This window comes from Muscardinus avellanarius, assembly GCF_963383645.1.
Source record: "Muscardinus avellanarius genome assembly, chromosome: 10".
Lineage (NCBI taxonomy): Eukaryota > Metazoa > Chordata > Mammalia > Rodentia > Gliridae > Muscardinus > Muscardinus avellanarius.
Genome location: NC_137796.1, coordinates 93,632,481 through 93,704,569, shown reverse-complemented (window position 1 = coordinate 93,704,569; position 72,089 = coordinate 93,632,481). Strand labels below are relative to the sequence as shown.

The following is a 72,089-nucleotide window of genomic DNA, read 5'->3' as shown; positions in this document are numbered from 1 at the left end:
ACATCCCTGGGCTGAATCCCCAGTATCACACACACAATTAAAAGGTATTTCCCAACAAAAAAATCCTGATGAAAAGTTGAGACTTTGTGAGTGAAGAAGACAACCTACAAGCCAGGTATGGTGGTTACACAGTTGTAATCTCAATATTTGGGAAGCTGAGACTGGAGGATCACAGGTTCAAGTACAGCCTTAGCAAGTAATGAGAGACTCTCACTGACCTAGTGAGACCCTATTTCAAAATAAAAATTAAAAATAGGGCTGGAGTGTACCTTAGAGGTAGAATTCCTTTGGGTTCAATCCCCAGTACCAAAAAAAAAAAAAAAAAGTTAAACTACAACCTCACCCTCCTTATTTATTTTTTTAATGTGATACTGGGGATTGAACCCAGAGACATCTACCTCTGAACTGCTCCCCCAGCCCCAATTTATATTTTTTTGAAGATTTAAAGAAGTTTATTAGAAAGATAGAAATACAGAAAACAGAAATACAACCCCATGCCAAAATGGCATGAGGGGGTGACTCGAAATGAATACACCAAAGGGATTACACGTGGACCGGACTTTTTATACCCATGACCTCCACCTTGTTTATGTAATTCTGACATAGTGAACGTCCCTGTAAGGTACCTCCCCTTAACCCTGAAAGGTACCTCCCCCAGCAAGGTGTAGCAACCCAATTTATATTTTATTTTGAAATAGGTCCCACTAGGTAGCTGAAGCTTATCTTAAACCTGCAATCCTCCTGTCTCAGCTTCCCGAGTACTGGGATTACAGGAATGTGCCATCACATCCAGTCTAACCCTCTTTTTTCACAATTCTTTTATTTATTTTTTTGGTACTGAGGATGGTACAGGAGCATTGTGCCTCCAATATACACCCCTGTCCTATTTTTTAGTCCTTTTTATTTTTGAAACAAGGTCTCACTGAGTTGCAAAGGCCTTGCTAAGTAGCTGAGGCTGACTGCGAACCGTGATCTCAGCCTCTCAAATGCTGGGATTATAAGCGTGTGTGCCACCACACCCAGCTTTTTTTTTTTTTTTTTCAGTAGTGGAGATGGAATCCAGAGACAGTCTACCTATACCCCCAGCCCTATATTTTATTATTTATTTTGAAACAGGGTCTCACTAAGTTGCAAAGAGCCTCACTAAGCAGCTGAGGCTGTCCAAGAACTCCAATCCTCCTGTCTCAGCCTCCCAAATGCTGGGATTACAAGCATGAGTCACCATGCCCAGTTTTTTATTTTCTTTTTTAATAAATTCTTTTTAAAGAAATGTAAATATTGTAAAATATTTATTTTTTATGTTTTATTTTATTTTATCTCCACATTTATATTTTATATTTTATTTTTTTAATTTTTTATTGGCGCATTATATTCATACATCATATTGGGGTAAAAAACTTGTGTGTACAGACATGTACACATCACTAATTTAACCCCTACCCAGATCCCACCCCATTCCCTCCCCGTCCGTCCTTCCCTTGCTTGGCTTAGTGGTTGACTTCGATATGTTTAAGTACATTGTGTGTTTTAGAGATTTTCCTCTTCCCCCCTCCTTTCTCCTCCTTTAGGTTGTCTTGTGTGCTCCTCTATAGGATTTCCTTTTTCATCTAGACTTCCTCCTATGACCCATTTCTCCCTAACTCTCACATATTAGGGGAAGCATCTGATTTCTTATTTTTTGTGACTGACTAATCTCACTTAGCATAATGTCCTCCAGTTTCATCCATTTCCCTGAAAATGATGTAATTGAGGTTTTTTTTAATGGCTGAGTAAAATTCCATTGTGTACATATCCCACAGTTTTGTAATCCATTCATCTGTTGATGGACATCTCGGCTGGTTCCATAGTTTGGCTATGGTGAACTGTGCAGCTCTGAACATAGACACACATGCATTAGCTTGATAGTTTGGTTTCCTATCTTTTGGGTAGATACCCAGAAGTGGTATTGCTGGATCAAATGGTAGATTTGTTCCCATTCTTCTGAGGATTCTCCATACTGTTTTCCAAAGTGGTTGCACTAATTTGCAATCCCACCAACAATGTCTTAGAGTTCCCACTTCTCCACATCCTCGCCAGTATCTGTTGTATATTTTAAAATATTTATTTTTATTTTTATTTTTGTGATCCTGGGAATTGAACCCAGGAGCATTCTCTATCTGAGCTATACCCCCAGCCCTATTTTATTCTTCATTTTGAAGCAATGTCTCACAAAGTTGTGACGGGCCTTAGTAAGTAGCTGAGGCTGGCCATGAATCTGCGCTCCTCCTGTCTCAGCCTCCCAAGTACTGGGATTACAAGCATGTGCCACCACGCCTGGCTAAAAAATATTTATTTTATAAAAATAAAATAAAATGTCCCTGGGATCAATCCCAGTACTGTCAAAAGAAATGGGCATAGTACTTGAGTCGGCATTTTGCCAAAGAATACATACAATAAGAATTCAGCCAATAAGTATTTGAAAAAGATCCTTGACACTGTTATCATTAAGGAACTGTAAATCATAACTACTCTGCAATACTACTTCATAGCACTCTCCATATTGTAGGATGGCTATAATAAAATGAACAGAAGAGAAAATAAGTGCTGGCAAGGGTGTGGAGAAATTGGAATGCTCCTAAATTGATAATGAGAATATAAAACAGTACAGCCACCATAGAAAATAGCCTGGCCACTTCTCAAAGAGTTGTAAAAGCCAGGCGAGAGTGTTTGGCATGGCTCAGCTTTCTTGTCTCCCAAAGCTGTTCCAGGTGAAGAGGATGGACCTCGGTTTGAGAGTGATATCTCTTCCCTCCAAACACCGTGTTGATGATCCTTTATGCCGTCCCATATGGTAGACACCAAACACATAGGCTATTTAGATGAAAGTTAATTAAAATTAAATAAGATTTAAAATTTCATACCTCACCCACACTATCTACATTTTTGGGAGGGAGTATACTGAGGATTGAACCCAGGGACATTCTGCCTCTAAGCTATACCCCCTCCCGGCCCTTTTTATTTTGAAATAGTATCTCATAAAGTTGTGAGAGCCTCACTTAATTTTTGAGGCTGGCCTTGAACCTGCAGTCCTACCATCTCAGCCTCCCAGGTACTGGGATTACAAGTGTGCACCACCATGACCAGCTCACACTAGCCACGTTTAAATTACTCAACAGCCATATGCAGCCGGTGGCTACTGTATTGAAGAGTACAAATATGAAATATGTCCATAATTATAGAAAGTTCTGTTGGATAATCTTGTTCTAACCTCAAATATGGGCAAGGAAGAGTTCCTGGGACAGAATACAAACAGAATCTTCTATGAGGATGTCTTCCTTTGGGTACATTGTCAATGGATAGTAGGTAGGGGTGTGTGTGTGTGTGTGTGTGTGTGTGTGTGTGTGTGTGTGTACTGAGGATTGGATCCAGGAATATTCTACCTCTGAGCTACACCCCCAGCCCTATTGTATTTTTTATTTTGAAACAGGCTCTCACTAAGTTGCCAAGGGCATCACTAATTGGCTGAGGCTGGCCCTGAACCTGCAATCCTCCTATCTCAGCCTCTCAAGTCCTGGGAATAGAGGTGTGTGCCGTCACGCTCAGCAATAGTACTCCTAACCTGAGCTCACCCCAGGGTCCTCCTAGTCCTCCTAGGAACCTATATTTCCCCACCTGCAGTGAATGGATGCTGCTGGCAGTTTGGAACTGTGTAATAATTAAAACAGAGATTAATTACGTTTTTTTCCATATGCTATCTATCCCCATTAGAACAATGCCTAGTGCCTAATATACCCTCAATAATCATGTGCTGAATGAATGGTTAATAGTAATGGGTAACATTTCTCAAGTGCCTAGTGTGTGCACCAGGCTGTATTTGTTTGTTTTCTGCTGCTATAACAAAACTCCAAGTAGAAACCGGGCGTGGTGGCACACACTTGTAATCCCAGTACTTGGGAGGCTGAGACAGGAGGATCATGCAGGTTCAAAGCCAGCCTTAGCTACTTAGTGAGGCTCTCAGCACTTTAGTGAGAAACTGTTTCCAAATAAAAAATATAAAATAGGTCTGGGAGTGTAGTCTGGAGGTAGGAGATCCCTGGGTTCCATCCCCAAGACCACACACACACACACACACACACACACACACACACACACACACACAAAAAAAAAAAAAAACCCTCCAAGTAGCCAGGTGTGTTGGTGCACAATTGTAATCCCAGTACTTGAGAGGCTGAGACAGGAGGATCATGCATGTTCAAAGTCAGCCTCAGCTATTCAGTGAGGCTCTCATAAACTTAATGAGATCCTGTTTCCAAATAAAATATAAAATAGATCTGGGGATGTAACCTGGAGGTAGAAGTCCTCTAGGTTCCATTCTCAGTACCACATACACACACACACACACACACACACACACACACACACACACGACTGTCAGCAAAACTCTGAAGGCTGGATAATGTATAACAAAAAGAGGTTTAGTTAGCTCACAGTTTTAGAGATTTGAGAGTATGGTACAGGTATCTGGTTGGCTCTGGTGAGAACGTCACAGCAGACGGCATTACAGGGATGGGGGTCCATGCAGAAGAGTTCACAGGGCAAGACAGAAAGCCAGGGGCCAGGGTGGGGCCAAACTCCATCTCTTATAATAGCCCTCCCAAGAGAATAATGAGGGTCCCACAAGAACTTCATTAACCCTCCCAAGGACATTTACCCATTTAAAGTTGCCACCATAGCCGGGCATGGTGGCGCACGCTTGTAATCCCAGCATTCAGGAGGCTGAGACAGGAGGATCGCGGTTTGTGGACAGCCTCAGCTACTTAGTGAGGCCCTCTGCAACTCAGTGAGACCCGGTTTCAAAATAAAGAATAAAAAATAGGGCAGGGGGTGTAGCTCGGAGGTAGAAGTCCCCTGGGTTCCATCCCCAGACCCGCAAAATAAATAAGTTAATAAGTAAATAAATAAAGTTGCCACCGCATCCCAACATTCTTCCCACCACTTCTTCCACTAAGGACCAAGCTTCCAACTCCACGCAGCAACATTCATAGGCTAGAATCACCCCTCTTCTTCAGATAAAGATGCCAAGACCTACAGAGGTTAAGAAACGCCCTAGTTACTAAGTAGAGGAGATGGAATTCAGAGTCAGGAGTCCTACTCCAGAGGCAGAGCCCTTAACTAGGGCAGTATGCAAGACGTAAGGAGGAATATTTTAAGTGGAGGAGCAAAGAGTGAGCCACCGCAAGCTCCTCCCAGAAGTCTAGTTTTTCTTGTTTTTGTTTTGTTTCATTTTTTGTTTTTGCTTTGGTACTGGGGATTGAACCCAGGGATATTTTACCTCCGAGCTACATCCCAGCCCTATTTTATTTTTATTTTTATTTTTAAACAGGGTCTCACTAAGTTGATGAGAGTCTCACTATTTGCTGAGGCTGCCCTCAAACCTGCGATCCTCCTGTCTCAGCCTTCCTAGTACTGGCATATACAGCCATGCACCACTGTCTAGTTTTTTAATGGTCCCATTGGATTAATTGGGATGTAAGCATCCAGGGAGCAGAAAGCAGGCTTGGAAGGTGGCTGCTTTGAAGCTATGAGGGTCCCGGCAGACACAGAGGCCCATAATATTCTCATTTGCAGGGGGTACATCTCCGCAGGGAGGGGAGCACTGGTGAGTCAGCCCTAAGTGCTTGGTGAGCGTTTTGTGGCAGTGTAAGGAAAGGGTTGGTTAATGTCAGGACTGGGTGTTGCATACCCATCTTGGAATGGTCTCCAGTGCATGAGTTCTGACGGTGCATCCCTTAATATGAAGAGTCGGGACACATGTGGAATGCTGTGACGGTGTCTTCTGCTACGTGGGAATGCGCCTACTGGAAGTTCTGAGTCTGCATGCAAGTCTTGAGTCATATGACATAAGCGACTGGTGGCAAATCAAGGTTGAGTCTTCTCTGCACCATAGAGACCGATGCTCACCTTGGCTTTTGTTGGGTACATGTGGATGAAGGAACCAGAGAAGGTGTCTAATCATTAGCAGTCAGGGAAATGCAAATCATGTCGACCCTGAGAGTGAGTCCGTCGAACTCCAATTAGAACTCAGTCATCCAGAATACAAACCATAGATGGGCATGATGGCATATGCTTGTAAACTCAGGACTTGGGAGGCTGAGATAGTAGGATCTCAGATTTACAACCAGCCTCAGCAAATTATCAAGGCTCTTGGCAACTTAAGGAGACCTTGTTTCAAAATAAAAAATAATGCCGGGCGTGTTGGCGCACGCTTGTAATCCCCACGCTTGGGAGGCGGAGACAGAAGGATCATGCAGGTTCAAAGCCAGCCACGTGTGCTGGCTTAGGAGACCCTGTTTCCAAAAAAATAAAATAGGTCTGGGAGTGTAGCCCGAAGGTAGAAGGGCTTCCAGGAACCCCAGTACCACCAAAAAAATAAATAAATAAAAAATAAGCCAGGCATGGTGGTGGACGATTGTAATCCTCGCACTTGTGAGGCAGAGACAGGAGGGTCGTGCTGGTTCGAAGCCAGCCTCACTTGCTTAAGAGACCCTGTTTCCAAATAAAAATATAAAATAGGTTTGGGAAGGTAGCCCGGAGAAGGGTTCCATGCCCAGTACCACCAAAACAACAATAATAATAATAATAATAATAATAATAATAATAATAAATAATAAATAAAATAGAACTGGAGTTGTGGCTCAGAGTAGGAATCCCTGGATTCAATTCCCAGTACCAGACACACACAAACAACAATAAATGCTGATGAGGATGTGGGGAAACAGAAACTCTCACACACTGTTGGTGGGATTGTAAATCAACCACTATGCGGATTAGTATGGAGCTTCCTCAAAAGACTAGGAACAGGACCACCACGCGATCCAGCTATACCACTCCTGGGTATCTTTCCAAACGAATTAAAGCTAGAAGATTGTGTGGATACATGCAGACCCATGTTTATAGCAACACAATTCACAATAGCCAAACTATTGAATCAACCTAGGTATCTGTCAACAGAAGAATGATAAAGAAAATATGGTGTATATACACCCAATGGAATTTCACTCAGCCATAAAGAACAAGGTTATGTCATTTGCAGGAAGATGGATAGAACTGGAGAACGCTATACTAAGTGTGATCAGCCAGTCTCAGAAAGTCAAAGGTCATGTGTTTTCTCTCATACATGGAAGCTAGAGAGAAAGTAGAAAATAAAAAGGACTTCAGTCAAATGAGGAGAGAGACCAGGAAAATGGTAGAAAGGGATTGGGAGGGGGAGATTGGAAGGGGAAAGCGAGGCTTGAGGAAGGGGACAGCTCAAATAATGTCATGTGTACCCACAGGTATCACTGCCAACTCACTAACAGGTATGAGGAGGAGAGCGGGTTGGATCCAGAGAGAAACACCCCAAGTGCTGTAAGCATGTATTAACGTATCACTTTGAATCTTACTTCGATGCATAATTACAATGCACCAATAAAAGTATAAAAAGGAGGTGTCTACCTGGGTACTGATGACCCTCCTAATGAAATAAAGGAGCTGTGGACACTAGATTCCTGCTTTCTATCCCTCTACCACATCACTGCTGGACTGGGGACTATGTTGCTAACTCCCCCCACACTCACAGGGCTGAAGGGGCAGCTCAGAAGGAGAGTACTCGCCAGGCGTGGTGGCGCACGCTTGTAATCCCCAGCATCCGGGAGGCTGAGACAGGAGGATCGCAGTTCGCAGCCAGCCTCAGCTACTTAGTGAGGCCCTCTGCAACTCAGTGGGACCCTGTTTCAAAATAAAGAATAAAATATAGGGCTGGGGGTGTAGCTCGGGGATAGAATGCCCCAGGTTCCATCCCCAGTACCAGAAGAAGACGAAGAAGAAGACGGAGGAGGAGGAGGAGGAGGAGAAGGAGGAGGAGGAGGAGGAGGAGGAGGAGGAGGAGGAGGAGGAGGAGGAGGAGGAGGAGAAGGAAAAGGAAAGTACTCGCCGGGCAGGCATGAGGCCCCGTGTTCAATCCCTAGCACCAAAAAAATAAAAAAGTATTTTGCCTCCCCAAGACCACTAGGCAATGTCTAGAGTCATTTTTGGTTGTCATAACCAGGAGAAGGGATCCTAACTGGCATTTAGTGGGCAGAGTGCGGATGTGATAGATTCCCCCAACAAAAGGTGATCCAGCCCAAAATATCAATAGTGTGAGACGGAGAAGCTGGATGAGATTTAAACCCATTGAGCTCCTTTGAGTTTGGTAGCCAACCCAGACTCCTAAGCAAGGCCAGCACGCTGAAGGTGAACCTTGACCTCGCACCCCACAGGTGTACTTCATGAGTGCACGCCCAGGAGGGCTGCAGGGCTGTGAATGTCCCTTCTGCACCCTCGCCACGCTGGGAACTGTCCATTTCTTTACTCTCTGCTGGAGAGACAATGCTAACAGAGTTCCTCAGTAATCACAAGGGTTTGGCTCCAGGACCCCCAGTTCCTGATACAAAGTGGCATAGTGTTTACACATACCTACACACATTCTCACAGACGCTTTTCAAAGGGTGAGGTTCTGGGGATTGAATCCAGGGGCAATCTACCTCCAAGCTACACCCCCGGCCCTACCTATTATTTTTTTTTTAATGTTGTGGAGCTGGGGATTGAACCCACAGGCATTCTACCTTCAAGATACACTTCCAGTGCTTTTTTTTCTTTTTCTTTTTTTTTTTTTAATTTGGAAACAGGGTCTTGCTAAATTGTTAAGAGCCTCGCTAAGCCAGGCATGGTGGTGCACGCTTGTAATCCCAGCGCTTGGGAGGCTGAGACAGGAAGATCGCGCAGGTTCAAAACCAGCCTCGGCTGGTTTAAGAGACCCAGTTTCCAAATAAATTATAAAATAGGTCTGGGAGTGTAGCCCAGAGGTAGAAGGCCCCTGGGTTCCATTCCCTGTGCCACCAAAAATAAAAAATAAAAAAAAGAGCCTCGCTAAGTTGTTGAGGCTGGCTTCAAACCTGTGATCCTCCTGTGTCAGCCTCCCAGGTACTGGGATTATAAGCATGTGCCACCACGCCCGGCTCTCACTTGTACTTCAAATCATCTTTAGATTATTTGGAGTACCTAGCACAATGTAAATCCTATGTAAATAGTTGCTGTATGCCATATTATTTAGGAAATAATTACAAGGGGTAAAAGTTCTTACATATTCAATACTGGTGTATTTTGTGGGGGATAGGTACTGGAGATTGTACCCAGGGAAGTCCTACCTCTAAGCTACACCCTCAGTCCTATTTTATTTTTTATTTACTTTTTTGTGTGGTACTTGAGGTGGAAACCAGGGGCTTTTCTACCTCTGGGCTATACTCTCAAACCTATTTTTTACTTTATTTGGAAACAGGGTCTCAGTAAGTTGCTGAAAGCCTCACTAAGTAGCTGAGGCTGGCTTTGAATCTGTGCGATCCTCCTGTCTCAGCCTCCCAAGCACTGGGATTATAAGCGTGCGCCACCACGCCTGGCTGTTTTTGTTTTTGTTTTTTGTTTTTTTTTAATTTTAAAAGAGGGTCTCACTAAATTGACAAGGGCCTTGCTAAATTGCTGAGGCTGGCCATGAACCTGCGATCCTCCTGTCTCTGCCTCTCAATTATTAGGATTAGAGGTGTGTGATGCCATGCCCAACATAAAGATATTTTCGATCCATGGTTGGTTGACTGTGGAACGGGAGGTTTGGAAGGACAGTTTCTACTGAGAGAAGAATTGCGCTCCAGCAGAAAAGAGCAGAGGAACCAGAGGGAAGTTCCTAAAATCTAGTAGGAGCAGCCTCACCAGGGTCCACTAGGGGGCACCCATCAGCGGCATCCACTTGCAAAGGTTGTTTAAAATCAAATCAAATCATACAAGAGATCTATTGCCTGTCACATACTTTCCTAAAGGCAAGTAGAAAGAGTCTGAAATAAGAGCAATACAGGGGTTAACATGCCAGATTTTCCATTTAGCCATATTTTCCCGAAAGATAAATAAATAATAATAAGATATGCCCCCATCACATTCTATTTTTACAAGAAAAATACTCCAGAAAAACGTAAGCACTTTCAACATATTTGTATGATAGGTTATTTCAAGTGGTTTTATAGAGATAATTTTTAAAACACACAAAGTGTGATTTTTATAACATAATATGCACATAGAATAAAATTTGAAATATACAAAAGACTATACCACAGAAAGGAGGTCTCTAACATGCATCCAACAAAATTGGCAAAAATAGAAAAACACAATATTGCAATTCTATGTGCTGGCAAGAATATAAAAACAGAGGAGCTCAGCTATTGCTGACAGGAATGTCGATGGTTAGGACCACTTTGTAAAACAGTGTAGCATCATTACACATCTCTAGCTACATCTGTGCACCAGGAGATACATTTAAGAATATTCAAGGTGGCCATGGAGGTGCATACCTGTAATCTCAGTACTTGAGAGGCTGAGACACGAGGATCGCAGTTTCAAAACCAATCTCAGCAATTTAGCAAGGCCCTCAGCAACTTAGCAAGACTCTGCTTCTAAATAAAAAATAAAACCAGTCTGGGGTGTGGTTCAGAGGTAGAATGCCCCTCGGTTTGATCTCCAACACCACAAAATTTAAATAAATAAATAAATAAATAAATAAATAAATAAAGGGCTAGGATCATAGCTCAACTGTAGAATGACCAGTGTTTGATCCCCAGTACCATATAAAAAAGAAAAAAAAAATCCATGCGTGGTGGTGCACGCCTGTAATTCCAGTACTTGGGAGGCTGAGACAGGAGGAATGCAGGTTCAAGGACAGCCTCAGCAACTTAGTGAGGCTCTCACCAACTTAATGAAAACTTGTTTCCAAATAAAAACTAAATCAGGACTGAGGAGTATAGCTTGGAGGCAAAATGCCCCTGGCTTCAATCTCCAGCATCAGGGGGGGGGGGGGAGAATGAGCTGCTGATGCTAAAACCTGGACAAATTTTGAATGCAGTGTAAGTGAAACAAGCCAGATTCAAAGGCAACACCACGCATGAGTCCATTAATACACTATGCTGGAAAAGGCACGATTGTAGGACAGGAAAGATGGCAACGGTTGTCCGGAGAGGAAGAGATTGCCACTAGAGTGGCACACAGGAATCTTGCTCAGAGGCTGCTGGAACCCGTCTGCATCTCACCTGTGACGGTGGTTACATGATTGTATGCGTTTCCCACAGCTCAGAAAACTGCATGCTAAAGAGGAAGAATGATCATTACATGTCCAATGAATCTGACTTTTTTTTTTTTTTTTGGTGGTACTGGGGGTGGAACCCAGGGGGGGCTTTTCTACCTCCAGGCTACACTCTCAACCTATTTTATACTTTATTTGGAAACAGGGTCTCACTAAGTTGCCGAGAGCCTCACTCAGTAGCTGAGGCTGGCTTCGAACCTGTGCAATTCTCCTGTCTCTGCCTCCCAAGCACTGGGATCACAAGAGGGCGCCACCACGCCCGGCCTGAATATCACTTTTTTAAAAAGGGGAGCCGGGTGTGGTGGCGCACGCTTGTGATCCCCGCGCTTGGGAGGCAGAGACAGGAGGATCCCGCTGGTTCGGACCCAGCCTTGCTGGCTTAAGAGACCCTGTTTCCACATTAAAAGGCAAAAAAATAGGTCTGGGAGCGTAGCCCATGGGAGTGTATCCCGGAGGTAGAAGGGCTTCCAGGAACCCCAGTACCATTAAAAATAAATAAATAAATAAAAAATAAAAAATAAAAATAAAAAAGGGAAACATGTAGTTCTCCCTCTCCATGCATTCAACTGATCACCCATTTTCATTTCCCTTCCCAGAAAGCAACAACTGCTATTATCTATATTTTTCCTGATTCCTTTGAGGCTTTCAGAAATGTTCTAAATATTCACAAGTACATATGCATATATGCATGTTGGTACAGATGTATATAATTTTTTTGTGGGTCTGAGGATGGAACTGAGGGACATCCTACCCTCGTGCTACACCCCCAGCCCTATTTTTTATTCTTTATTTTAAATCAGGGTCTCACTGAGTTGCAAAGGCAACACTAAGTAGCTGAGGCTCGAACTACGATCCTCCTGTCTCAGCCTCCCAAATGCTGGGATTACAAGTGTGTGCCACCACAACTGACTGTGTATAATTTTTATATCAATTTTCATAAGCATATAAATAATTTTGGTTTTTTTTTTCTTTTTGCTGGGGACTGAACCCAAGGCCAAGCTACACCCCCAGCCCTATTGTATTTTTTATTTGGAAACAGGATCTCACTAAGTTGTGGAGGACCTCACTAAGTATCCTCCTACCTCGGCCTCCCAAGCACTGGAATTACAAGCGTGTGCTACCAAGGCCTATCTCCTTGCTCTTTTTAGCTGCCTTGTTTCACCTTCAAGACGACCCTAACACATAGGGATCAGTATGTCCTCCTGTTTCAGAGCAAGAGGAAACATGGGATCCCTGGACAGCAGATCATTTGAACATTTTGGGGTGAGATGTGATGTCTGATCATCTGATGTGTATTGCCAAATGAAATACTCTGGGTGTAAACCAAGCATGGTGGTGCATGCTTGTAATCCCAATACTTGGGAGGCTGAGACAGGAAGATTGAAGGTTCGCGGCCAGCCTCAGCAACTTAGTGAGACCCTTAACGACTTAGCGAGAACCTGTTTTGAAATAAAAAAAATTAAAAGGGCTGGGCGTGTAGCTCAGAGGTCGAACGCCCCTGGGTTTCAGTCACCCCCTCCCCCCCAGAGACCGATCACTTTTCATCAGTTCTTATTTGTGAACCTGAAAAACAACAGTCCTTCCCCTGCAGAAGTCCCCTGGAGTATGGTGGTGCAGGGATGGCTGGCGTGTGTGTGGTACCACCCTGTGCAGGTGCTGCGGCTGCCCAGGGGCTTCCTGCCTTGTGCGACCTCCCAGCCAGGTTCCGTCATCACCAGCTCCATTTGACAGCGAGGACCGTGGGGCCACAGTGAGTTTCCTTGACTTGCTTGGTAACCTTCGTGGATATGTGGAGAATCTGGGGTTGGGACCGTACCTGCCTGGGCGCATGACGCTTAGTACAACCCGGTGGTTAGGTGGTTTGTTGTGTTGGGTTTTGTTATTTTTTTTGGTTTGTTTTGGTTTGAGGGTTTTTTGTGTTTGGTTGGTTGGGTTGTTTTCTGGTTTTTGTGGTACTGGGGATTAAACCCAGGGGCGTTCTACCTCCAAGCTACACCCAAGCCAGATTTTTCATTCTTTATTTTGAAACAGGGTCTCACTAAGTTGCAGAGGGCCTCACTAAGCAGCTGAGGCTGCAGACCTGCAATCCTCCTGTCTTAGCCTCCCAAGTACTGGGATTACAAGTGTGCACCACCACACTGGGCTTGTTTTGTCTTGTTTTGTTTTTTGGTAGTGGTGTTAGGGATTGAGCCCAGGGCCATTCTACCTCCAAGCTCCACCCCCAGCTCTTTTTATTTTGAAACAGGGTCTTGCTAAATTGCTGAGGGTCTTGTTAAGTTGCTGAGGCTGGCCTCAAACCTGCAAGCCTCCTGTCTCAGCCTCCCAACGGCTGATATTACAGGCATGCGCCACCATGCCCGGCGAAGTGGTTTTTCATCCTGACTGTGCATCACCATCCTGTGTCACTCCCCCAGGACCTGCTGCGTTGGAATCTCCAGCTTCTGTATTGGGAAAACGCTGCACACCTTGGCCCACAGTCAGTACTGAAACATGCACCTTCCCTTCCCCTCCCAGGCTCTTTAACCTGACTCCCTGGGCCAAGCCGGGGTTATTAGGGCTACCTCTGACCCATTCCTGACAGAGCTAGGTCACCAGCCAGTACAACAGGTGGAACAGGCTTCGGGAGCTACAGGACGCAGCAGCTGTCCTTTGACTCATCCGTCCCCAGCGAACCAAAGGCAGAACCCTGGTCCCGTGACTGCTTGCAACGATGCTGGGAGCCACAGCGTCTGTGTTACCAGCTTCTGCCTTCTACATAATCACAGCCGGCACCCTGGGCCCTTGCAACACCTGGAAAGTCCCAGGTTGCGCCCCCGGGGCATTCCAGCTCAGGAACCCAAGACATCAGTCATACTCGGAGCACCCTGGACATTAAAATAGAACTGTCCTGCTGAGGGTGGTGGCGCACGCTTGTCATCCCAGCATTTGGAGGTTGAGCCAAGAGGATCGCGGTTCACGGACAGCCTCGGCTACTACTTAGTGAGGCCCTCTGCAACTCAGTGAGACCCTGTTTCAAAATCAAGAATTTAAAAAATAGGGCTGGGGGTGTAGCTTGAAAGTAGAATGCCCCTGGGTTCCACCCCCAGTACTTCCCCCCAAAAAAGCTGTGTGTCTACATTTAGAACAGAGAGAAGCAAGTCCTACATGGGTTATGAAAATGCAGGATATTCCTCTTTGTTTATTTACTTACCAAAAAAAAAACTAAAATAGAATTGTCCAACCGGGTGTCATGGTGCACGCCTGTAACGCCAGTATTTGAGAGGCTGAGACAGGAAGATCAGAGGTTTGAACATAATCTCAGCAATTTAGCAAGACCCTATTTCCAAATAAAAAAGAAAAAGGGCTGGGGGTTTAGCTCAAACGTAGAATGCCCCTGAGTTCAATCCCAGGACCACCAAAATAAGTAAATAAATAAAGAGGAATATCCTGAATTTTCATCCCACACAGCTTTACTTATTTATTTACTCATTTATTTTGAGGTACTGGAGATGGAACCCAGAGACATTCTACCTTCAAGCTACATTTTTTATTCTTTATTTTGAAACAGGGTCTCACTGAGTTGCAAAGAGCCTCACTAAACAGTAGCTGAGGCTGTCTGTGAACCGCCATCCTCCTGCCTCCGCCTCCCAAATGCTGGGATCACAAGTGCTTTGGTGTCCTTTGTAGCACTTGCCCTATCCGACAGTCCCCGGCCTCCCTTTGCCACTCGAGTTCGTCATTGTCTGCCTCCCTTGGCAGGCTGGGAGCTCCAGGACAGCCCAGTCTTGCCGGGCTCGTTCCCTGCTGTATCCCTGTGATATTTTATTATTTTTATTTATTTATTTATTTTATGGTACTGAGGTGGAACCCAGGGTCTTTGATACCTCTGGGCTATACTCCCAGACCTATTTTATATTTTATTTGGAAACAAGGTCTCACTAAGTTGCTGAGAGCCTCACTAAGTAGCTGAGGCTGGCTTCGAACCTGTGCGATCCTCCTGTCTCAGCCTCCCAAGCGTGGGAATTACAAACGTGCGCTACCACGCCCAGCTTGTATCCCTGTGATAAAACCATATAGCCAATGGAGCTGACTGTGTGTGTGTGTGTGTGTGTGTGTGTGTGTGTGTGTGGTGCTGGGGATGGAACACAGGGGCCATTGGACCTCTGAACCACACACCCCCAGCCCTATATAATTTCTTTATTTCTTTTTCTTTCTCCTTCTTTTCTTTTTTTCAGTACTGAGGTTTGAACCCAGGGGCATTCTACCTCTGAGCTATACTACCCACAGCCCTATTTTTTATTTTGGAACAGAGGCTCACTAAGTTGCAGAGGGCCTCACTAAATTGCTGAGGCTGGCCACAAACTTGGGATCCTCCTGTCTCAGCCACCCAAGTCCTGGGATTACAAGGCTGGCTCATTTCTTATTTTGAAACAGGGTCCCAAAAGAGTTGCTAACAGCATCACTAGATGGCTAAGGCTGGTCTCTCACCTGAGATCCTCCTGTCTCAGCCTCCCAAGGACTAAGATTACAGGCATTCGCCACCATGCCAGGCGTCAGTAAGTATCTCTAACATGGACAAATGCCTTTGCCACCAGTACTATCTCCCCCTTCTCCTGCCCCTCCGGTATACTGTTCTCTAAGAGCCAAGCCAGCAAACCAAAAGCCTGAGCTATGCAGGGGTGGGCCCCACACCGGCAGCTGCCAGGGAAAGTGAGCCCACCCAAGGCCTTGAACTCTGGCTGCTGGCTGGGACCTCATCTCTGTGGTGCATATTGGGGAGTATTCCCTCCCTGAGCCTCCTTGGTTCTCCCCAGGAAATAGGGAGAAGAATCTGACCTCCCTCCCAGGGTCCAATATTGTAAGCATTAGGGAGACACAGCCCTCCCTCAGTATCCAGAGAGGACTGGTTTCCGGATGCCTTGGGTACCAAAATCTGGGAATGTTCACATACCATATTATTTGTAGATAGCCTAAACATGTCCTCCCCCTCTACATTGAATCATCTTAAATTATTTATATCTCATACTATGTAAGGGCTATGCAAATAGTTGTTTTACTATCTGGCTTAAAGAATAATGACCAGGCCAGGTGTGGTGGTGTATGTCTGTAATCCCAGCACTTGGGAGGCTGAAACAGGAGGATCACACGTTCATGGCCCATCTCAGTAACTTCTCAAGATCTTCAGCAACTTAGGAAGGGCCTGTTTCAAAATAAAATAGGGCTGGGGGTATGGCTTGGTATACAATGGCCCTGGGTTCAACTCCCAGTGCCACAAATAAAATAAATAAAATAATTTTAAAAGGGCTGGGGGTGAGCGGGGCATGGTGGTACATGCTTGTAATCCTAGTACTTGGGAGGCTGAGACAGGTTCCAGGCCAGCTTCAACAACTTAGCAAGGCCCTGTTTCAAAATAAAAAATGGGACTAGGGGTATAGTTCAAAGGTAGAATGTCCCCTGGGTTTGATCACCAGTACAAAATAAAAATAAAAATAACAAGGCAAAAAAAAAAAATCAGCACATGTCCAATACAGACACATTTTTTTCCACAAATTTCTTTCTTTCTCTCTTTCTTTCTTTCTTTCTTTCTTTCTTTCTTTCTTTCTTTCTCTCTTTCTTTTTGTGGTACTGGGGATGGAACCCAGGGGCATTCTACCTCCAAGCTACACCCTCAGCCCTATTTTTTATTCTTTATTTTGAAACAGGGTCTCACTGAGTTGCAGAGGGCCTCACTAAGTAGCTGAGGCTGTCCGTGAACCGGGATCCTCCTGTCTCAGCCTCCCAAATGCTGGGATTACAAGCATGCGCCACCACACTCGACTCCACAAAAACTCTCAATCCACCTGTGTGGAGCCGCGGAACACCAAAGGCCAGCTGGGTGAAGATGAAGCGTGTAGCATAGCCCCAGACAGCGGGCCCCGGATTCTCAGATGCAGAGTGAGGGAGAGGAGGGAAGGAGTGTGAGTAGAAGCATTCGGCCAAGCCCAGAGCCCAGCGGGCATCCCCTTGCAGCTTCCCCACGTGCTCTTCCCCCAGGGAGGGGGGGGTTAAGTCATCCAAGGCCACGCTGGGCTTTAATCGACTAAGCTTGTCCCAGCTGGAAAAGCCACTCATCAAACGTCATTTCAGAGTTCCACAGATAATTACTCGACTCCTCCTGCCAGGTGCCTAGGAGAAACCAAGGATGGGGCAGGCCAGGCAAGGATGGGGCAGGCTAGGTTGGGGCAGCAGAGACAAGATATATACACAAGACCCAGGATAAGAGCAGGTGAGCTGGCAGGTCCCGGAGGGTTGGGAGAAGCCCGGCTTTGGTGCCAGTTCCTGGGGATGGGCATCCTTTTCAGGGCCTCTGCGTGGGATGCCTGGGCCTCCGCCTCCAAACTGAGTCAGTGGTTAAGAGCGTGCCCTTCCCAGGCGCGCGCTTTGTTTTGAATTAAGGCTGCTGTGTGACCTCAGGTCTGTGACCTCTCACCTCTGAAGCTCACTGCCTCGTTTCTAAAATGGGGATAATATGGGGATTTATTTGCAGGGGTGTTGAGAGGATCTAAGGAAAGAAGTGAAAAAAAGTGCCCGGAAGCTTGCAAACAAAAGCCCTGGTGTGTTATCCTTGTGTTTATCAGTCGGAATCACTTCAAAGAAATCTCCAGCATTTGCCACCAACGGATTTTCCAGAACATTTATTTAGTGCTCCTGTACCTGGCCGGTCTTTAAACTGCTTTAACAATGCTTTATTACTTATTATTTGGATTTTTTTTTGTTTTACCTTGTATAACTTTTTCTTTTTGGTACTGGGATTGAACCCGGATGCATTCTATCGCTAAGCTATAGCCACAGCCCCTTTGGCTATTGAAGTTCTGAGGATTGAACCCAAGGGCATTCTACCTTTGAGTTACACTCCTAGCCCTATTTTATTTTTTGAAACTGGGTATCACTAAATTGCAGACGGCATCACTAAATTGCTGAGGCTAGCTGGGACCCTGCAATCCTCAAGTCTCCACCCTCCAAGTACTAGAATTACAAGCGTGCACCACCACACCCGGTGTTCCAATTTTTTTTCCTTTCTTTCTTTTTTTTTTTTTTTTTAAATTTCACTACTGAAGATCGAGCCCAGGGGCATTCTACCTCCACGCTACACCCTCAGCCCTATTTTTCAGTCTTCATTTTGAAACAGAGTCTCACTGAGTTGCAGAGGGCCTCACTCAGTAGCTGAAGCTGGCCGCAAACCTGGCATCCTTGTTGCTAAGACTGGCCTCAAACTTTGATACTCCTGTCTTAGCCTCCCAATTAATGGGATTACAGGCCTGCTCCACCACGCCCAGCTTAACACATCATTTTAACTTCATTTTATTATCTTAACCATTTATCATCACTTTAACAAAATTTATCATCTTAACCTTTTTTTTTTTTTTTTTTTTTGGTGTAGAACCAGGGACTACACTCCAGGCTACACTCCCAGACCTATTTTATATTTTATTTGGAAACAGAGTCTCACTAAGTTGCTGAGAGCCTCACTAAGTATCTGAGGCTGGCTTCGAACCTGTGCGATCCTCCTGTCTCAGCCTCCCAAGCACTGGGATTACAAGTGTGCACCACCATGCCCGGCTTTCATCTTAACCATTTTAAGTGCACAGATCAATAATATCACATTTAAAATAGACCTTTAAGAGCCAGGCATGGTGGCACACACTTGTAATCCCAGCATTCCGGAGGCTGAGACAGGAGGATCACTGTTCACAGACAGCCTCAGTTACTTAATGAGGCCCTTTGCAACTCAGTGAAACCCTGTTTCAAAATAAAGAATAAAAAATAGGGCTGGGGGTGTAGCTCGGAAGTAGAATACCCCCTGGGTTCCATCCCCAGTACCCCCCCCAAAAAAAAAAACCCTCTAAGGCCAAGCGGGATGGTGCATGCTTGAAATCCCAGCATTTGGGAGGCTGAGACAGGAGGATCACAGGTTCTCCGACAGCCTCAGCTACCTAGTGAGGCCCTCTGCAATTTAGTGAGACCCTGTTTCAAAATAAAGAATAAAAATTAGGGCTGGGGGTATAGCTCAGAGATAGAATGCCCCCGAGTTCCATCTCCAGTACTGCAATAAATAAATAAATAAATAAATAAATAAATAAATAAACAAATAAATAAAATAGACCTCTAGAATATCTTTCATCTTGCAAAACTGAAACTTCTTATTTGAATGCCTGGTTCTTATTTCTCCCTCCCCAACCTGCCACACCCTGTAACCACTGTTCTAGTTTCTGTTTCCAAGGAAGTACTATTTTAACCCTGTTTTTACAGATCAAGAAACCAGGCAAAATGAAAATGTTTAGCTCTGTGCCAAATGTACCAAAAACATCAGGATGGTGATAGCAGATTCTGAGACCGGGTCCAGGGCCCCTGACTAGAGTGGTACAAAGCCCACAGAGCAGGCCCCAGAGCAAAAAAACACAAGGGCCAGAGAAGCTAAGCGACTTTCCCAGGTTACACAGCGAATGCTGGGACCGAGATTCAAGTTCAGTCTTGAAAATGATGTGACTTTGCCAGGTGTGGTGGTGCACACCTGTGGTCCCAGTGCTTAGGAGGCTGAGACAGGAGAAGTACATGTCCTATAGCCAGCTCAGTTTCTTAGTGAGACTCCACATCCAGCAACTTAGAGAGACTCTTTATTTTCGTGTGTGTGTGTGTGTGTGTGTGTGTGTGTGTGTGTGTGTGTTACTGAAGATTGAACCCAGGGCATTCAACATGAGCCACATCCCGGCACTGTTTGTATGTGTGTGTGTGTGTGTGTGTGTGTGTGTGTGTGTGGTACTGGGGGTGGAACCCAGAGGTTTTATACCTCTGGGCTATACTCCCAGACCTATTTTTATATTTTATTTGGAAACAGGGTCTCACTAAGTTGCTGAGAGCCTCACTAAGTAGCTGAGGCTGGCTTTGAACCTGCGTGATCCTCCTGGCTCAGCCTCCCAAGCCCTGGGATTACAAGCATGCGCCACCATGACCATGCCCGGCTTCCAGTCCTATTTTATTTTTATTTTGAAACAGGGTCTCACTAGGTTGATGAGAGTCTCGCTACTGGCTGAGGCTGTCGTCAAACCTGTGATCCTCCTGTCTTAACCCCCCAAGACTGGGATTGCAGGCATGTGCCACCACACCCACCATGAGAGCCTGTTTCAAACTAAAAAAGTAAAATTGGACTGGGAGGTCTCACTCAGAGGCAAAATGCCTCTGGGTTCAATCCCCCATACCACAAAACAACAAAAAATAAATATATAAGTAAATAAAGTTACATGACTTCCCTTAGTGATTGTCAAACCCTACTGTCAAGAGGTGACCACTGACAGCCCCACGCATATCGGCACCCATCATTTATTTCATGCTTTGGGTAAGGAATAACCAAGTCACGCTCACTCCAAGAAGAGAGGCTTCTTCCACAAGCAAGCATGATGTATCTGTCCACTCACACTGCCCACAGGCAGACACTTCCATGAAGCCAAATGCATTCCTAACCTTTGGGTCTCATTTTTACTGGGTAGAGTGAAATCTCTGGTGGAATGTTCAATGTTCCCCCTCTCGTCTCCAATGTCACCTGTGGTATGTATGATGGTCAAGTCCCCTTTCTGACCTCTACACAAGAAAACTAGAATCATGTGATTAAAGTATAAGAAAGCTGAGCATGGCAGCACATGCCCTTGATCTTAGTACTTGGGAGACTGAGACAGGAGGATCCCAGGTTTGAGACCCGTCTCAGCAACTTAATGAGATTCTCAGCAACCTAGCAAGACCTTGTTTCAAAGGGGGAAAAAAAAAAAGGGCTAAAGATGGAGCTCAGAGGTAGAATGCCCTTGGATTCAATCCCCAGTAGTGTGTGCGTACTAACACACACACACACACACACACACACACACACACACACACACACACACACAGCATAAGCAAAAAGTGAGTTTTAATCAGGTGTGGTGGCCCATGTCTGTAAACCCAGCATTTGGGAGGCTGAGACAGGAAAATTATGGTTCGCGGACAGCCTCAGCTACTTAGTGAGGCCCTCTGCAACTTAGTGAGACCCTGTTTCAAAATAAAGAATAGAAAAATAGGGCTGGAGGTGTCGCTCAGAGGTAGAATGTCCCTGGGTTTCATCCCCAGTACCGCAAAAAAAAAAAAAAAAAAAAGTGACTTAATGACATTAAGTGCTATAACACCACCTAACTAGATTAGCTCAAATTAATCTGACCCATCTAACCCGACAAATCTAATCTTAACCTAGACTTCAGGAAAACTGTTTCCTTAAAAGGGACTGTTTTTTTTTATTATTGTTTTGTTTTTCTGTTGGAGCGTTTGTGGGTTTCCTTGCCTGCTGTCAGGGGGTAGGGAGACATGGAAACTCAGGGTCACAGAGGTGGATTAGTCATCTATTTCTGATGTCACGGCCTTCGTCATCTTTGTTCTGCGCATGGCTTCCTTCTAGTTTAATGATCCCTTCTTTGTTTAATTTCCAAAAAAAAAAATGAATGCCTGTAAACATCCACCAAACCAGGAACAAGTTCGTTAGTTAGCAACAACTTACACCTGCTGGGGCTTTCCCAGCTCCGCCTTCCATCTCAAAGCGCCTGCTCTCCTGAACTTTATGCGTTTCAGTCATTGCTATAAAGACTTATAGGTATGCCGAGATAAACAATGAGCTGCTTCGGGTTTTTTTTGTTTGTTTGTTTTGTTTTGTTTTTTGGTGGTACTGGGGTTCCTGGAAGCCCTTCTACCTCCGGGCTACACTCCCAGACCTATTTTTTTTTTTTTTTGAAACAGGGTCTCCTAAGCCAGCGTGCCCGGCTAGCTTCAAACTTGCGCGATCCTCCTGTCTCCGCCTCCCAAGCGCGGGGATTACAAGCGTGCGCCGCCACGCCCGGCTACTGCTTCGTTTTGCGTCTTTGAAATTCATGAAAATTATAACATGGCATCTTTTTTTTTTTTTTTTTTTTTTTTGCAGTACTGAGGATTAAACCAGGGGACATTTGCCTCTGAGCTATGTCCCCGGCCCTATTTTTTTATTCTTTATTTTGAAACAGGTTCTCACTGAGTTGCAGAGGGCCTCACTAAGTAGCTGAGGCTGTCCGCGAACCGCGATCCTCCAGTCTCAGCCTCCCGAATGCTGGGATGACAAGTATGTGCCACCATGATGCCCAGCTAACAATATATCATCTTTTGACACTTGTTTTTTTGGCTAAAATACGCTAAAAGCATCCGCCACTATGTTGTTGCATGTAGGTGATGTAGCTGTATTTTATTTATCTTTACTGCTGTATAACATTCTATCATCTGGATGGACCATTTTATCTTTACTCATTTTCCCTTCGATGGGCATTGGGGTCATTTGGGCCTTTTGTGATTAAAAAGAGAGTTTCTAGCTGTCTCTCCCTCTGGAGATGGACCACATTCTCCCTGGAAAGTGTCGTCTTTCCTTTACCCTAAAACACATCTCTCTTGGGACAGCTGGTACTTTCCCTTGAATGTGTATCTGCTTTCCTAAATAAATCTGTCTATATTTCTGAAGAAGAGAGAAGGAGGAAGAGAGCTTCCATAAAACTCTTGTGCAAATACTAGAGTAAAATTTTACTTTGAGTATATACCCAAGAGTGAAATGACTGATTCAGAGTATAAGAATGCTCAAAATTGTTAGAAAATGCCAATATAGTTCCTAAAGAAACTGTTTCCCTCCACCAGTGACTCCTAAGGGATTTTTCTGATTTCCGTTTATCACACATGCTGTTGTCAACCATTTTAATTTTGCTGACCAAATGAGTGTCAAATTAATAAATGAATGGTGGGGAAACACTGATTATTTACATCAATTCTCTAAAAAAAATGTTCATGCGATGACTTAATTTATGACTAGTTTTCAGCAAATTGAACATTCTTTAAAATGCTGCTGAGAGCCTGGTGCAGTGGTACACGCCTGTAATCCCAGTACTTGGGAGGCTGAGACAGCAAGATCTCAGGTTCATGGCCAGTGTCAGCAACTTAGCGGACTCCGCAGCTTAGTGAGAGCCTGTTTCGAAATAAAATAGGGCTGGGGATGTAACTCACAGATGGAATGCCTCTGGGTTCAATTTCTTATACCACAACTAAAGCCAAAATAAATAAAATACTACTAACAAGGAAAACAGTCTTTTATTATGTTGTAAAAATCTTCTATGAATTAAAATCACCCCATTTTACATAAGTCACCATAAAACACAAATAGATTGAAAGTCAAAATTTTGTTTGATGTCATAAATTCAATTATCAACATGAGAGTATATTCAATTATCAACATTTTATAAATTCAATTATCAGGATGATATCCAATTATTAAAATGACATGATATTCAACTATCAACATGTCACAAATTTAATTATCTATAAACATGCTGCAAAATCACTTATCAACATGAAATTGCTGAAGCAAATGCCAGAAAGGGGGTCAATAAACTTTTTCTGTAAAGAACCAGGTAGTAATTATTCTCATACTATGCAATATTCTTCTTTGATTTCTCTTTAACCCTTTAAAAAAATATAAGAATTGTTCTTAGCTCAGGGGCCATACAAAGTCACATGGTGGCTAAATTCAGACCACAAGCTATACTTTGTAGATCTCAAATCCAGAATAACAAAAGCAGCATGAAATTCCCAAACTGATGCCTTTGCTATAATTCTATGAGCTAGCTTTTTGGTAAGTGATTTTTCAGGAAATAATGGTTTTCATGCAAAACAAAACACGTATTCCAAACTATTTGAAGAAAAATAAATCAATAAGAAAACCACAGACATCAAATAACAGGTACTCAGACACAGACACTGGGCATCCATTAGTGGAAAATAAAATTCACGCCATGCACAAAATCATTTCTGGCCAGGTAAAGGAATTAATTTTGAGGCCAGACCTGGTAGTAACGCTTGTAATCCCAGTACTTGGGAGGCAGAAACAGGAGGATCACGAGTTCATGCCTCTGCAAGTTAGCAAGACTCTTAGCAACTTAGTGAGACCCTGTTTCAAAATAAAAAACAAAACACACACAAAAAAATAGATCTGGCATTACATGTAGCTCAGAGGTAGACTGCCCCTGAATTCAATTCCTAGTACCAAAAAAAAAAAAAAAAAAAAAATTTTTTTTTGTTTTTTGCAGTACTGGCTATGGAACCCAGGGGCATTCTGTCTCCGAGCTACACCCCCTGCCCTATTTTTTAGTCTTTATTTTGAAACCAGGCCTCACTGAGTTGCAAGGGGCCACACGAAGTAGCTGAGGCTGGCCGTGAACCGCGATCCTCTTGTCTCAGCCTCCCAAATGCTGGGATTACAAGCGTGCGCCACCACGCCTGGCCTAAAATTTTTTAAAAATGTGAAATGCTAACTAAAATGCTTTGGAAGGTTAGGCATGGTGGTGCACGCTTGTAATCCCAGCACTTGGGAGGCTGAGACAGGAGGAATGTGCAGGTTCAAAGCCAGCCTCACTAGTTTAGTGAGGCTCTCTGCAACTTAGTGAGACCCTGTTCCCAAATAAAGTATAAAATAGCTCTGGGAGTATAGCCCAGAGGTAGAAAAGCCCCTGGGTTCCACCCCCAGTACCACAAAAAAAAGGGAAAGAACAAAAGAAAGAAAGGAAGGAAGGAAAAGAAAGAAAAAGAAAGAAAGAAAGAAAGAAAGAGAGAGAGAGAGAGAGAAAGGGAGAGAGAAAGAAAGAAATCAGGCTGGGGGTGTAGCTCAGAGGTAGAATGCCCCTGGGTTCCATCCCCAGTACCACACACACAAAAAAAGAAATTATTACATGTTCATTTGATTGACCAAAGCTAGGAGTGACAGTCCACTGCCAGTACTGACAAGGATGCGGAGCAGCAGGTGTGACACAGCTGGTAGCAGTGTCAGCTGGAACAGTCACTCTGGAAGATCGCCGGGCATTGCATTCCTAGGTGGAGTCCCAGCAGCAGCACGTCTTTTATTACAGGAACATGTACACAATCTGTTCACCATAGCAAGGTCTGAAGGGCCCCAAAGCAGAATGAACCAGAACGGCTATTTACAATAAAAGCGATAAATTATGATCTGTTCCCACAATGAAATATTTTAGAATAGTAATGAAAACTGGCAAACAGCTCCACACAACACTGATGATTCTTACAAATACAATGTTAAGCAAAAAGAGTAAGGCATGAAGAGACACGGTGGTAATTCATCAATCTATATAAAGTTCCAAAGCAGACCAAAAAAAAAAAAAAAATACTTGTAGGGATGTGTGCACACATGGAGAAGAAACAGAAAGAAAGATGTCAGGAGGGTGGTTATTTCTGTGGCTATGAGAGAATGAAGAACACAGGATTAGGGGGAAGAGGGTGTTTGTAGTATCCTGTGAATTCACCTAGGTGGTAAGCACATGGAAACATCCTTTATAAAAGATATGTATCAATCACTAAGCCAAACAGGAGAAGGAGGGAGGGGGAGGCAATGGGGTGAGAGCTGGGTAAGGGCTAATTGGGTGATGTGTGCCTGTATGTCTCCACTGTCTTGCATCCCATTAAGATGTATGAATACAATGCACCAATAAAAAAAAGTTTTTAAAGCTATGTATAAGCTGTGCATGGTGGCGCATGCTTGTAATCCCAGTATTTGGGATGCTGAAACAGGAGGATTGCAGGTTCACAGCCAGTCTCAGCTACTTAGTGAGGCCCTCTGCAGCTTAGTGAGAACCTGTTTCAAAATAAAGAATGAAAATGGGACAAGGGGTGTAGCTTGGTGGTAGAATGCCCCTGGGTTCAACCCACAGTACTACACACACCAAAAAAAAAAAAAAAAAAAAAAAGCCCATATGTATAGTTTTTATTAAACCATAAAATACATTTTGTACCTTTCTTTATTAACAGTATATTTAAGCCAGCCATGGTGACACATGCTTGTAATCCCAGCATTTGGGAGGCTGAGACAGGAGGATCACGCAGGTTCAAAGCCAGCCTCAAAGCCAGCCTCAGCTACTTAGTGAGGCTCTCAGCAACTTAGTGAGACCCTGTTTCCAAAGTATAAAATAGGTCTGGGAGTATAGCCTGGAGGTAGAAAAGCCCCTGGGTTCCACCCTCAGTACCACAAAAATAAAATTAAATAATACAAAATAGGGCAGGGGGTGTAGCTCAAAGGTCAAATGCCCCTGAGTTCCATCCCCAGACCCAACCATACACACACACACACACACACACACACACACACACACACACCAGTATATTTTACAATAAAAGGAGGGATAAAATGATCTTTGTTAGCCTGGTGTGGTGGCATATGCAGCTACTTAGTGAGACCCTGTTTCAAAATAAAGAATTAAAAATAGGGCTGGGGAAGCTGGGCGTGGTGGCACACGCTTGTAATCCCAGCACTTGGGAGGCTGAGACAGGAGGATCACGTGGGTTTGAAGCCAGCCTCAGCTACTTAGTGAGGCTCTCAGCAACTTAGTGAGACCCTGTTTCCAAATAAAGTATAAAATAGGTCTGGGAGTATAGCCCGGAGGTAGAAAAGCCTCTGGCTTTCACCTCCAGTACCACAAAAAAATAAAATAAAATAGGACTGGGGGTGTAGCTCAGAGGTAGAATGCCCCTGAGTTCAATCCACAGTAACACACACACACACACACACACACACACACACACACACACACACAATTATGATATTGACTACATTCTTTCCAAGGGCACAAACCTCTCATCTGGTTGGGTTCTAATCTACTCTACCCCATCCTAAGTGTGTTCCCCACTTATTTGTCTTCAATTAAATTAGGCTTTTTAGATATAAAGGTTTCTGCTAAAATCTAGGTAGTGAAAATACTTAGATCCACCACAGTGTGGATACCAAGAGGTGTATCAGTATCTTAGAAAGTTTTTCTTTCATTAAACGTAACTTTTCCCCTTTCAAAACACACAGATTTTTAAGAAAAGAAGCCATCCCAAAGTGGACAGGACAGCAAGATTTTGGTGAGTTACCAAAGATAAAGGTGGGAGAAACTTGATATGTAGGAAAAGTGCCCACGGATATGGCTAAAATGTGTTTGTATTTCTGGGGCTGTCCTTGACTTGCTAACATCTTATTGCCATTTAATTTCATAAGATTACATAAAAATGTAAAATGTAGCTAGTTATCCAACCCCTATATTTTGAGTTTCTACTGTCTGGCTATTGTATCAATTGAGGATGGCAAAAATAAAGATAAAATCCTTGTCCTCAGCGGGAGGAGGAGAGTTAAAAAGCAAACACACACCATGTCAGCTATTGGTAAGTGCTAAGAAGCAGATGACTAAAGGGCGTAAAAAATGGTGGCCAGCTGGGCTTGGTGGCGCACACTTCTAATCCCAGGATTCGGGAGGCTGAGACAGGATTCGGATGGGGCCCTTTGTAACTCAGTGAGACCCTGTTTCAAAATAAAGAATAAGCCGGGCGTGGTGGCGCACGCTTGTATTCCCTGCGCTTGGGAGGCAGAGACAGGAGGATCGTGCAGGTTCGAAGCCAGCCTCGCACACTGGCTTAGGAGACCCTGTTTCCAAATAAAAAGGTAAAAATAGGTCTGGGAGTGTAGCCCGGAGGTAGAAGGGCTTCCAGGAACCCCAGTACCACCAAACCAAACAAAACAAAACAAAACAAACAAACAAACAAAAAACAATAAAAAATCGGGCTGGGGTTGTAGATGGTAGGTAAAATGCCCCTGGGTTCCATCCCCAGTACCAAAAAAAAAAAAAAAAAAAAAATGATGGCCATCCTATTTAAATAAGATGGCCTTAGGAGGGCTTGTCTGATAAGACAATTTAAATAAAGCTCAGTCAAAATTTAAGGTGTGATATTCAGAAAGTTTCTGGGAAACTCTTCCACCCCTTGGCTCTATGATTTTGATCTTGTACTCAGCTGCCCATCTTCTATGAAAAGCAGAGCACATGAAGAACAAACATTGTCAACGACAGTGATTGTTACAATTTACAATTTAATATTATTATTATTATTATTATTATTATTATTATTATTAGCAGTACTCCAAGTTATACCTCCTGCCCTTTTTTTTATTTTTTATTTTTTATTTTGAAACAGGGTCTCACTAAGTTTTGGAGGGCCTCACTAAGTACCTGAGGCTGGCCATGAACCTGCGATCCTTCTGTCTCAGCCTTCCAAGTATTGGGATTACAGTAAGCATACATGACCACACCGGGCTAGTACTTTTATTATATTACAAATTTTATAGATGTAGTAACTTCCCCATGGCACAAGAAAAGAAACATTGGGACTCCTTGAGGAGTTCTCGGCACAGTTCATAGCATTTGTAATTTAAAAAAATGGAATTGGGGGATTGGGGCCGGGCATGGTAATCCCAGCATTCGGGAGGCTGAGAACCGAGGATTGCAGTTCGCGGGCGGCCTCAGCTACTTGCAACTCAGGGAGACCCTTTTAAAAAATATATGAAGACTAAAAAATAGGACTGGGGGTATAACTCGGAGGTAGAATGCCCCTGGGTTCCATCCCCAGTATCGACCACAAAAAAAAAAAAAAAAAAGAAAAAGAAAAAAAAAGGAATTGGAGCTGGGCATGGTGGCACACACCTATAATCCGTACTTGGGAGAGTAAGATAGAAGAAGGATTGCAGATTCAAGGCTCAGGGATTTAGTGAGACCCTATTAAAAAAAAAAAAAAGTAGCCGGGCGTGGTGGTGCACGCTTGTAATCCCTGCGCTTGGGAGGCAGAGACAGGAGGACCGCGCAGGTTCGAAGCCAGCCGAGCACGCTGGTTTAGGAGACCCTGTTTCCAAATAAAAATGTAAAAATAGGTCTGGGAGTGTAGCCCGGAGGTAGAAGGGCTTCCAGGAACCCCAGTATCACCAAAAAAAAAAAAAGTAAAATAAGCCTGGGGGTGTAGCTCAGAGGTATTAATGCCTTCTGTTTAATCAATCCCCAGTTCTGCAGGGGGAGGAAGAGGGAATTGGGACCCATAAGGGAGCAAGAATTCCCTTCTGCAAATTCAGAAAGTCTAGGATTGTTAACTTTAGGTCCCTCATCAGGAAACTGGAGAGGATGGTATTGACCGCTTGGGGCTTTGTGTTGTTAAATTGACATTTACTGAGTCACCTGTCCTGAGGCACTCTGAACGCATGCCGGGCCGGGTCTTAAACTATGGAATGGTACTCATTCATTTAGTCCACAGCTGAGTTAACCTGTACTGTTTTGTTGTGGTGGTGGTGGTGGCGGTGGTGGTACTAGGGATTGAACCCAGGGGACTTTACCTCTGAGCTACGCCCCAGCACTATTTTTATTCTTTATTTTGAACCAGGGTCTCACTGAGATGTGGAGGTCCTAAGTAGCTGAAGCTGGCGGAAAACCTGCAATCCTCCTGTCTCCGCCTCCCAAGCATTGAGATCACAAGCGTGCACCACCACACTAGATAACCTACACAATTTTTTAATGGCATTTTATAGCTAAGGAAACTCAAAAGGAGTTCAGTCTAGCGTCCCTCAGCTAGGGCTCCAGCCCAGACAAATTTGTTCCAATTCCAGGCAAGGGAATTGTTACAGGGTTAGCACTGTGCCTACACATAGGATGGGCTCAAAATAAATCTATCTGATAGTGCTGGCGATCAACTTTAGGCAGCAATCGCTCCAGAATTTAACTTAGGAAAGGTTTAAGATGACAGCCAGTTTGTTAGAAGGGGAAGTTAAGACAGTGCTTGTATAGCAACCATAGTTTGCTGCATAGCAACCATGTTTACTTAAATTTGCGAAGTGAGGGAAGTTGTAGGGAGATTGAGAGGAGGGGGAAAAAAGGAGGAAGCCGGACACTCCTCGTCTCGCCACCTCGGCAGCAACTGCGCGGCGAGCTCTGCTCCGCGAACCGCCCGGAGAGCCGGTCCTCCGCAAGCTCGGCCTCCCCCTCGCCTTGGAGACAGGTGGTTCCTCCCGCTGCCCGCCTCCCCCCCGCTCTGCGGAGCGGATGGTTCCTCCCGTTCCGCGGCGAGCTCGGGTTCCGAGCTGCGAGTCACAAAGCGCCGGGTCACGTGGGCGGGCCGGTGCGCTTTGTGACGTCACGGCCCCGCCCCCGGCCCGCCTATCCGCGTCGCCGGCCCCGCCCCGCGCGCGCGCCGCCCGTGCGATCCCTGCTTAGAGACCCCGGAGTGGGGCGCGCGCTCGCCGGGAGCCAGGCCGCGTCCGCCATAGTGCCTGGCTTGGAGGTGTCGCCGACGCTGGGTGAGGGCCCGAGAGCGGCAGGGGGGCAAAACAAAACAAAAAAGAGGGAGCCAGCGGAGCCCTCGCCGCGGCCCGGCCGTCCCCGGGCTCACTGTCGCGGTTCCGGGCCGAAAGGCGACGGGAGCGCCGGGCGAGAGAAGCGCGGAGGATCCGGCGAGAGGAAGCGTCAGGGAGCCCCGGCGGCGCCCCCGGCCTCCGCCGAAGCCCCCCGGCCGCGGGCTGGGGCCCGGGTGGTGAGGAGGCGCTGCGCGGCCTAGCTGCGGCCCGCGCCGGCGGCGGCGGGGGGAGGCGGAGCCGGCCGCGGCCTGCGGAAGGCCTCCTCTCCGCCGACCGCGCGGCCTCGGCCTAGGCCGCCGGAGCCGGCGCGGGGGTGCGGTGGGGGCCGGGCCTGGGGCGCCGACGCCGCTCGTCCGGAAGCCAGGAGCAGGCGAGAGGCCGCGGGTGGACTCCGGGCCTAGGCCCTCGCCCCTCAACCTCCCGGGGCCGGGGTCACCCCATCCACGGAGAGAGAGACCGCCGGGAGGTGCGGCCGCGCTATGGACCCCTGACCCCGCGGGGTCATCCGGACTCTAACGTGTGGACTGACCGCTACTGACTGCACCGCCGGCCCCCGTCTCCTGCCGGCCCTTAGCATGAGCGAGGGGGGCCCGGCCGGGTGACATTGTGCCCGTTGGCGGATTCTCGATTTCCCTTTTTCCTCCCCGTCCTCCTCGTCCTGCTCCTCCCACATGAAGCGATTCTGAGTATCCGGGGGGGTTCTGGATTATTGTTCTCACGAACCCCTACTTGTGGTGGGGGGGTATTTAATCTGAGGCCTTAGGGTCCTTCGGTGTCTTTTGAGTGTTTTGTGTGTGTACATATTTTGCTCTTACGTTGATAAATATACATATATTGAGAGTGTCCACGTCTCCTCGCTGAACCTTAGGAATCCTTTGGCACAATGTCCTGTGTGCATTATAAATTTTCCTCTAAACTCAACTATGATACCGTCACCTTTGATGGGCTCCACATCTCCCTCTGCGATCTAAAGAAGCAGATTATGGGGAGAGAGAAGCTGAAAGCTGCCGACTGCGACTTGCAGATCACCAACGCGCAGACGAAAGAAGGTAAGCGCCACATGGGCTCCAGATATTTGCTGGGCAGTTTTGTTTGCTGGGTACTAGTTTTAAGGTGCCTGGCAGAAGACTCAACCGCCATTCTTGTTCGTTCTAATACTTCTGATACAACTTTTCTTGATAGCTAGGGGTTGCCGCAGTCGACCTTGGAGTTGAACTGGACTATTTGATTTCTGCATGCTTGGGTCAAACTGTAACAGCTTATTCAAAAAAAATTTGGAAGTCTGGTTATCTTCGGTGTGTTTAAAAGTGCGCGGAGGAGGGGGTGAAAGGAAGATGTTTTCCAAGGCTTCTGGGTGCTAGCCTTGTTTTTCATCCAGGAAGTGTGGGGGGGGGTTAGAACCTGCTCACGGTTTCTATCCTATCAGTCTTTTGGAATTGAATAGCAAATGTGCGAGCTCATTCCCCCCCCCCGCCCCTCCCTATTTAATTGTTTATTTACATGGAGTTACCGGTGTGATGAAGAGGGGATCCTCGCTTTAATATTTTGAGTCTAATCAATGTTTGACTTGTTTTTGGAACCTGAGATGTTCTGGTGTGACTGCCCTTGTCTTGTGTATGAATTCCAGAATTTGTAATACAGTGATTCAGTAGTTACATTCTGACTTCATCATATGACTCTTAGAATTTAGCAATTCAGAAAAAGCTCAAAAGTACTGACATTACTTTTTTTTTAAGTAGTAATTGTTAGACTTTCTGTGATTCTGACAATAGAGGGCTGCTACTTTGTGAATACAAGTAAACTATGATTAGGAGTTTTTTTCTCCATTTTAAAGATCTTTTATAATATTGGGAGTTAACAGTAGATCAACGTGACCAAGGACTCTTTTCTGTGAACTTATTTTGGTTTCTTTTTCTCAGTATAGTAACGCTGATGTGTAATTTTTTAATGTAATTTTCAGTAGATTAGCCAACCTTCTGAGATTTTTTGGTGGGATGTGAAACATTAGAGTGAAGCTCTAATTGGGCTGGGGTAGTTTTTGATAACTGAAGTTGTAAGGTGTGACAGGTTTTGGTTTTTATTGAAATGAGTGTTCCCCCACTCATGTAGTTTGGTAGAATAAATCTTGTCGTGTAGAAGACGAGTTTTTTTCTCACTTAGAATGCAGACATAAGTATAATTGTATTAGGCTAAGGAGCAGTAGTACCAGTAGTAGTACATGACTCAGAAATATTAAGGAAGAAGTGTTTTTATTGATGCATTACAATTATGCATAATAGTGGGATTCGTTGTGACATATTTGAATATGCACATGACATAATTTGGTCAAATTCATTCCTCAAAGGAAGAACTCTACTCATAATAAATATGCAAAAGAATATTGTCTACTGCCTCCCGTTTTGAAAAGCAAGTGTCCTGCCCTATGCTAATTGTAATTATCCATAATATCCTTCTGCTTAGGGAGAGGGCAAATTGTTGGTGGTCGCGAACAGGTAAGAAACAGCTTTTTGAAGTTCATCAAAGCATTCCCTAGTATTCTAGTTACAGTTTGTAAGAAATGACTTTTTTGGGTTTTTTTTTTTGTTTTTTGTTGTTGTTGTTGTTGTTATTGTTGTTGTTGTGGTGGTGGTACCTGGGAACGGAACCCAGGGGCCTCCTACCTCTGAGCTACATTTCCAGACCTGTTTTATATAGGTCTCACTAACCAGGGTCTCACTAAGCTGCTGAGGCTGGCTGAGAACCTGCAATCCTCTAGTCTCAGCCTCCTGACTACTGGGATTATGGATATGCACCGCCACACCCAGCAGAAATGACTCTTAAGAATTTTAGGCCATCTTGCTGTATTAATGAGTATGAATGAGAGGAAGGACAATATAAATGGAACAAGATATTGAGGCAATTTTAACTGTCATATACTAAGCAGTTTTCATTTTTACCATTTTGAATCTTTGGGGCTAGGATCCCCTCCTCCGTCCAAGAAATAAAAATACATGGTAACAGGCATGGAGGCTCACGCCTGTAATCCCAGTATTTGGGAGGTGAGGCGGGAGGATCTGATAGCAGGTTTGAAGTGAGCCTTATCAATTTACTGAAACTGTCAGCAACTTAGCAAGACCCTGTTTCCACGTAAAAATTATAAAAAATATAATTGGGCTGAAGGTGTAGCTCAGAGTTGTAGAATGCCCCTAGATTCAATTCCTGGAACCATACAAAAAGAGAGATGATAAATAATCCAAACTCTGAAATCCAGCAAAGTGCTTGCCCCAAAAATTTTAATATTTACATAGAAGACAAAATGTGCATTTTAAGCAATCCTCAAATTAGGTAACAAACAATTATCATTGGTAGTAGTGCAAAGGGTAGATACTTAATTTTTGGATACTATTTCCATAAGAATGCTACTTGGTTTTAGCACTATTCAGTAAATTAAAGGTTGCAAAATAAGTGTATGTCGCTTTATAGGAAATTTCCTTGGAGAAAATACTGGCCTGGATCATTTGTTGGAATTAATATTTTAATTGCCTAATCCATCATATTTCTACAAAACATTCCCTGTAGTTTTGGAGTCTGTGTTTAGGACCTTTAGTTTGTTTTGGTATGTGTGTATGGTACTAGGAATTGAACCTAGGGGCATTCTACCTCTTAGCTACACCTTTAGCCCTATTTTATTTATTTATTTATTTATTTATTTATTTATTGCAGTGCTGGGGTTTGAACCCAAGGGCATTCTACCTTTGAGCTACACCCCCAGCCCTATTTTTTATTCTTTTATTTTTCAAACAGAGTCTCACTGAGTTGCAGAAGGCCTCACTAAATAGCCGGATCCTCCTGTCTCAGCATCCCAAATGCTGGGATTACAAGTGTACGCCACCACACCAGGCCTTTTTTGTTTTGTCTTGTTTTTTTTTTTTTTACAGGTCTGGGGATGGAACACAATCTCTTGAGCTACACTCTCTGCCCTATTTTCTTATTCTTTATTTTGAAACAGGGTCTCACTAAGTTGCGGAGGGCCTCACTAAGTAGCTGAGGCTGTTCGAGAGCTGTGATCCTCTGGTCCCAGCTTCCTGAGTGCTGGTATTACAAGCGTGCGTCACCATGCCCGGCTCTTTTTTAATTTTAAAATAAGATTTTGCTAAGTTCATAAGAATATCTAAATTGCTTGAATCTGGCCTTTTAACCTGTGATCCTTCTGTCTCAGCCTCCCACGGAATAGTATTACAAGGTATATGCCATCACACCCAGCTAGGACCCTTAAATTTTGATAAGACTAAAACATTTGGATCAGAATTTTGTGTTTTTAGACTTAAAGAATTCTGCTTGTAGCCAGCTGTGATAGCAGACATCTGTAAGCCCAGTACTTGGAAGGCTGAGACAGGAGGATTGCAGGTTCAAGGCCAGCCTCAGCAGTTTAGAAAGCTCCTTAGCAACTTACTAGACTGTTTCAAAATAAAATGAACTTGTTGTACTTTGGAGGTAAAATGCACCTGGGTTCAGTCCCCAGTGTACACACACACACACTCACACACACGAATTCTACTTATTTCTAGACTATTTCACAAAGAATCCCAAGTGATCTTTATTGTATATGAAAAACTGTTGTGCTTCTCTGTTCTACCACCTCTGAACTTGGTGTGAGACATTCAGAAGCTGAGTAAAAAATACTTTTAAAAATTATTCTGGCCGGGCGTGGTGGCGCACGTTTGTAATCCCCGCGCTTGGGAGGCAGAGACAGGAGGATCGCGCAGGTTCAGGAAACCCTGTTTCCAAATAAAAAAATGTAAAAATAGGTCTGGGAGTGTAGTCCGGAGATAGAAGGGCTTCCAGGAACCCCAGTACCACCAGAAAAAAAAAAAAAAATATTCTGAAAGCTAGGCATGGTAGCAGATGCTTGTGTCATCCCAGCATTTGGGAGGCTGAGACAGGAGGATCCCAGTTAGCAGACAGCCTCATCGACTTAGGCCCTTTGCAACTCAGTGAGACCCTATTTTAAAATAAAGAATAAAAAAATAGGGCTGGGCTTGGTGGCGCACACTTGTAATCCCCGGGGTTGGGAGGCTGAGACAGGAGGATAGCGCATGTTTGGAGCCAGCCTTTGCTGGCTTAAGAGACACTGTTTCCAACTTAAAAAAAATATATAAAATAGGTCTGGGAGTGTAGCCTGGAGGTAAAAGGCCCCTGGGTTCCATCCCCATTACCACCAAAAATAAATAAAAAATAGGGCTGGGATGTAGCTCGGAGGTAGGATGCCCCTGGGTTCCATCCCCAATACTGGGGGGAAAAAAAAGTTCTTCTGACTTCTCATTTCTCAAATTCATCTTATTTTTTGAAAATCTTATCTGTGCAAAACTTGTACTGGCAGGTCTTTTAAAACTAAACATAGTACTTGTTAAGGATTTAAGTGTAAGATACTTTGGGTAGGGGTAGGAAACCATTCTGATTCAGGTAAAATGGTCAGTTTAGAGTATCTGAAGGATGTTGAGTCACTGACTTTTTAGTACTTTTTTTTTTTTCTTTTTGTGGTACTGGGGATGGATCCCAAGGGCATTCTACCACCGTGCTCCCAGCCCTATTTTTTAGTCTTTGTATTTTTTGAAACAGAGTCTCACCGAGTTGCAAAGGGCCTCAGTTTAGTAGCTGATGCTGGGATTATAGCATGCGCCACCACGCCCCGCATTTTTTAGTACTATTTAACACAGTATTGTGCTGATCAAATTGGTAAATGATCTCTGAAAGCTACTGTGAATGCATTTGAGAATTGTTACATATTTGGAAACTTCCTGTCAGATTTTGACGGTTCTGGTTCTAGAATTAATTTGTGTGTGTGTGTGTGTGTGTGTGTGTGTGTGTGTGTGTGTTGCTGGGGATGGAACCCAGAGGTTTTCTATCTTTGGGCTACACTCTCAGACCTATTTTCTTTTCTTTGGAAACAGGGTCTCACTAAGTTGCTGAAAGCCTCACTAAGTAGCTGAGGCTGGCTTCGAACCTGTGTAATCCTCCTGTTTTAGCCTTCCAAGTACTGGGATTACAAATGTGTGCCGCCACACCTGACCTAGAATTAACTTTCTTATTGTGGTACCTGGGATGGAACCCAGGGGCCTTCTACTTTTGGGCTACACTCCCAGACCTATTTTTTATATTTTATTTGGAAACAGGGCCTTATAAGCTGCTGAGAGCCTCACTAAAAAGCTGAGGCTGGCTTTGAATCTATGTGATCCTCCTGTCCCAGCTTCCCAAGTACTGGGATTACAAGCATGCCCCACCACACCTGGCGCTAGAAGTAACTTTTTAAACCTATTAAAATTCCCCATCCTTTCTGCTCTTTTTCTGACTCAGCTTGCTTGGAATTTGGGACTGTTCTGAACTATCCAAGATAATGATGATAGTTTTATGTTGGCATGCCCGAATCTAGGAAATTTCATCATTCTAATTGGATACCTGTGAGATACAGTCAGCTACTTGAAATATATTAAAAAGAACCCTTGCTAAACAGTTTATAACAGGGAATACTTATAGTATTATAACTAAAAATAATAAGGCTGGTATACTTTAAAAGCTTGAAACGCCTACACTAGGCTTGAAGTAATTGGAAGAACAGATAATCAGTTACTTTGTGCTAAGGGAAGCAAGTAACTTTATTAATAAAGTGAACCTAAAGCCCAGTGTGGTGGTGCATGCCTATAATCCTAGAACTTGGGAAACAGACTGGAGGATCACAGTTCACAGCCAGCCCCTGGAGGCCATTAGCAACTTAGACCCTGTTTCAAAATGGGGAGGGGGAAAAAAGGCTGGAGATGAAGCCCAGAGATACAATGCCTCTGGGTTCAATCCCCAGTACATGGGAGAAAAGTGAACCCCAGTGTCTGGTTGTGGGATTAAGGGAGATGGGTACATCTCCGGTGAGTTATTTTTTCTTTGAGTAATTTTATAGACACCTTAGCAAATCTTTACCATAGTTAAGGTCTGGTTTCTTTGTTTTGGGTGGGGTACTGGGGATTGAACCCAAGGACATTCTACCTCTGAACTACACCATCCAGCCGTATTTTATTTTTATTTGGAAAGAGGGTCTTGCTAGATTGACGAGACTCTCACTACTTGCAGAGATTATCCTCAAACCTGCAATCCTCCTGTCTCAGCTTCCCAAGTACTGGGATTACAAATGGGCACCACCACCCTGGCATCTTGCTTTTATTCTTAAAGAAGTACTGTAGATTATAGTCAATTTGAGTAGAAAAATAGCATCCATTCATCCTCTTTCTTGGTCTTCTAAAAAAGTGACATCACTGAGTCCATTCACTAATGTTGAGACCCAGGAATTCATGCCTTATTCTTTTTCACTTTCCTAATGCGCAGTCCATGAGCAAGTCTTGTCAGTGCTACCCCACAACATCCTGGCTGCCACCACATCCTAATACAAGCCATCATTATCTCTACTGGACTATGTAGCAGTCTCCTTGTTGGTTACCTCTTTTTTTCTTCCTCTACATTTTATTCTTCACATAGATTCCCGAATAATCTTTTATAACATGAATTGTCATTATTTCTCATAAAAGCATCTTTTGACTTCCTGTCATAGGTTTTTTTTTTTTTTCCCCCCAGGTCTAGGGATGGAACCCAGGGGCATTTGACCTCCAAGCTACACCCCCTGCCCTATTTTTTATTCTTTATTTTGAAACCGGGTCTCACTAAATAGCTGAGGCTGTCCGCGAACCCGCGATCCTCCAGGTCTCAGCCTCCCAGATGCTGGGAACAAGCATGCGCCATCACACCAGGCTAGTTTTTAGAAACAAAGTATAGATCAATATGACTTATATCTTTCTGTTTTTTATCTCATTCTTTGATTTTCTTCAGCATTACAGTCCTTTTTTTATTCTTTTTTTTTTGGTGGTACTGGGGTTCCTGGAAGCCCTTCTCCCTCCGGGCTACACTCCCAGACCTATTTTTTTTTTTTAATACTTTTTGTTTGGAAACAGGGTCTCTTAAGCCAGTGTGGCTAGCTTCAAACCTGTGCGATCCTCCTGTCTCCACCTCCCAAGCACAGGGATTACAAGTGTGCGCCACCATACCCGGCTGCAGTCTTTTCTATGCCATTTATTTTTATGGTATTGGGAAGTGAACCCAAGGACATTCTACCTCTGAGCTACACACCTAGCCTTATTTTATTTTTTTTTTTCTCATTTTGAAACAAGGTCTCACTAAATAGCAGAGGGCTTCACTAAGTAGCTGAGGCTGTCCTCGAACTGCAGTCCTCCTGTCTCAGCCTCCCGAATGCTGGGATTACAAGGGTGCACCACCATGCCCGGCTCTTACTTAGTCTTGACAAAATTTGGAGCTCCACAAAACAGATGCTGGAGACCAGAATCTACTGATAGTATTTGTGTTGATCCTGTTTTGTGTTCTTTGAACAGAAGCTTCCATTCTGGCCTTGGCTATCTGATTTAACAGTATTAGTAATCTAGATGTAAGGAATATGTAGTTATTATTGTTCTTTTATGGCTAAGTTCATTTTTCACAAAATTTATATTTGGGTAAAGTTAACTAGTGGGTATTGACCCAAATAGAAATTTGACTCTATCTCTTTATTTACAGAATATACTGATGATAATGCTCTAATTCCTAAGAATTCATCTGTAATTGTTAGAAGAATTCCTATAGGAGGTGTTAAATCTACAAGCAAGACATATGTTATGTGAGTATAAAAATCTCATTTGTTTCTCAAAATAGACCTTAAAATTTTTTTCATCTTAAAAATTTTTAATAACAGTTTTCAAAACTGAGGATAGGGGTTTGGTTGGTTTTTCTGATTTCTTTCCTCATCAAATTGACTTAGCCTGTACTAAGAAGTAACTTTTTAGGAAAAAATTTGTTCTTGTTGGGCTGTTTTTTTTTTTTTTTTCACCACAAAAATGGATATGTTCTAGAGAATGTCTTGCATATTTTGACAGACTCAAGAGTATCCAATAATGGTGGTACCCAGTGTTCAATAAGGGGTTTTGGTCAGGATACCTCAGCACATAGATTGTCCAAACTTAACTGGCTTCTCACTCTCCCTTTTCATAAAAGAAATTACCTAGCATCCCTGAGAACTTCCTCTGCCCCCTTATTTTTACTCAGTACCCTCCAGTTGTACCTGAGGCTACATGCCCCTCTAGGATTGGTCTAGCATCGTTCCTACCCCAGGTATCACCAACTTTGGGGATGTGTGCCATAGATTATTTAGGATTTTTTTTTGCATAACACTGGAGTCAGGCATAAGTTTGATCCCATTTACTGCTTTTACCAGTTGTGTGACTTGAGTTACCTAAAGTGTCTATGCCTCTGATTTTTCTAAAATGGGTGTAAGAACAGTTGGTAATTCATATCCCCAGGTTCTGTGTCTGTAGTAACTATAGATTGAAAGATTTGAAAAGAAAAAAAGTTAAAGTTGCTGATGTGTATTCTGTAGTTAGGTCTTTGACAGTTACTTCTGTACCACACATTTGTAGATGTTTTTTCATGTCATTTAACCCTAAACAATGCAGCATAACAACTACTTACATACATTTAAATTGTATTGGGTGATATAAGTAATCTATACTAGAGATTGCTCATGTTATATGCAAATAAATGCCATTTTACATAATGACTTGAGCATCCTCACATTTGGTGCCTGCAGGGGATAGAGGTGAGAGGCCTAAGTCCAAGCCCCATGAGATACTAACTGTTCCTCTAACTTATAGAAGGCTGTAAAAATTAAATGGTGGTTGGCACCGAGTAAATGCCCACTATTGGAATAAGAACATAGCGGTCTCTCAGGACTAGTCTAGAACTTATATTCACTAAAAGGGCATAATTAAAACTTTACATCTTGAAATTCTCAGCTTTATTGCAATTTTAAGAGTGACACCAGAACTAAAATATGTAAATAATGCAACAACTTGGTCTAAATGGTAGTGATTTCCACTGAGAGGTTAGTTTTGTTTTAAATTTTGGTAAATTCTGTGTCAGGTCAGTTTGCCAGTCACAAGAAATGGAGTGTGTGCTTGAAATGAGGGAAAATGTCTTTTCTTGGGACTTTTTTCTCATTTGGGCAAGTATTCTAGTATTTTTCTCATTAGTCTGTTTTAAAGTTATATTCTGTTTCTTAATATTTGAAAGTTGTTCTAAGAGTAAGAGCTTTAAAAAAACAAGTTTTTTTTTTTTTATTGTAATCATCAAGTGATCTTAGTTGTATGTGCTTTTAGCTGGAAATGATTTAAAGAATTTTTTTCTTGGATTGACCCTAGAGGCATTCTACCTCCAAATTCCACCTATTTTATTCTTTATTTTGAAACAGGGCCTCACTAACTAGCTGAGGCTGTCCTCAAATTTCGATCCTCTTGTCTCAGCTTCCCATGTACTGGAATTACGAGCGTGCGCTGCTTTTCTCTAAATATTTTCAATATTCAGAAACTTATGAAAAAATTATTTGAAGCATGTAGCAGCCAGGCTTGATGGCACACACCTATAATACCACTACTTAGAGGGCCAAGACTGGAGTATCACAGGTTTGAGGCTACCCTCAGCAACTTAGTGAGACCCTGTTTGAAAATAAAAATAAAAAAGGGCTGGGGATGTAAAGGTACAATGCTGCTGGGTTCAGTCTCCAATACCAAAAAAAATACATAGCGAACTAAGTTGCTCCTTACACAAAATTGCTTGTTAATAGACAGTACTTGGTCTTGTTTATAGTAAATTTGTCTCAAAATACCTTTGAATTTGTTGAATAAAATGAAACACAAAATTTTTTTAACCTCAGGACTTACAAATTATGTACAGAAAACTTTTTAAGTGATATCTAATATTTCTTTATAATCAAGATATAGTCAAGACACCATAAACTAATCTTAAGCATTTACAGGTTGTATTTAACAACCTGTTCTCTTTCCTGTGTGGACTAAAGAAAATTTAATTTAAATTTTGTATTATAATTAAAATATTTTAGATTTAGATTATGTTGCATTGTCCTGGGAGTTTGAATTCTTTTTTGGTACAGGGCATTGAACTTTAGGTATCAGCCCTTTTTATGTTTTGTTTTGTTTTGAAGCAGGATCTTGCTAGGTTGCTGAGTCTTGCTTCCCTGCTGAGACTGCCCTTGTACTTGTGATCCTCTTGTCTCGGCCTCCCAAGTACTGGAATTACATGCATGGGCCATCGCTGCCTAGTAGAAGTTTAAATTCTTATTTAATCCTTGGTCATTTTGAAACTTTTTAAAGATGAAAATAACTCAACCTGTCTGTCTTTCTTGGTTTGAAAATTAGTTTATGAAGCGCAGCAATTTCTCAGGGATCCAAGTCATAAACATTAACAGCAGAGCCGGGTGTGGTGGCGCACACTTGTAATCTCAGTACTTGGGAGGCTGAGACAGGAGGATTGCAAGTTCTTGGCCAGCCTCAAAAACTTAGGCCTTTTGCAACCTAATGAATCCCTGTTCCAAATAAAATAATACATAAGCCGGGCGTGGTGGCGCATGCTTGTAATCCCAGCATTTGGGAGGCTGAGACCAGAGGATCACGGTTCGTGGACAGCCTCAGCTAATTAGTGAGGCCCTTTGCAACTTAGACCCTGTTTCAAAATAAAGAATAAAAAATAGGACAGGGGGTGTAGCTCCAAGGTAGAGAGCCCCTGGGTTTCATTCCCAGACCCCCCCCCCCAAAAAAAAAAAAATAATAATATAAAATAGGGCTAGGGGTATAGCTCAAAAGATAGAATGTCCCAGTGTCATTAAAAAAAAAAAAAAAAAAAGACGACAAGCTTGGTTTGGTGGTACCAATGCCTATAATCTTAGCACTTGGCCAACTGAGACAAGAAGATGATAGGTTGGGGGCCAGCCTCAGCAAATTAGGCTTTCAGCAATTTAGCAAGAACCTGTTTCCAAATGAATGAACTACAATTTCTATAAACATAATACAATCCCCGTGCTACTTTCCAGAAAACATTTCTTATAAGCGGCAAGGTACACCTATTTTTGAATTCTCCAGTATGGGATTTTTTTTAATCACAAATGTATCTTAATTGTTCAGAGGTGGTAAACATCAAAGTAATTTATTCATTACTTCAGAATTCACTGTATTTAAATCAATGTACCAAATAAATATTACATTCCTAAAAGAGTATGATTTGGAGATATGTATTAAGACTTACTAGCACAAAAATCAGTACTGTTAAAATTTGTAAAAACTAACTAATGTTAGTTTTTGTTGTTTTTGTTTTATATTTTAGAAGTCGAACTGAACCAGTGATGGGAACTACAAAAGCAGTATGTAAAAACACAATCTCACACTTTTTCTACACATTGCTTTTACCGTTTTAATGTTGCAGTGAAGTAAATCATTTAGACCTTAAATTCCAACTGATCACAGTACAGATTGTAAATAAAATGTATTTTGGTGACAGTTCAGTTGATGATGAATATATATGCATAATTTGCACACTTACTTTGTAGAAATGGGTGATGGGTGATTTGTGCCCATAGCACTGTTTCATATTAACTGATAGAATCCTCCCTGTATGACGCTGTGTTGTGCAGTACTGTATGATCCTTTTTAGATCATGTAGGTTTTACACTAATGAACATGATAACATGTTCTACATCTGTCTGTCTATAGTTAGTATTTTGTATGTATGTACAGGCTGTTGTGTGCTTTTTTGTTTCTTGCAATAAAAAAATGTTTGGAGTGTATATTTTGCCATTTTCACGTTGTATCACTTAGTTTTTGTTAGTTCTTTTTTTTTTTTTCTTCTGCCTGACTGATGGCTTTCAAAACTGCATTGGCAACATGCAAGGCCTACATTAAAGTTTATGCTTTCTCCAGGTTCACAAACATAGAAAAGAGCTTTCCAGAGACCATTGATGCAGCTTTATTCTTGCTTTATTTGGCAATTTTGAGTGACTATCATTTGTTTATAACTGTACCCTAAAGTGAAAACTGAACCCCCCTTATGAGTATATAAATGTCTCAATGATGTTGATGATCTTATATAGTTGAGTATATTTTTAAAATTTAATAGAGTATCTTGCACTTCTGTCTAGTCTGTTCAAATGAAAATATTTCCCTTTCTCGCAAAGTACTAAAATGCTGCATTAATTTTAGGCTATTGAAACCTGTAGCTTATCGAGGGGCAACTCCCTTACCAGGGTAACATGTTAATTTTTATAATGATAGCTGAACCCTACATGTGACACTATTTTGACTTTGAGCTCTTAAGTAAAAGGCAGCAGCATTCCTAAATTGTGGGGTCAAACATCTGTTTCAGAACACAGGTCTGTCTTTATTGGGTTTTGTAAGCTCGATGGTTCTCTAAACATTTTACTGCTCAGGTATTGTACACAGTGCAAGATGTCTGCTATCTTCATTTAGAATTCAAGGGTATTGCTTGCTATTTTATTTTATACTTTTTAAATACTATTGATCTTTGTGTATGAGGCATTTCACTAACCTTGGATCATTGGATCTTAAACATGATAACAGAATATCTGAACTTTGGACTTGTTCTCTAAAGTATATGGCCTTTAGTTCTCATGGAACTAAATGTAGTGATTCAAAGATCAAAAATCATAGTGTTTGGGTTTTTTTTTTAATTTTCCTCTCTTTGGATATATGAGTTTTTTAAAAAAGCATAATGCTGTAAAACTGTCCAAGTATGTTTTGCTGGTGATTGGTTTAAAACTGATTTTTATGTATCCAAATGCTAGCACAAATTAGATTGACTCTCCTGGTGACTGTAGTAGTAAATGTAACACACTTTGTATAAAGTACATTTTTATATAGTATTTAAGCTAATTCAGATGAAGTTTTATTTCTTGAAAACAGTTATTTCCTTTTTGTTTATTAGCATGTGTATAAACACAAATCACATGTTCATAAATAAAGTTAACATTCTTTTAGCCTTGTGTGTTCCCTGGCATGTCTGTATTACATTTATAAGAAGCAGTTTATTCTAAGTTTACTTAGATTTCTTTTCCTTTCTTCTTTTTTTTTTTTAATACCTTAAACATGGCTTTAATTTTTAGCTAGAAATACCTGAAATGGAGACATTAGGAAACTTGCTATCCCCATCCATTATTTGCCTGGGGTATATTTGCTGACATTTAGGATGAGAGAGAATATATTTATTTGCCAAGTACAATTAGTGCTCATCTTAGAAGACTTAAGAGTCAGGGATTATATACATTCACAAAAGCAATGATAATAGAAGCACAGGACCAAATTTTTTATTCAGATTACTAGATGTATATGTATATGTATTTTTTAATTTTACACCAACTATAATCAGAGGTGACTTGTCATATTCTCCGGCTTTTGTTCTATTTAATCATCCTTTCTGTTATTCCTTCCAAGTTGTATATTACAGCTAACTAAACATTAGAATTACATTTTTAGAATCTTTTCAGTCCAAAATAATTGGCTTAAAAGGTTTCAGATCCTTGTTCCCACAAATAAGACTCCCTAGTAAGATATAGGGAAGTGGGTTATTTTAATGATGGCTGCAAGATGCATCTGTCAGTTCTGTGAAGACTTTTTTTAATATGATAGATTTTTGTTAAAATGACTATCTTATCTGGTATCTTACCAAGAAGTCATTTTTATTGACTTTAATATTTATAAATTCCTGATTACTTTAAAATATTTTTTCCTTTTTTTTTTTTTTCCTTTTTTCTTTTTTCCCAGTACTGGAGATTGATCCCAGGTGCCCTTAGCCCTGTTTTATCCTTTATTTTGAAACAGGGTCTCACTAAGTTGTGGAAGGCCTCACTAAGTAGCTGAGGTTGGCCCAGAACCAGTGATCCTCCTGTCTCAGCCTCCCAAGTAGTGGGATTACAAGCATGTACCACCACGCACGGCTTTTAACTCATTTTTTTACACGTTGCAGTAGAAAACAAAATTAGATGCTTTTCTAAATTTGTGGTGAATTTGACTTTGTGGATTATAAGGTATTTAGGTGCTATTATGATTTGGTGGGAAAACATGAGTGAGATGGAATTGCATATGTGAAACCACTTTCAAATCAACATCCAACAGTGGCAGAAAACTAAAAAGAAAGGACTGAGAAACCCAGCCTAAAAGCTGAGCATAGCTTAAGAGTGGGGAGATTTTTTAAAATGTTAGTGTTTCAGTGGTAAGAAAATTAATATAATGGATTGCTTTGTTTCTAAGGAAATCATTATTCCTATTTTAGATAGTAATGGGCTGTTTTTAAAGTTATTTGTTCAATTATTTAGAAACATTGTATAGATGATTGAGTTGACATCAATTCAGTCCTTATTACTTAAAGTCCAGTAATACTTGAATGATGTAAAATGTAATCCTTTTTAAAAATAAACTGAATATGTCAATTTTCTGGATGAAAAATAGGATATTTATATATACTTTGATTTTTTCCTACTTACCCTTGAGATTAGTTCTTAACGGGAAAACTACTTCAAAGCTATGCAAGAATGAGAACCCATTAGAAATATGGGATTAGTGGATTTTTAACTCTGTAGTCCTCCAGTGTGGAGCAAAGAACTTTTTGTCTAAACAAACATCCCAGTAATCATATCCATTGAACTAACTTTTAAAACCTTAAGATACTTGTAAGATATATCTTAAATTTAGGCAGATTTGTTTATTTATTTTGCATTATTGGGGATTAAACTCGGGCATTCTACTTCCGAGCTACACTCCTAGCCCTCTTTTTTATTCCTTTTTTTGAAATGGTCTCACTAAGTTACAGAGGGCCTCACTAAGTAGGTGAGGCTGGCTGAAAACCCTCAATCCTCCTGTCTCAGCCTCCCAAGTACTGGGATTACAAGCGTGTGTCACCACGCCTGCTTCAGCTTTATTTTTAAAAATTTATGTATGTTGAATCCCTTTTGAGGTAGGCATTGACTAAGAACTTAATATTGAAACAGGTTACATTTCTATTTGGGGTCTTAATGTTGCTTTTAATTCTCATAAAAATATCTATTGAAGACTTTGATCCAGAAATATTGTTATATCCTCTCCATTTTAGACAAGAATTCTGACCAATAATGATTGCGAAGCTTTATAACAGGTTGAATAAGCAACCCACTTACTGAGTAGGAAGCTATAGGGAAGTCTTGTCTCAAAGTTAATAAAGATACATATGTGTGTGCAGTACACACATAAACATCTTGTTTCAAACTAAAATAGTTTGAGAATTGAAAAATAATTTTAAATGTTATATTTTTAAAGCTCTCATATCCTTTATATATTTTTCCAAATATTAGAATCCAGCTCTGTTTATGCATTCCCCTGGGTACCCTTGCTTTTCTTTCTTTTTTTTTTTTTTTCCTCTTCTTTTTTTGTACCTCCATTGGCCTAACATCTTTGCCCTGATAAAGCTGTGGCCTTTTTTTTTTTTTTTTTTTTTTTTTGGCAAAAAGCTATTGTTACTCTTTCTATGGGAGAATAAACACACTTACCCAGACTGAGCAGTACATGCTTTAAAAAGAAAAAAAAAGTAATAATTATGTGGGAGCTGTTATTTATTAAAGCATTTAATTTATCTGAGCAATTAGAAAGCTGCTTGTTTTTACCATGTGTAATGGCATAGGGGGGAATTAGGAAGATTTCTTATTCTCTCTTCTAGTGTACATTGTCTTGAGCATTATCAAATTTAGAGACCATTGAGAGACTGGGGCTCTTAGTATTTAGTCACCATTCTGAACAGATATCCTGTGTGATTTTATTTTAACCCTGTTTTTAAATTGTAATTAAGTCTCCCTCAACTATTAACTTTTATTACTGGGTGTGCAATGTATAAAGAAAAATGAAGTAGGATTAGTTACACTTTCAGGCTTAAAACAAAGTAGCATTCTTTAGAAAATACCCAATATTTAGACATTAGTGCCATTAGGGGCTAAATGATCACTTTCAGATGTTTTCAGTGTGAAACTTGAATGTGTGTTTAATTTTTTATGAACAGATTGATGACTCTTCTGCATCTATTACTCTGGCCCAGCTTACAAAGGTATATATAAATATATATTCTTGAAAATATAAGTTTTCCTATCATATTCTTTTATGTGGAACAATTTTTTAAAGATGGGGTGGGGAGGATTCTTTTGTCAAAGCATTGTACATATTACTATCCTGTAAAGAGTAGTTGCTGTTTTGAGAAGATAGGGGATTACTTTGTCAGCCTCAGAATAATGTTGGAATACTGTTCGTCTTCAAGACAGAAGAAACACAGGAAGCTACATTTAATCATTTTTCCCCTCATACATATTAATTATACATTGGAAACAAAGTTCTGGAGGAATTCCCTGGTTTTGGCTGTAAGTTATGTGGACTTTTTTGAAGCAGCCAAAACAGAAGATTTCCCTTACATGGACGATTGCCTGGTTATTTCTTGAATATTTTAATTGAACCCATGAAGGTCAATATTTTAAATGTTAAACAGTTGCTTCTTCATGCTATATTGTAGTCTGTCTGCATTAGAGAAAATTTTAAACAACCTAATTTGTTTGAACACAGACTACATGAATTGTGTAAGTGTATAAAGCTATTTGCAGGAATATACCAATGTGTATGTTGGCAGAGGGGCAAATTGTTACCTCCTGAAATCATTGTAAATGCCATGTTTTACCATAAGGTTGCTTGATTTTTTTTTATTTTTTTATTTTTTTGCTCAACAATGTGTACTTTTTGTTTGGGAAAGCACTAGTGATGTAAGACTTTTTAAAACAATACATTTAGCTTGCAAGTTGTGCCTTAAAAAAAAAAAAAGTAGACCTTTGAGGGCCAGGAAGGAAGTTAGTTGTCCACATTTCCAAAATTCTTTTTTTCCCTTCTATCTGAAATGTGAAACTAAATTTAGCAACTGAGATTAAAAAAGGAGAGGTGTTCCATTAGTGCTTGTACCTATCTTATCCTTGGCTTTGTTATAGGCTGTATCCTTTACCCTTAGAATGTATCCCCAAAACACCCAAGTAACAGTTGTTTTTTAAGCACCTGTCCTAGTCAGACTAAACACTAAAGTTGATTATTCTAAAACATAGTGGACTAAAACTATCCTATTTTATAATTTTCTAATGAAAAATGGTTTAGCATAGCATTAACATCTTTAGTAGCTTATAGTATACTGTTTTTATTCTTCTGTACTGTAAGGACCATATTTGAGTTTTGGTCTCTTCCTACTATTGTTTCTTTGCTGGGGAGGTTTGGGGCATTCATTTTCTTTCTTTCTTTTTTAATCTGTTTGTAAAATAATGTTTGGGTTCAAACAAATTAGTTGTTAAACATCTGTAATCCAGTTTTCTGTAAATGTTGCTGTTGTTTTAAGCTCTGTTAATGTTAAGCATTCTTTGTATATAAACTTGCAATAAAATGTTAAAACTGGTTGCTTGTTTCGTGGATGAATGTAAAGATAAAACCCAATGAATGGCTGAGATGAGTGCTAGATGCTTGAAGGTAGAAGTTATTAGAAGTCACTCCCTTAGACCCTGCTTATATCTAGATTATTATACATAATACCTTAAAGATGAAGTTTACAAAAATCTGCCTGGAGAGTTAAATTTGAAATTATGAATGCTTAATGCACATCCTTTATTCTTAATTTGAAACCAACACCACTACCTAAAAAGCCTAATGACTTCTGATTACTGCATAATATGCTTGCTTACCTCCCCCACCCCATTCCAACTTATAAGTTTGTTACAGTTTTAACGTTGTGACACTTGAACCATCTTTGAGATTTAAAATGAATCAAGTGTTGTTTCTCTTAGTCTTAAACTCTTAGAACAATAGTATGTAAATCTTAATGTAAGGTACAAACAGGGTCTAAGGTTTGAGTGCCCCCAGGAAGACTTTCTGCAGCTTGCCAGACACCCAGACACCATAAAGTGACCTAAAGAATTCCCAGTGCCTCTTTCAGGTTATAAGTAGCTGCTTTTATGGCAGGTTAGTTTAGATACTGCTCTTTATAGGATGAATGAATGGTGTTGTCTTTGGCTGTGTGGTCTTAAATGTGTTTCTAATGTGTGTGTCAAATAATTACCTGTTAAACAGACTGCCAACCTGGCTGAAGCCAATGCTTCTGAAGAAGATAAAATAAAAGCAATGATGTCGCAATCTGGCCATGAATACGACCCAATCAAGTAAGTTCATAATGTTTTATACTAATCGGAACTTTTGGGGTGGATTTTCCCCCCAATCAAAAGCATTATTTTATCAGATCTTGTGTACATGTAAATTTTTTCCTCCTTTCAGTTATATGAAGAAACCTCTAGGCCCACCACCTCCATCTTATACCTGTTTCCGTTGTGGTAAACCTGGCCATTATATTAAGAATTGCCCAACAAATGGGGTAAGTCCAAAGTAGGAACTGTGGTACATCCTATTTTCCTTAGAACTATTACTTGGTAAAATTGCTTTCCCTATTAAAATGGCAAATGTGCACCACCTCTGAAGCCAGATCTGCAGGGCTTCAAATGTCGGTTTCGCCATTTGATAGATGAGTGGGCTTAGGCAAGTCATTCGATCTCTTCAACCTTGTTGTTGTGTTGGGTTTTTTTTCTCTCTCTTGAAATGGAGATAATAGTATTTGGCTCACCTGGCATTTGTGAGAATTAAATAAGATTACATATGTAAAGCATTACAGATAAAATTAGTTGCAAAGCACTGCATAATGTTTATTATTCTTGAAGATGACTGCTTTTTCTCTTCTTCTCCTTTCCCTTTCTCTCCAAATAGGATAAGAACTTTGAATCTGGTCCTAGGATTAAAAAGAGCACTGGAATTCCCAGAAGTTTTATGATGGAGGTGAAAGATCCTAACATGAAAGGTGCCATGCTTACCAACACTGGAAAATATGCAATACCAACTATAGATGCGTAAGTATACAAATTAGGTATGACTCGTGGAGACCACAGTCAGTCCCAGGGTGTAGTGTTTTAATCTTGGGCTTATAACTTGGTTACTTGGATTCTTGGGGAACTTTGTCTACCAAGATCATCAGTCTCCCACATGTTGCATTTCTGTGTTAAGATTGCAAGGCTGCAGTCTGCTCCATTTAAGGCAAATTTCAAACGAATTTGGGGGGGTTTGTCATCAGTGAGTGCCACTTCCCTGTAGTCTTCTAATTTTTCTTTTTCTGTCGTTCCCTGCTTTCTTCCTCATTCGCATACATGCTCCCACATTATCTTATTTTACTATATGTACTCTTAAGTGAACAAAACAGATAAAGTCATTAACTAAGCATGAGAATAAAAGTTTACCAGATAGCCAGGTAAATTCAAGTGCTGGACATAAATGAAATACCGAGGAGTCTTGAATACACTTGGATATAGCGTGTAGTCAAGATTTTAAAGTAGGGTTTATTTTAAAAATCATTGGTTTAGAGCCAGGTATGGTGGCACACACCTGTAATGTCATTGCTTGGGAGGCTGAGATAGGATCAGAGATTCCAGGATAGCCTCAGCAAGTAGCCTGTCATCAACCTAGAGAGATCCTGTTTCCAAATAAGAAATAAAATCAGGCTAGGTGTAGCTTGAGAGTAGAATGCTTCTGGGTTCAATACCCAGTACCACAAAACAAAAACAAAACTCATTAGACCACTTGTAGCTTTATAAAACCCCTTTGTATTTTTATGAGCCAAATTTTAATGATCCTAATTTAACTGCTTTTATTATTGTATGTCTAATTGTCTTTTTGGTTATGACCTTCAACTGTTGTGAACTCATATAATATACAGTACCTAATTAAGAGTTCCTTTAAGCAATATGACTCTAGGTTCTCTGCCCCAAACACCCAGCGTTTGATTAAGAGATTATATGATAAGATCCTGATAAGAGAGCTTCAGGACATAGTTTGAGAAACATCAGTTTATAGAATAGGTGTTCATGTTCTCAGTGACAAAAATAAAAAAACATTCAAAACCACCTTTTTTCTCAGCTTTATATAATAAAGATTGAAGTGTGGTGTAGTAAGCAGGTGGGGATAAATGAGTGTGGTTATGCTATAGAATGGCAATGAAAAGATTTAGCACTTTTGAATGTGTAATTTAGAATGAACAGTGTTTAGTTCACAGATAGGAATAGAGTTCCTAAACTCCCAGCCCTGCTCATTTCCTCAGCTTCACCCCATCTATTTTTTTATCAGTCACCATCCTGTGTTGTTGTTCATCTTAGAGCAGTCTGTTGTTACGCTGTTTCTAATTCACAGACATTTCATAGATGCTTCCAAATAGCGTTAGGTTGAAATTGATCATTTTTACAGTTGACTTAAGAGCAGACTGCTTCATATATATATATATAATGTAAAAGTTTTTAAAGATTAGAAATTTGTGTTGGAAAAGTTAACATCACCTATGCACCATAGCTAATAGTGAATTCCATTTCTCTTGAGTACTGAAATATAAAGGCCCATTTGTGTCAAACACACAACAAAAGTGGGGAAAATTGGGAGCTCAGATATTTTAAATGAAGCTTCACCCTCTCCACTGACACCACTGATAAGCAACTCAGACTCTTCTTCTGTTTCTTTTTCTATCCTCTGTTCTCCTCTTTTTTTTTTTTCTTTTCTTTTCTCTCTTTTGGGCAGTGGGAGACTCCTCTTTCACAAATTGGGAACAATGGGGCATAAGCAAATTGATACTTATTTCTGGAATCGTGGTGATGTCTATGGAGCAACTGCAACACAAATAACACACCTAAGGTACCCTACTCCGTACAGCTGAGATTCTTTGATATTCAGCATTGAAATAAACACACTCTGTTCCGAAATGAAATGAAATAGAAAAGATTTTTCTAGGAATTCCTATGTTTTACCTATTTGATTGTAGAGAAGATGGGGGTGTGGAAGCAGTGGTGACAAGCCTCAGAATAGCCTTTTTAATTTTTTAAATTTGTTTAATATCCAACATTTCTACCAAATGCATTTCTACAAAGAAAACTAGACCCAGAATGTTTAACAAGGTGTTACTTCATATTTTTGTAACACATGTTCTGATCCTTTAAATCATATTTCTTAATGGACTCCAAATAATCTCTTATAATAATTACTGGTAGATCATTGGTTTTGAAGTTTCATTCTGAGAGTTAAATGCGTGGTGGTGATAATGTCCCTTGAACTATCTCCCCTTAATTGTATAATGCCAGTTCTAATTTTAATTTTCTATCTTGTAGCATTCACTCTAATACCTTCACAGGTTTTGGAGACTTTTAGAATATGGAGGGGGAAATTTCTATTTGTTACTTAAACATTGTAGTAGGGAAGGGGAAATTTGTGGTATTTAAATTCAGATTCTTTCCCTGCCATGTAAATAGAACTTTTGGCAATGAGCCTATTGCTTTACCTCTCTGGCCCTCAGCTCTTAGAGTTCAGGATTTTAAGGTACTTTTAGCTGCTCTTATAGCATTTTGTTGTTGTTGTTGTTGTTGTTGTTGTTGTTGTTGTTGTTATACTTGGTTAGGGTTTCAAGTTTTTTGTGTGGGATGAGGAGGTGCATAACTGCTCCCTTATTTTGGAAGATATACTTGTCTAAACTAATTGGCATTGTGCTGAATTATATGTTCCCATTATGTTATACTAGCACATAGAGCATGAATGCTTTGCCTTCTTAATGCTAAAACACCTACACCTTCTTTTACAGAGAAGCATATGCAATTGGGAAGAAAGAAAAGCCGCCCTTCTTACCGGAGGAGCCTTCTTCTTCATCAGAAGAAGATGATCCTATCCCAGATGAATTGTTGTGTCTCATCTGCAAAGATATTATGACTGATGCCGTTGTCATTCCCTGCTGTGGAAACAGTTATTGTGATGAATGTAAGAAGTGCTGAGCCCTTGACGACATCTATTTTAGAATACTTGTATTTGCCTAGGAAGTTTCCTAACCAACATTGTGTATTTAAATAATAAAATAAGAAATGTTGATAAGTGTTGATCAGTAAGCATTTAATAGTGAGGAGTCTGGTGGTTTGTTTTTTTAAACACCAACCTCTTTTCTCTTTTAAATAATAGAATGATGATCCATCTCCTGTGCTGAACTTTTTTTCTTTACTTATTTTTTGGTGTTGGGGGTTGAACCCAGGATCATTCTATCTCCAAGCTCTACCCCTAGACCTTTTTATTTTGAAAAAGTCTCATTTATAGAGGGTCTTGCTAAATTGCTGAGATTGGCCTTGAGCCTGTGGTCCTTCTGTTTTAGCCTCCCAAAGTACTGGGATTACAGTCATGCACTACCACACCTGCTCTGAGGATTTTTTTTTTTTTTTTTTTTTTGGACTGGGGCTTGAACCCAGGGGCATTCTACCTCTAAGCTACGCCCCCAGCCTAAGCTACCCTATTTTGAAATAGGGTCTCACTAAATTGTGGAGGACTTCACTAAGTAGCCGAGGCTGTCCTCAAACCACAGTCCTCCTGTCTCAGCCTCCCACATGCTGTGATTACAAGTGTGCACCACCACACCTGGCTCAGCTCTGAAGATTCTTTAAATATAGAATTTTTGTTACATGTTTTATATGGTGTATAGAAGTTTTAAAACCTGTTGGGCCTTAAGTAATTCTGAATATATTTTTAAATAGTGCCTGACTAAATCCCTTTTCTGGGTTGTAAATAATAGCTTATTCTGAATTTCTTAGTGTAACTAGATCTTTCTAGAAACGTATTACTCAGCATTGTGATGTGGCTGTGACTTTTCTTCCCCACTTATGTTAGCCCTTAATTTTCATGCCACCCTAAGTTTATTCCTATTTACCCAGAAAAGTTCACTGATCAGTCTTGAAATGGCCCCTTTTTTCCCCCCTAAAGAAAGTTTTAGAATATAAATGTTTTCAGACCTCTTCATTGAAGATACAGGTCAAGAAGTCAATTAAAACTACTCCAGGATTACAATTTCAAGGCCAACCTTGGTAGATTGACAATAAAAAAAGAGAGAGCCAGGCATGGTGGCACACACTTGTAATCTTAGTACTTGGGAGGCTGAGACAGGAGGACTTCGCAGGTTCGAACCCAGCCCCAGCTACTTAGTGAGGCTCACAGCAACATAGTGAGACCCTGTTTCCAAATAAAAATATATTTTAAAAAATAGGTCTGAGAGTGTAGCCCGGAGGTAGGAAGGCCCTGTGTTTCATCCCTAGTACCACACACACACTAGCGAATAAGAAGGAGCTGGGATGTAGCTCAGTGGTAGAATACCCCAAGTTCAATTCCTAGCCCACAGAGACATATACACCTCATTTACAATATTTTTGAGGATATATCTTGGATTTAACAAATCATGACAGTGAATCTTCAGTTCAGCGTTGCTCCCGGCTGTGCTGTAGATGCCTTATTTTGTTGCCTGAATACTTGTTTTGTAAACTGCTGTTTTTTTTTTATAAACTATATATAGTTTTTATCACTTTTAGGCTATCTCCTCTATTTTTTTTTTTTACAATATTTTTGTTAAAGTTAATAGTATTTGGGAAAGTGCTTTTTCTCCCTGTTTCAACATTTTCTAAATGCACCAGTGACACCTCTCACTTTTTTAGAGGGAGGCGTGGCTGGAAATTCTAGCTTTGAGCCACACTCCTAGCCCTATTTTATTTTATTTTATATTTGAAACCAGTCTCACTGCGCTGGCCTTGAACCTGTGATCCTCCTATTTCAGCCTCCCAAGTGCTGGGACTACAGTCATGTGCCACTGCACCAGCATGACTTCTCTTTTTAATGTAGTTTATGTCAAACTGGGCATGGTGGCACATTCTCTTGGGAGACTGAGAAAGGAGGATTGCAGGTTAATGGCCAGCTTCAGCTACCTAGGCCCTCTACAATTTAGTGAGACCCTGTTTCAAAATATTAAAAAAATAGGGCTCTGGGTATAGTTTGGAGGTAAAATGTTCTTGGATTTAATCCCCAGTATTGCAATGATGATGATGATGATGTAGTTTACATTATAGAGAAAAGTTAGTACAGTGGAGTACTATCAGATGGGAGATTTCACTTAATTTTTTAATCTAAAAATGAGTTCTGTATAGTTGGAAAAGAGTGACTTACTAGATGTAGGCCATTTTTTAATTCATAAACATTCAGCTCCTGCTATGCGTTGACTAATACTTAAAATCTTATACATAGGTATAAGAACAGCACTCTTGGAATCAGATGAACATACGTGTCCAACATGTCATCAAAATGATGTGTCTCCCGATGCTTTAATTGCCAATAAGTTTTTACGACAGGTAACTACTTTTGTGTCCCTTTTATGAAAACAAATTTTTAATGTTTTAACATTTATTTCTTGAGTGAATATTATATTACATATTTCTGCATTTTTATGTTTGGCATGTGTAGGCTGTTAATAACTTCAAAAATGAAACTGGTTATACAAAAAGACTACGAAAACAATTACCTCCACCACCACCTCCAATACCACCGCCAAGACCACTCATTCAGCGGAACCTGCAACCTCTGATGAGATCTCCTATATCCAGACAGCAAGATCCTCTGATGATTCCAGTGACATCTTCATCAACTCACCCAGCTCCCTCTATATCTTCATTAACTTCTAATCAGTCTTCCTTGGTCCCTCCTGTGCCTGGAAATCCATCTTCCACCCCATCTCCTGTACCTGATATAACTGCCACAGTATCCATATCAGTCCATTCCGAAAAGACAGATGGACCTTTCCGGTAAGTGTATTTCTCATTGTTAGAAAGTGAAGGTCAGTGTGGTAGTTTTTGTTGTATATTGCTTTAATTTTTTTAGTGGACCACTATGCTCAGTAAGTTGAGATAATTTGTAAGAGGTAATTTAGTCTTACTAGAGAAAGAGGCAAATAGAGGTGATTAATTTGATAAGTGATGATTAAGCTTCCCAAGGTCCCACACCGACTGCCATCAGAAAATTCACTTTATGATAGTCATAATGGTATAGGAACAAATAGATTTGAATAGAACTAAGAGAAAGTTGGGTAAGTTGAGAAAAGGACTTAAAATACTGATAGAAATAGAGATGTCAGGAATAATAATCATTTTCGAGTGTAATGATGTAGGAGGATAGTGAAAATTGACTTAAATCCAGTACTTCAGAAATGAAAAGTACAGCGCCGGGCGTGGTGGCGCACGCTTGTAATCCCCGCGCTTGGGAGGCGGAGACAGGAGGATCGCGCAGGTTCGAAGCCAGCCGCGCTGGCGTAAGAGACCCTGTTTCAAAAATATAAAATAGGTCTGGGAGTGTAGCCCGGAGGTAGAAGGGCTTCCAGGAACCCCAGTACCACCAAAAAAAAAAAAAAAGAAAGAAAAAGTACAGTTGGACATGATGGCACACACTTGTAATCCTAGTACTTGAGAGGATGAGACAGGAGGATTGGAGATTGACAACAAGCTTCAGCTACTTAGGCCCTGCAAACTTAGTGAGATCCTGTTTAAAGAATAAAAAATAGGGCTCAGGGTATAGCCCAGAGGTAGAATGCTCCTGGGTTCAATCCCCAGTTCTGACTCCAAGCCTGGTGGTGCACGCTTGTAATCCCCTAGCTTGGGAGGCTGAGACAGGAGGATCACGCAGGTTCGAAGCCAGCCTCAGCTACTTAGTGAGGCTCTCAGCAACTTAGTGAGACCCTGTTTCCAAATAAAATATAAAATAGGTCTGGGAGTATAGCCTGGAGGTAGAAAGCCTCTGGGTTCCACCCCCAGTACCACCCAAAGAAAAATAAAATAAAATCCCCAGTTCTGAAAAAAGAAAAAGGAAAGTGCCTTTGATCACATAGTCTAATAGTTCATACATTCTCTAAAAAAAAAAAAAAAAAAAAAAAAAAAAAACTTTTTAAAGTTTTTTCTTCTTCTTCTTTGTACCAGGGATTGAACCCAGAGGCATTCTACCTCTGAACTATGCCCCAGCCCTTTTATAAATTATTTTGGAAGAAGGTTTCACTAAGTTTGCCATGGCTGGCTTCAAACCTGTGATCATCCTGTTTCAGTCTCACAGGTACTGGAATTAGAAGCACATGCTACCGTGCCTGGCTTAAACAACTTTTTAAAATAAACAGCAGGGGAGCCTGGCATGGTGGTGCATGTCTGTAATCCCAGTACTTGGGAAAGCTGAGACAGGAGAATTACAGATTGAAGGCCAGCCTCTGCAATTTAGTGAGACTATGTTTCAAAAGTAAAAATTAAAAAGCCAGGCGTGGTGGCGCATGCTTGTAATCCCAATACTTTAGAGGCTGAGACAGGAGGATCACACAGGTTCGAAGCCAGCCTCAGCTACTTAATAAGGCTCTCAGCAACTTAGTGAGACCCAGTTTTCAAATAAAATAAAAAATAAAACAAGTCTGGGAGTGTAGCCCAGAGGTAGAAATCTCCTGGGTTCCATCCCTAGTACACCACAAAAAATAAAATTAAATTAAAAATGAAAAAGCCTAAGGCTGTAGCTCCAAGATAAAATGCCCCTGAGTTCAATCTCCAGAACCCCCCATACACACACACACACGTGAAGATGTCAGGGTTATGTTTAGACATATGGAAGCAAAATCTTTAAGGTGGGACATATATGTATATATTTAAGAAATTCCATACTTTATACTTTATCCTTTTATTTGGCTTAGTGGGAATAATGTCCAGAGAGTTCTGTCTTATCCAAAATTATTCCTTCAAGTTAGTGGTAGAGCTAGAACTAAAGCCTACTCTTGATCCTGTGTTTTTGTCCTCACATATAGCCCACACTTTGATTTTCTTCTCTGGTTTTTTTTTAAGTTTGCTATTAAAATAATTTCTGTCATATGTAGTACTTTTTATGTGTGCTACTGGGAATATGCAGTACCTCTTAGGCAGTTTCTTCCTTTTATTTTTTCTGCTTATAAAGAACTCTTAAAGATCAGTTCTGCTAGGTGTAGTGGTGCATGCTTATAATCCAAGTACTTGGGAGATGGGAGGATCGCAGGTTCCCAGGCAGCCTCAGCTACTTAGGCCCTCTGCAACTCGGTGAAACCCTGTTTCAAAATAAAGAATAAAGCCGGGCGTGGTGGCACACGCTTGTAATCCCAGTATTCGGGAGGCTGAGACCTGGAGGATCGCGGTTCGCGGACAGCCTCAGTTACTTAGTGAGGCCCTCTGCAACTCAGAGAGACCCGGTTTCAAAATAAAGAATAAAAAATAGGGCAGGGGATGTAGCTCGGAGGTCAAATGCCCTGAGTTCCATCCCCAGACCCGCAAAAAATAAAATAAAATAAAATAAATAAAATAAAGAATAAAAAATAGGGTTGGGGGTATGGTTCCAAGGTAGAATATCCCTGTAACACACACACACACACACACACACACACACACACACACACACACACACACTTCTCTCTCTCACTGTGCTCAAAAATTTGCATCGTCTTTGACTTATCTTAAAAGTAGATGATAAACTGGGCATGGTAGCACATGCTTGTGATCCCAGTGTTTAGAAGACTGGGACAGAGGATTGTTTGTTTGAGGGTAGCCTCAGCAACTAATGAGACTCTTATCAATCTAGCAAGACCCTTTTTGGAAGTAAAAATAAAATAGGGCTGGGGATGTAATGCAGAGGTAGAATTAAAATACCTCCAGATTCAATTCCCACTACCACATGGCAAAAAAATAAAAATAAAAAAATAGATGATGGATAATCAGTTATTGTCACACTTATTTTTACTCTTAATCTTTCATATCTCATGATTTTTAATTTGTTGCAAACTACTTTGTTTTTTAGGGATTCTGATAGTAAATTATTGCCAGCTGCAGCCCTTGCATCAGAACACTCAAAGGGAACTTCCTCAATTGCAATTACTGCTCTGATGGAAGAGAAGGTAAAGGTAAATTTGTTTTGGTACTTTACTTTTTTGGCAAGATTTGTTCATTTGTTTGTTGACTTTTCTTTTTTTTAACCTTGTTTATTGTGGTTATTTTCTAAAGGGCTATCAGGTTCCTGTCCTTGGAACCCCATCTTTGCTTGGACAGTCATTATTACACGGACAGTTGATCCCCACAACTGGTGAGTAAAATTATTTTCATTTGACCATTTTTTTCCCCCTCTGAAAAATAGTCTTTAGTTTTGTGTAACATGCAATTTTATGTTTACTTACAGTTTCTACATAATTTTTGCTTCTTAGGTCCAGTTCGAATAAATGCTGCTCGTCCGGGTGGTGGTCGACCAGGTTGGGAACAGTAAGTATTTGTTTAAACTCAGAGAATTGCTCTTGAACTAGATAATGGAAACTATAAACTAAGTGGTATGTTGCTGCATGCTGTTTATGGTGAACTCAATTAATATAGTTTTTAATGTCACTTTACTAAAAGAATGAGTATAGTTGACCCTTGAACAACTTCAGAGGTAGGGATATGACCTTTCCACGGTTACATATCCACACGAAAGTCATTAAGTCTTAAAACTTATGGACTGGCTCGGCATGGTGGTGCATGCTTGTAATCCTAGTGTTTGGGAGGCTGAGACAGGAGGATTGCAATTTCAAAGCCAGCCTCAGCAACTTAGCGAAGCGCTAGATCCTGTTTCAAATATGATAAAATCATAGCTGGGCGTGGTGGCACATGCTTATAATCCCAGCATTTGGGAGGCTGAGATTAGAAGATCACGGTTCGCGGGCAGCCTCAGTTACTTAGTAAGGCACTGCATAACTTAGTGAGACCCCGTTTCAAAATAAAGAATAAAAAATAGAGCAGGAGGTATAGCTAGGAGGTCGAATGCCCCTGGGTTCCATCCCCAGACCCGCAAAAAAAAAGATAAAATCAGACTGGGGTAGCCTGGAGATAAGAATGCCTGAGGGTTCAGTCACCAATACCAAAAAATAAACAAATAAATAAAATTTATTAACTAGATTTGTGTTTATCTGATGATAGTAAGTGATAAAATAGATGATTACCTACATATATTTTGTGTACATATGACATACCTTTTTTTTTTTTTTTGGTGGTGGTGGTACTGGGGTTCCTAGAAACCCTTCAACCTTCGGGCTACACTTTCAGACCCATTTAATACTTTTTTTATTTGGAAACAGGGTCTCTTAAGCCAGCGCAGCTGACTTCGAACCTGTGCGAGATCCTCCTGTCGCCGTCTCACAAGCGCAGGGATAACAAGCGTGCGCAACCACACCTGGCTCCTTTTTTTTTATTTTTTAAAAAACATATGGGCTGGAGCAGGGTGTGGTGGTGCACGCTTGTAATCCCCGCACTTGGAAGGCTGAGACAGGAGGATCGCACAGGTTCGAAACCAGCCTCAGCTACTTAGGCTCTCAGCAACTTAGCAAGACCCTGTTTCCAAATAAAATATAAAATAGGTCTGGGAGTATAGCCTGGAGGTAGAAAGCCCCTGGGTTCCACCCCATGTACCACCAAAAAAAAAAAAAATATATATATATATATATATATATATATATATATATATATATATATATATATATATGGTGGCTATGCAGTTTGTAAGTTTTTTCAAATGTCACAAATCTGAAAAAATTGTATATAAATGGACCCATGCAATTCAAACAAACCCACATTGTTTAGGCATTACTGTAATTTTTTTGGCTTTCATGACTTAATAAATGACAATTTTGACAGGACCTCAGTTAGTAGATAAGAATTACTTGAAAACATTTTAAGTTTGGAGTGACTTAATTTTCCTAAAAGGTTAAACTTTTTTCTATCTATATAGTTTGGTTTCTAAATTTGATCAAAATTTACTTTGCATAAGTAAATATATATGAAGATTAAAATCTATCAAACACATAATTTCTTGTTTTTGTTGTTGTTGTTTTGTTTTTGGTGGTACTGGGGTTCCTGGAAACCCTTCTACCTCCGGGCTACACTCCCAGACCTATTTTATATTTTTATTTGAAAACAGGGTCTCTTAAGCCAGCGAGGCTGGCTTTGAACCAGCGCGATCCTCCTGTCTTCGCCTCCCATGCGCAGGGATTACAAGCGTGCGCCACCACACCCGGCCTAATTTCTTGTTTTGAATAGCATCTCTGTTTAAAAAAATCTTACTGATCCTGGTGTGGTGGCACACGCTTGTAATCCCAGTACTTTGGGAGGCTGAGACAGGAGGATCACGCAGGTTTTAAAGCAGCCTCAGCAGTTTAGTGAGGCTATCAGTAACTTAATGAGACCCTGTTTCAAAATAAAAGATAAAAATAGGTCTGGAAGTATGGCCTGGAGGTAGAAAGCCCCTGGGTTATTCCCAGTACCACAAAGGAAGGAGGAAGGAAGGAAGGAAGGAAGGAAGGAAGGAAGGAAGGAAGGAAGGAAGGAAGGAAGGAAAATAAGTGTTTTTTTAATTATTATTATTACATTTATTTATTTAGGTACTGGAGATGGAACCCAAGGGCTTTCTACCTCTGGACTATACTCCCCGACCTATTTTATATTTTATTGGAAATAGGGTTTGAGAGCCTCACCAACTAGCTGAGGCTGGCTTTGAACCTGTACAATCCTCCTGTCTCAGCCTCCCAAGTTCTGGGATTACAAGCATGCGCCACCACGCCGGGCTTGTTTTTTATTTTGAAACAGGATCTCACTTGAGTTGCAGAGGGACTCACTAAATAGCTGAGGCTGTTCTCAAATTGCAGTCCTCCTGTCTCAGCCTCCCATATTCTGTTATTACAAGCATGTGCCACTGTGCTTGGCAAAAAATAAGTTAATTTTAAATTAATAGTATTTGCTCAGATCCCCTCTATCTAGAACAAGTTTAAGTAGGAAAGAAATTTTCAGAATCATTAGATCTTAAAATCTGCACTGTAAGGTTATATATTATACTAACAGAGAATTACTCAACCTTTTTTTTTTTTTTTTTTTCATCTTTTGCTCCCTCTACAGTTCCAACAAGCTTGGATATTTGGTTTCTCCACCACAGCAAATTAGAAGAGGAGAGAGAAGCTGTTACAGGTAGGCATGCTAAAAATCTTATAAAAACAGTATTCTTAAGACATACTGCAAAGTATTTGAAGAAATTAAAGCACATCAATGGCTGTGTGTGTGTGTGTGTGTGTGTGAGAGAGACAGACAGAGAGAGTGAGTGAGTGAGAGAGAGAGAGAGAGAGAGAGAGAGAGAGAGAGAGAGAGAGATTGATTGAGATTGAGATTGGAGATTGACGATTGACCCCAGGAGCATTTTACCTCTGAGCTACACTACTAGAACAATTTTATTTTTTATTTGGAAACAGGATCTTACTAAGTTGCTGAAGTTGGCCATGAACCTGTGATCCTCCCATCTCAGACTTCCAACTGCTGGGATTACAGGTGTGCGTCACCACGCCTAATTTGTTTTGTTCATACTTTTCTCTAAGTCATCAGTAGTTGTCCTTTAGGAACTTAGAAAAGTATAAGTTACATTTAGTAATTTTTTTTTTTTTTTCAGTGCTTGAAATTGACCCCCAGGTGCATTCTACCTCTGAGCTAGCTACCCCTATCCCTATTTTTTTTTACTCTTTATTTTGAAATGGTCTAAGTTACAGAGGGCCTTACCATGTACCTGTGCTAGACACTTAGTTTTTTGTTGTTGTGGTAGTGGTGGTGGTACTGGGGGTGGAACCCAGGGGCTTTTCTACCTCCGGGCTATATACTCCCAGACCTATTTTATACTTTATTTGGAAACAGGGTGTCACTAAGTTGCTGAGAGCCTCACTAAGTAGCTGAGGCTGGTTTTGAACCTGTTCGATCCTCCTTTCTCAGCCTCCCCAAATGCTGGGATTGCAAGCATGCACCACCACGCCCGACTGACATTTAATTTTTAATTTTTTTCAATGTTTTTATTTTTTTTGCGAGTCTGGGGATGGAACCCAGGGACATTTGACCTCCAAGCTACACCCCCTGCCCTGTTTTTTATTCTTTATTTTGAAACCGTGTCTCACTGAGTTACAGAAATCCTCAATAAGTAGCTGAGGCTGTCCGTGAACCACGATCCTCCAGTCTTAGCCTCCCAAAATGCTGGGATTACAAACATGTGCCACCACACCCGGCTTACATTTAGTATTTTAAATGATGGTTTTTAAGGCCACATTTTTTTTTTATTCCTTCTCAGTAGTTACTTTCTCCCTCCCAGCATAGAAGGATTTTTAATGATGAAAGGAACTCTCTCAATTCCTAATTGTGAAGAATTTTATTTTTATAACAGAAATATTACAGATATTTTCTAGTGCTCCACTGGGAATTGCTAATCTTGTGAAAGTTAACTACTACTTCATTACTAGATCACATCTTAAAAGAAGTTAATAGCTTCTAATCCCAGCATTTGGGAGGCTGAGACAGGAGGATCATGGTTCGCGGGCAGCCTCAGCTACTTAGTGAGGCCCTTTGCTATTTCAAGATATAAAATAAAAAATAGGGCCGGGGGTGTAGCTCGGAGGTAGAATGCCCCTGGGTTCCATCCCCTGCCCCACCAAAAAAAAAAAAAAAAAAAAATAGCTTCTAGTTTGTGGCTCTCTAAAAAGAGACTTAAAATCTAAACCCCTTCTGCTTGTCTATCATTTTCTCATTATCTGAAAACCCTTAAAGGGAACTAGAGACGTAGATAAAGCACTGACCTAGCATACACAGCTAGCCCTGGGTTTAGTCCCCAGTACTGAGGGGGGAAAAATATACTAGCTCTTTACTGAGCCAGATAAAATTTATCCGGTATATAAAACTGTAAAAATAGAGCCAGGTGTTGTGGTGCATTCTTGTAATCCCAGTGCTTGGGAGACTGAGACAGGAGAATTTAGCCATTATGCAAGACTGTATTTCAAAATAAAAAGGGCGGGGGGTATGTCTTTAAAGGAAGAATGCCCCCCTGGGTTCAATCCCCAGTACCAAAAAAAAAAATTTATTTTAAGAGGAAAACAAGAAAGAGTCTGTAGTTTAGTAGAAACCCATTCATTTTCTTTAATGAGGCCTAATTTAAAAACTTTACCTAACAGTATTTTTACTTAATCCTTTGAGAGAGAAAACATTGAGATTTTCAGTTGACTACAAATGTTAAAACCATATTTATTTTACTTTACATATCAGTAGAGTAATAATCTAAATTTCACAAAAGTAAAGTTTTAAATGTAATATCTTCATATAGAAATGATACCCATTAACTTATTACAGTCCTTAAGTAGCCTTTTAAAACAATTGGAATTTTGTTAGAGTTACTTTCTTAATTTTGTTTTTGCTTTTGGAGCTTTGGGGTTCACTATATCACTCAGACTAATCTCAAACTCCTGGACTCCAGCAGTTGTCCCTCCTCAGCCTCCTGAGTAGCTGGGACTACAGACATGCACCATCACACCCAACTTTATACAGTTATATTTACAAATAAGTGGTGTCAGTGTTTCTATACGGAATAGTTGATTTTGTTCTTTGTACGTTTGAAAATAATTATGGATATAGATGATGAGCTAACTTGAATCAGATGAATATAATTTTAAAGGAATAACATCTTGAAATTTATTTCTCCAGAAGTATAAACCGTGGGCGACACCACAGTGAACGATCCCAGAGGACCCAAGGCCCATCACTACCAGCAACTCCAGTCTTTGTACCTGTTCCACCACCACCTTTGTACCCACCTCCTCCACATACACTTCCTCTCCCTCCAGGTGTTCCTCCCCCACAGTTTTCTCCTCAGTTTCCTCCTGGCCAGCCACCACCAGCAGGATATAGTGTCCCACCTCCAGGGTTTCCTCCAGCTCCTGCCAATTTGTCAACACCTTGGGTGTCATCTGGAGTGCAGACAGCTCATTCAAATACCATCCCAACAACACAGGCACCACCTTTATCCAGGGAAGAATTCTATAGAGAGCAACGACGACTGAAAGAAGAGTAAGTATTTTAATTGGAATTATCACAAGCTTTTTCATTTTCTGATATAACATTAAATAGGTATCTTTGGAAACATTTTCCAGTGTTTCCGGTTAGTACAAGAAAATTCACCCAAGTTTAAACCAAGCCATACCAGCAGCTTCCTCAGGGATGCCTAGTTATTTATAGTTTTAAAATGGAAAACTAATGGCAATTTCATTCATTTCATTCATGATCTAATTACATTTGTCTTGTTAGTTTTCTTAAATGGTTTTTGTTAACTTTCACTCTTTAACTTTATTTTACTAGGGAAAAGAAAAAGTCCAAGCTAGATGAGTTTACAAATGATTTTGCTAAGGAATTGATGGAATACAAAAAGATTCAAAAGGAGCGTATGCGCTCATTTTCCAGGTTAGTGTTTTGCAAGCCTTCACAACAGAATTACAAATGGGACTTTGAATATCCAGGGATTAGCTATGGATATAAATAACATTGCACTTATGAAATTTTTCTGATTCGGTCTAGGTTTATAGAAATGGAGATGCAGCATATTTCCCAATATCTGTTTATTGAAAAAATGTCTCAGTATAAATTCTATTGTATAGAACTAGCAGTTATGGGGATTAAATTGCCCTTGTCCCTTGAAGTTATATATAGTGTAAAATAATTGAGAAATGTTTATGGAAGGAAAGAATTAGAGAAATAGCCAAAGAACATTTCTTAGAACCCTTTTACCATAAGGCTACAGCTTCTTGCTGGAACATTAACCTGTGTAATTATAAAGTTACAGTAGAATACAAATTGCTTTATTGACACAAAAACTGAATTTGAAAAATTCCATACAAGTTTGTTTGAAAGACTTTCCTTTTTAGCCGTGTATTTAAAATGCGGTATTTTTTAAAGCTTAGATGTTTGGCCAGTATAGAAAAAAAAAAAATATGGACTCCTACTTTTAAGTAATTAGGTAGGAAGTAAAATTTAAATTTAATTGGCATTTTGTTTAGTGTTAATAAGTTCATATAACTCACGGTACATTAATGCACTCCACTCTAGTTGTTAAGACTTCACTTTTGTTTTGTAACAAATGATTGCTCCAATTTATATATTTTATTCCATTCCAATAGAGGTCACTGTGCCTCTTTAATCATCTAAAATGAAACTTGACCTAAAGATGAAACCGTGAGACGAGAATGGTAGAATCAGAGTCTGTATTTTATTTTGTATGTATTTCTCAACTGTCAGTTATTGTTTTGTTTTTGTTTTTAGATCTAAGTCTCCTTATAGTGGTTCGTCATATTCAAGAAGTTCATATACTTACTCTAAATCAAGATCTGGCTCAACACGTTCACGCTCGTATTCTCGGTCATTCAGCCGCTCACATTCTCGTTCCTATTCTCGATCACCTCCGTACCCGAGAAGAGGAAGAGGCAAGAGTCGCAATTACCGTTCACGATCTCGATCTCATGGATATCATCGATCTAGGTCACGGTCACCCCCCTACAGACGCTATCATTCACGATCAAGGTCTCCTCAAGCATTTAGGGGACAGTCTCCCAATAAGCGTAATGTACCTCAGGGAGAAACAGAACGTGAATATTTTAATAGATACAGAGAAGTTCCACCACCTTATGACATGAAAGCCTACTATGGGAGGAGTGTTGACTTTAGAGACCCATTTGAAAAAGAGCGCTACCGAGAATGGGAGAGAAAATACCGAGAGTGGTATGAAAAATATTATAAAGGTTATGCTGCTGGAGCACAGCCTAGGCCCTCAGCAAATAGAGAGAACTTTTCTCCAGAGAGATTTTTACCACTTAATATCAGGAATTCACCCTTCACAAGAGGTCGAAGAGAAGATTATGTTGGTGGACAGAGTCATAGAAATCGAAGTATAGGTGGCAACTATCCAGAAAAGCTTTCAGCAAGAGACAGTCACAATCAGAAGGATAATGCAAAGTCAAAAGAGAAGGAGAGTGAAAATGCTCCAGGAGATAGTAAAGGAAATAAGCATAAGAAGCATAGAAAACGAAGAAAAGGGGAAGAGAGTGAAGGTTTTCTGAACCCAGAATTATTAGAGACTTCTAGGAAATCGAGAGAACCTACAGGTGTTGAAGAAAATAAGACGGACTCATTGTTCGTTCTCCCAAGTAGAGACGATGCTACACCTGTCAGGGATGAACCAATGGATGCAGAATCCATCACTTTTAAATCAGTGTCTGAAAAAGACAGGAGAGAGAAAGATAAACCAAAAGCAAAAAGTGACAAGACCAAACGGAAAACTGATGGATCTGCTATATCAAAAAAAGAAAACATTGTAAAACCTCCTAAAGGACCCCAAGAAAAACTAGATGGAGAGCGTGAAAAATCTCCTCGGTCTGAACCTCCAGTTAAAAAAGCCAAAGAGGAGACTCCAAAGACTGAGACTGCTAAGTCATCATCTTCCTCTCAGAAAGATGAAAAGATCATTGGTACCCCCAGAAAAGCTCACTCAAAATCAGCTAAAGAACACCAAGAGGCCAAGCCAGTCAAAGAGGAAAAGGTGAAGAAGGACTATTCCAAAGATGTCAAATCAGAAAAACCAGCCATTAAAGAAGAAAAGGCCAAGAAGCCTAATGAGAAGAGCAAACCATCTGAGAGTAAGGGTGAAAAAAGGAAAAGAAAGACTGAAGAAAAGGGTGCAGATAAAGATTTTGAGTCTTCAGTGAAAGTCTCTAAACTAGAAGTAACTGAAATAGTAAAACCATCACCAAAGCGCAAAATGGAACCTGATATTGAAAAGATGGATAGGTCCCCAGAAAAGGACAAAACATCGTCATCAACTGCCCCAGCCAAAAAAATCAAGCTCAACAGAGAAACCGGAAAGAAAATTGGAAGCACAGAAAATGTATCTAGTACAAAAGAGCCCTCCGAAAAGTTGGAATCAGCATCTAGCAAAGTCAAACAGGAAAAAAGCAAAGGAAAAACCAAGCGAAAAGCAACTGGAAACGAAGGATCCAGCTCAACTCTTGTGGATTATACCAGGTAGCTCATTGTGGGAACATGGGTGTGGAGATGTTTTGGGAAATGGCTTCCTTGAACATTATCCATGCTTTATTTTCTATGTTTGTTAAAAATGTGCTTATGATAGGAATTAGGCTGGCTTACTCAGCTTACTCTTTTGTTGTCTTTAAAGGAAGGCATTATTAGAGACAGGGTTATAAGATTATAAGATTATAAGACAGGGTTACCACATTTGTCTTAAAGCAGAACACTGTGGCTTTTTAGAGTTAAAAGAATATTTACTATTATTTCAAGTTAACATATTTATATTTACCAGTGTTTTATAATTAGCAGTAAATCGTTTCTTAATTTAAAATGTTTTTATTTATTTCAGTACGAGCTCAACTGGAGGCAGTCCTGTGCGGAAACCTGAAGAAAAGACAGACACAAAGCGAACTGTCATTAAGACTATGGAAGAGTACAATAATGACAATACCACTCCCGCTGAAGATGTTATTATTATGATCCAGGTTCCTCAGTCCAAGTGGGATAAAGATGACTTTGAATCTGAAGAAGAAGATGTTAAATCCACACAGCCTATATCAAGCATAGGAAAACCTGCTAGTGTTATAAAAAGTATTAATACTAAGCCATCAAATACAGTCAAGTATACTGAGAAAGAAAGTGAGCCGTCAGAGAAAATTCAGAAACTCACTAAGGAAGTGAGTCATGAAATTACACAGCATGAGGTCAAAAGTTCAAAAAATTCTGCATCTAGTGAGAAAGGGAAAACCAAAGATCGAGATCATTCAGTATCAGAAAAGGAAAACCCTGAAAAGAGGAAAAGCAGCACTCAGCCAGAGAAAGACAGTGATTTGGACCGTCTGGGTGAACAGGGGAATTTTAAAAGTCTGTCTCAGCCTTCCAAAGAGACAAGAACTTCAGAAAAGCATGATTCTACACGTGGATCTTCAAACAAAGACTTCACCCCCAATAGAGACAAAAAAACTGACTATGACAGTAGAGAGTATTCAAGTTCCAAACGGAGAGACGAAAGAAATGAATTAGCAAGAAGAAAAGAATCTCCTTCTCGGAATAAAGATTCTTCATCTGGACAGAAAAACAAGCCGAGGGAGGAGAGAGATTTGCCTAAAAAAGGAACAGGAGATTTCAAAAAAAGTACTTCTAGTCCACCAAGAGACAAAAAACCTCATGATCACAAAGCCTCTTATGATACTAAACGCTCAAGTGAAGAGACAAAATCTGTAGATAAAAATCCATGTAAGGATCGTGAGAAGCACGTATTAGAGGCACGAAACAGTGGTAAAGAGTCAAGTAGCAGCAGTAAATTACTTCATGTACTTAACCCACCAGACCCACAGATTGAAAAAGAGCAGATTACTGGGCTAATTGACAAGAGTGCTGCCAAGCCTAAGCCCCAGTTAAGTCATTCCTCCAGACTTTCCTCTGACTTAACTAGAGAGACTGATGAAGCTGCTTTTGAACCAGACTATAATGAAAGTGACAGTGAGAGTAATGTATCTGTGAAAGAAGAGGACGCTTCTGGAAATATTTCTAAGGACTTGAAAGATAAGGTGGTGGAGAAGGCAAAAGAGAGCCTGGACTCAGCCGCAGCTGGCCAGGTGGGCGTGAGCAGGAGCCAGAGTCAAAGCAGCCCTAGTGTTAGTCCAAGTAGAAGTCATAGCCCTTCCGGAAGCCAGACCCGAAGCCACAGTAGCAGTGCCAGCTCAGCAGAAAGCCAGGACAGCAAGAAGAAGAAGAAAAAGAAGGAAAAGAAGAAGCACAAGAAACATAAAAAGCATAAGAAGCATAAGAAACATGCTGGCACTGAAGTAGAATTGGAAAAAAGCCAAAAACATAAACACAAGAAAAAGAAGTCAAAGAAGAACAAAGACAAAGAAAAGGAGAAGGAGAAAGATGACCAAAAAGTGAAATCTGTCACTGTGTGAAAGGACAGATTTTTTAAAATTGACTTAATTACTAAGTCATCTGTATTAAATTTTGTTATAATGTAAAGAGATTCAAGCCTTGTAAATAATGACATGGAAGACCCTGTGCTGCACTTAAAATATTGCTGCTTGATTATTTGATTTTTACATCAGAGCTTTATAACACGAACTTTTGTACAGAATTGTGAGTTGTGACCATGTAACATGAGAGGTTTTGCTAGGGCCTATTATTTTTAACCACCATTAATTAGTTGGGGTGGAGTTTACTGTACTGTGAAATTTTCACATTTGAATTTTTTTAATTGCCTGGCAAACGCTGATATAAGTTCTAAAATATCAGCTGAATGATTTGCTGACTTCATTACAACCCCCGTTATGTCACTTTTTAATTACAATAAAAGTTTTCAGTAAACTTTTCAAATGTTGAATATTTGTATTATTTAAAGAATGAGTCATAGTTCTTCCATTTCCCATCTCAAAGCATCCTTTGAGCTTTTAAGATGAATTAAGTATACAAAATTCAAAACATTGAAGATAAACTTTATAGGTGGGTTATTCGTAGGTAGTCAGAAGTAAGTCAGGGTTATTGGGCATATGGTTGAGTAGCTCTCAAGGTCTTAGCTATAATTAGAAGGTGGATTTCTAAAAACATTTGAGTGTGTTTCATCTATTTATTTGTGTATTTGCGGTACTGGGGATGGAACCCAGGGGTCTTCTGCCTCCAGGCTACACTCCCAGACCTACTTTTTTATATTTTATATGGGAACAGGATCTCATTAAGTTGCTGAAATCCTCACTCGGTAGCTAAGGCTGGCTTCAAACCTGTAGGATACTCGTGCCTTAGCCTCCCAGGTGCTGGGATTACAAGCGTGCGCCACCACACCTGGCTTTTTTATTCCTTATTTTGAAACAAGGTCTCACTGAGTTGCAAAGGGCTTCACTAAGTAGTAGCTGAAGCTGTCTGTGAGCCACAGACCTCCTATCTCAGCCTCCCAAATGCTGGGATTACAAGCGTGGGCCCCACACCTGGCTTAAACATTTGGGGTTAAATTTTGGGAATGAGGAATTTTGCCTTGTGGACACATGCCTTTTTGTTTTGTTTTGTTTTTTTGATGAGCATCAATTATCTTGGTAAAGTAGAATGCAGCTAAGCCAGTGAGCTGTTGTGGCCTGCCCAAATGTGCCCAATTGATGAAAGCAACAGTAAGTATTAAATAGGACTTATTTATGGACAAATGCTTTTTTTGGAAGCATTTCAAAAATGGGTTTTCTTCATTGCTGTGGTTCAGGAAGAATACTGTGGACAATGAAAAACTACTGGAAGGATTCAGAGAATGAGCCTTAAAATGGTACTTAAGAAACATGGTGGAGTAATAGGGATTATCTTAATCTCTATTTTAGAAAAAAGGAAAAGAGACCAGTTCTGGTCTGTGGTGGTGATCCTGGAGTAGTCTGTTAGAGGGTATGGTCTCTTAGAGGGTATAGTAGAAATTGAAAGGGTTTCCATGTGCAGCAAGCTGCTTCTATTTATTTTTCTGCCTTGATGCAGTATTCTATTCTTGATAAAATATTTGCAGCGTGTGCAAATATATACCTGACTACATAGCATTGTTGTTTGTTTTTTAATGGTACTAGGGATTGAACCTAGGGTTGTACTCTACCTCTGAGCTATTTTTATTTTATTTTTAAATTTTAAAACAGTCTTTTGACAAGACTAGTCTCAAACCTGGAATCCTCTTGATTCAGTATCCCAACTACTGGGATTACAGGTGTATGCCATCACACCTACATTAGTATTTAATTTTAAGTGGTGCAGAGATACTTTTAAAAAAAATTTTTTTTAAAGAAAAAAATCTAAGTGACTTAAGGAGAAATTGTATGGATGACTATAAAAAATAGGGCTGGGTGTATATTGGATTTAGAACACCCCTAGGTTCAATCCTCAGTAACATTAAAAAAAAAAAAAAAGTGCCAGCAGTGGCATATAGTATG

The 72,089-nt window shown here is 40.9% G+C and overlaps 1 protein-coding gene across 3 annotated transcripts; it reads left to right on the top strand.

Moving 5' to 3' along the window:
• Positions 1–31,305: 31,305 nt before the first annotated feature.
• On the top strand, positions 31,306–70,097 carry RBBP6 (RB binding protein 6, ubiquitin ligase; the record flags this gene model as incomplete). Of its 3 annotated transcripts, XM_080704310.1 has the most annotated exons (19): positions 31,306–31,471; positions 39,009–39,108; positions 42,660–42,696; positions 47,370–47,414; positions 49,454–49,542; positions 49,655–49,751; positions 50,138–50,277; positions 51,986–52,099; positions 53,037–53,209; positions 55,499–55,602; positions 55,715–56,052; positions 59,090–59,186; positions 59,293–59,371; positions 59,490–59,544; positions 62,203–62,271; positions 64,807–65,169; positions 65,458–65,559; positions 66,415–68,169; positions 68,522–70,097. In XM_080704310.1, 19 exons carry the CDS (start codon positions 31,306–31,308, stop codon positions 70,095–70,097), a joined length of 5,499 nt encoding a protein of 1,832 aa, XP_080560436.1. The 3 variants fall into 3 exon arrangements, with proteins under 3 accessions (XP_080560436.1, XP_080560437.1, XP_080560438.1); XM_080704311.1 differs by lacking the exon at positions 51,986–52,099; XM_080704312.1 differs by lacking the exons at positions 51,986–52,099; positions 65,458–65,559.
• Between the last annotated feature and the right edge of the window lie 1,992 nt (positions 70,098–72,089).